This window comes from Oreochromis niloticus, linkage group LG18, assembly GCF_001858045.2.
Source record: "Oreochromis niloticus isolate F11D_XX linkage group LG18, O_niloticus_UMD_NMBU, whole genome shotgun sequence".
NCBI lineage: Eukaryota > Metazoa > Chordata > Actinopteri > Cichliformes > Cichlidae > Oreochromis > Oreochromis niloticus.
The window spans coordinates 28,412,795-28,484,883 of NC_031982.2; the positions used below are offsets into that span (position 1 = coordinate 28,412,795).

General features: G+C 39.6%; 2 protein-coding genes across 2 annotated transcripts in view; both read right to left on the reverse strand.

Moving 5' to 3' along the window:
• Positions 1 to 2,011: 2,011 nt before the first annotated feature.
• On the reverse strand, positions 2,012 to 30,982 carry LOC100692535 (integrin beta-1). The gene is made up of 16 exons (XM_003447451.5): positions 30,642 to 30,982; positions 18,902 to 18,968; positions 17,180 to 17,265; positions 12,329 to 12,545; positions 10,083 to 10,253; positions 9,724 to 9,962; positions 9,439 to 9,594; positions 9,173 to 9,268; positions 8,843 to 8,932; positions 8,273 to 8,413; positions 7,853 to 8,055; positions 7,348 to 7,586; positions 7,041 to 7,263; positions 5,900 to 6,135; positions 5,329 to 5,495; positions 2,012 to 3,195 (listed from the first exon to the last, which is right to left on the reverse strand). Exons 2-16 carry the CDS (start codon positions 18,966 to 18,968, stop codon positions 3,130 to 3,132), a joined length of 2,397 nt encoding a protein of 798 aa, XP_003447499.1. The 5' UTR covers positions 30,642 to 30,982; the 3' UTR covers positions 2,012 to 3,129.
• A 6,172-nt stretch (positions 30,983 to 37,154) lies between these two features.
• The window catches only part of LOC100699123 (neuropilin-1a), a 95,881-nt gene continuing 60,946 nt past the window's right edge, over positions 37,155 to 72,089 (reverse strand). Inside the window, exons 7-18 of the mRNA XM_005476791.4 lie at positions 67,156 to 67,311; positions 65,969 to 66,113; positions 62,078 to 62,253; positions 61,371 to 61,526; positions 57,462 to 57,606; positions 49,277 to 49,450; positions 48,690 to 48,731; positions 45,274 to 45,411; positions 42,814 to 43,115; positions 42,320 to 42,416; positions 41,681 to 41,725; positions 37,155 to 40,099 (exon numbers count right to left, since the gene is read on the reverse strand). Coding sequence (XP_005476848.1) covers positions 39,825 to 40,099; positions 41,681 to 41,725; positions 42,320 to 42,416; positions 42,814 to 43,115; positions 45,274 to 45,411; positions 48,690 to 48,731; positions 49,277 to 49,450; positions 57,462 to 57,606; positions 61,371 to 61,526; positions 62,078 to 62,253; positions 65,969 to 66,113; positions 67,156 to 67,311 — 1,851 coding nt within the window. The 3' untranslated portion in view covers positions 37,155 to 39,824. The remainder of the gene's footprint in view (positions 40,100 to 41,680; positions 41,726 to 42,319; positions 42,417 to 42,813; positions 43,116 to 45,273; positions 45,412 to 48,689; positions 48,732 to 49,276; positions 49,451 to 57,461; positions 57,607 to 61,370; positions 61,527 to 62,077; positions 62,254 to 65,968; positions 66,114 to 67,155; positions 67,312 to 72,089) is intronic.

The window sequence follows — 72,089 nt, forward strand, 5'->3', positions numbered from 1 at the left end:
AGTGGAGTGGGGCATAAGGCTATGATCCAGACCCATGCAGGCCAGGGCCAAGCAGTTCCCTAGCAGACCACAGGAGCTGCCTGGCACTGTTCAGCCACACACCCTAAAGCCTATGATCCCCCAGTGCAACATTTCCAACGATGATGATGGAAATTCCAGAGAAGAAATCATATTAAAAAAAATTACCTGCAGCCTCTCAATGAGGAAGCCACCTTTTGCTCGTGTTCTCTTACCCCCCTCAAATAACCCAGATCAGATTTCCGACATCTTATTTTTCCACCTAACTGTAACAACTAGAGTATTAGATTTTTTTTGTTTTATAAAAACAATAAACGTTTCATCCGAACATATTGATCCATATCACGGTCTCCTAGCTTCGGGAGGTTGCAAAGTGATTAGAAACTTGTGGTTTTAGTGCTGAATCGCATCCAGCTGACCAGCCAGGAATTTGATTGCGTGTATGAAATCATCTGATGCCAGAAAACACTAATCACGATGGGCCTTTTTTTCCAGGCGACCATCGATTCAAGTTAAAAACATTGCAGAAAAATACTCACCAAGTCGACCATCGGTCACACGTCAGGGATTTATAAATAGATGGGCAATATTTCTGCAAGTCAGAAGTTTAAAAAAAAAACGACAGGCAACACGACGCAGCTAGCCACAGAGGAACCCAACTACCACTGACGTTAGCCACAGCTACTTCTTCTAGTTGGCTTCATAATAAAAGCCGGTCGGTCCTCCGGTGTCCGGGCAGGCAGAGCCACTGTCCGGTGTATATCCACCAAAAAACGGCTTATTTTGGCTGCTGAAAACTCCATGTCGATGTAAAGCTGGCTGAAACTAGAGAGGTGGAAACCAAAGTGCTACTGTTGGGGGTTAACAACTTTGCTGTAAACGACGCGATCTGATTGGCCCGCCGAGGCCACCAATCACCTGTGGAGAGCCCTCGACTGAAGGCGTCACGCTCCACGGGGCTGGAGTGCAACGTGATTGGCTGGCGACGTCACGACGAGCGTTAGCTTGTAGCTGATTTACATGCTAAAATAAATAAATAAATGTATAAAATGAAAGTAAATAAAAGCTATATACAAAAAAATGAAAAATATGCTAAACTTAGAATAGTAAAAAATATTTATATTCTGTATGACTGAGGTTTTTAGATTATTACATTTTAAATTGATTTTATCAGTCTTATTTATTTAGTTTTTATTAATTTATTTAGTTTTATTTATTTAGTTTTACTCACTGAACTCCTTTTATTCGAATCCATATTTTTCCTACTTTTTTTTTAAATTATTGAACTATTTTGCTAATGCATTCATGTATTTTATTGAGCTATGCTATTCTTACTATTTTATTTTTAATTTTTTGTAAAGGAACGTCTGTAATACATAAACAATGATTTCAACAGGTCTCTTGAGTTTCTTTTTAGAGTTGTTTTCATACATTCTGAATATCTTTGAATACAGAGAACATAAAACAAAAAAAAAAAAACATGGGATTTTTCTCCCTTTTTTTCTTTGATACCAGACACCTTTTCAGAGACAGATATGGTATTCAAAAAAAAAAAATAAATAAAATAAAAAAAAAATCATGAAATGAAGCAATAGCAACCCTCATGCAGCAGGAAAAAAAATGGTCAAACATGTTTATCTCTCTTATATTCTGTCCCCCCCATTTTTCTCTTACATTACTGTAAAAGCAGGGCTGTTTAATCACGCATACTGTATGCATTAATTGTATTACTTTAACTTATATTACAATATAGTACTTCAATTATTTTTGCATTAAGCGAGATAAAACATTTAAATGCTTGATAATTTCATAATGTAAACAAATAAAATAAGAACACTACCCACTACTATACCTACAGTCTTGCTGTTATGCCTGTAAACAAAACCATCCACACTCCTCATTGGAGCGTCATCTTGTCATTTTTAATGTCATGATGTAAGTTTCCACTGCATCAAATCTTCAGCAAATACACAATGACACTTAACAATGTGGGTAAATTTTTTTAGGGGTTTATTCAATAAATAATTCCAGAAAGCAGAATCGCAATTGTGAATGTGATGGAGAAATCAAAAAAGGCACTTAAACATCGATAACAGGCGTAGCCTTTCAAAAGTTCTCTTGTTAATCCTCTTTTTTTCATCATCCCCATTTCTTTTTAATTAAGCACGTTTGATCGAGGCACCTCTGAAAGAGTTAGGTGTAGTAACTCAGACGTAAACCAGGACACTTGTCCACCATTCACATTGTACAAATAAAAACAATATAAGCAAATTTAGTCAGCAAATAAGGCAGAATTGTGTGTATTTGGCATTGCTGAGAAGAATAAAAGGACCTGAGTTGGCTTTAAATTAAGCAAGTAAAACCTGGAGCTGAACAGTAAGACTACTGTACACCGCTGCCCTTCATCAGGCAAGGCAACCCAAGAAAAACTTTTCTCCACAAAGACACATTTAATAAAAATGATTGTTCAGATGGATTAGGTCACTTTGAAAACAAACATACCATCACCTCCAGCTCTGTTCTGTGAATACATGTATGGCTTTACACAGAACACAAAAAGAAAAAAAAGAAAAAAAAAAAGAAAAAAAAAAAACCTAAACAAAAAACCACTTCCTGTACACACCCCGCTGCTGCCAAACCCGGCACTACATCTGAAGGGCTCGATCCAAAGAGACGCCCACTCATTGAAAATGATTAAAGACACAGTAAAACTTTTGTATGCCTGTTTCTGAAACACTGATTGCCTCCTACTCTGCACTCTATGCATGCACGATAATTTGGAAAGAAACCCTTCCTTTTACTGTCCATTATCAACATTCATTTCAAACCCTCATTGAAACACTGATGGCTTCTATTTAAAAAAAAAAAAAAAAAAAAAAAAATCTCTCAACAAAACCAAAACGTAAAAACCACACGTTTATACATACTGTACAAATTACAGATGATGCATAGAAGATCAAAAGTTAATAGAACAGAGCCGCAAAATGCAATGCTATTATTTGGTGGCTACAACAACAAACAAACAGACAAACAAAAACAGTGAGCATTATAAAACCCGCCCCTCCCATTTTCTTTTCCATACAGTGTTGTCACGAGGTAGGCAAAGCTCCATCATTTGCCCTCGTACTTTGGATTGACGACAGTTGTTACGGCACTTTTGTAGATCGGATTCTCACCCTGAGAAATGCAAAGAAAAGAGAAAGGCAAGTGAGTAAACCGTTGCAAACACAGTAAATGCAATAATGAGACACAGCACTCAACAGAACAGGGGAAACATGCGTAGAACCTTTTTGTGTTTGTGTGCCAGCTGCTTACAAATTGATATTTGAACCTCTTTCTTTTCCCTAGCAAGCAGGTCCACACACTCAAAATAATGACAGTATCTTTTTGTTTTTTTTTTGTTTTTTTTTTAAACTTTTTAGTAGGTTTAATTTAATTGAAGAAAATGTCCTGCTTTTTTAATTAAACTGTGCTTTCCCTCTTGTCTGAACTCTGAGCTAGTTACTGACAGCTTTATTTTTATTTTTTCATCTGTCCTAAAAGCAGCTGACAATGCAAACTCCATTTTCCCTGGAGTTTTTTGGGGGGGGGTCGGGCAGCATGATGGGCGGTGGTTAGTACCGTCACATCACAGCAAGAAGATCTTGGGTTCAGATCTGCTCAGGGGTTCTCCATGTGTCCATGTGGGGTACTCCAGCTTCATCCCACAACACAAAGGCATGCATGAGGTTAGGTCAATTGATGGTATATGTAAAAAGTGAGCTGTCATGTTAGCTCTGCAACAAAGTGGCGATCTGTCCAGGGTGTTGTAGCAGGGGAGAGGTTCCGGTTTTTGTTTTCACATGTGAAAACGTGCTGTGCTGTTATAAGCTTTGCATGTTTGTAGATGATGCAGCTGCTTTTTTATATGTTTGTAGGAGAATGTTTTAACACAGAGATACACCTTAATAAAGTTATCACCAAATGTGAAAATAAACCTGCTTTTCAATGTGTCCAGGATATAAATTTATGGTTAGACATGCATATAAATTCACAACATGCGGTCACCAAACCTTATTTCATTGCTGCACTCATGCAAGAAGGGGCAATACAAACTTTGACCTAAAGGGCAGCAGCTTTATTCCCATAGCTGGGATTGTGGAACTGGTTAATAGGACTCTTGTATATGGGGTTCCCTTGCTAACAAGAAGAAAAAGAAGGGAAGATGAATGGAAAAAAAACTGAAGAAAAAAAATGGAGAGAATCAGGAAAAGCACTGGAAAGGATAGAAAACAGTCTAAGAAGGCAATACATTGTAATAACTAATTATCGTTATTATAACTATTACTATCAGTCATTAGTGCTGCTCAGTAGTTTATGTTTCCTACTTTCTTTAAAACCGTTTTTATATTTATTCTTCTTCCTTATAGGTTCCATTTGTGTTGCCAAAACATTTGATAATAAAATAAAATATTTAAACCCATTTTCTTTAAAAAGGTTTGTTGAAACTAGGAAGAACAGACTTGAATACGATTAAAAAAAAAAACAAAAAAAAAACTACTGACTGTAACACAGTCCACTTCATGACATGTTTATCAGAAGAAATTCAAAGCCATCTAGTGTGTGTCTGTAATATGGTAAATAATAGTATTTAGAGTCATCTTCCACCAACGCTGGCTGTGATTTGTGTTCTGCTTTTTCCCTTCAAATTGTAAACACTGCTGCTGTAACTGCCTCACACCGAGCAGCAGCTGCTGCTGAGCTTTCCATCAGTGGTCATTCTGCAGGCTTCCTCGCTCTGCTCCGTTGCCTTTTATGGTCATGCAGTTGTAGCATGTGGACGGCGAGTGGCAGCACCAGCAGCAGAGAAAAGGCCACTCCCTGCCCTCAGTGAATAGAGACCAAACACAACTGCATAGAGCTGGGGTTCATTGAGGACTGAGTACAGGCCACACAGCAAGAGGCATATCCTCATGATTACTTCACATATTTGCCTAGAGAGCTTTGTCACATGCACAATTCTGGAGGAAGTTCCACTCATCTTTTTGTTTAACACTTACAGTTTAAAGTGGACTCATTTTGCTCATTTCAAGCTCTGCTAGCTCTACTGGAGTAGTTTTGCATAAGTCCCAGTCTAAAATGATCTGCATCTTATAACACTCACCATCTAAAACAAGCAGCCTCCTTCTATACCAAATTTAACCCGCGGACTGTGACACAATGGCTTAAATAACTCTAGCTCTTTCAGCACGGTAAATGTTTTTAAAGCCTAAACCCGAGTGAACGGCTCTGTGATTTAGTGCTGTGGATGATCCGGTTCTACTAACTCACCGTGTCCCATTTGGCGTTCATCTTTTCCTTCTCAAACTTGGCGAACTCTCGGCGGTCGTGGATGATCATGAGCAGTTTCCAGATGAGCAGTAGTGCGAGGCCGATGAGCACAATGCCCGCTACCACACCTGCCACGATGGGGATGATGTCAGGTCCTGACGGGCAGTCTAACGGAAATGGAAAGCAAAGAGACCCAATGAAAACAGTTGCTCATATAAAGAACAAAAACGTAATTATCATAAATAGAAAATAAGTAATCAGTGAAATTAATGGCTATTTTCTTGTTTTCTTAAAAGTAGGGAAGATTTGTCATCTCATTTTCTTTCCCTTGGGTATGATATATTTGGATATTGCTGGAGATTATATTCCAAGTCTAAAAGCAAGCTTCTGTGCTTACATATAGCACAGAAGCGATAACCTATATAAGCATATTATGAATAATCCAGTCTCAATGACATGAAAGAGACCCAAGAGTAGAAATATTAAACTGTCTAAGCATCTGCTTTTGTAACAATAAACAGGAAGCAAATAAAAGGATAATCAGACAAAATCAGCTCAGGGTCGACCGTACCCAGTTTCTCTACCACAAAGACTTCCTTGGTGGAATTCTTGGTGATGGCGTAGGTGTAGTAGAACCAGCAGTCGTTGGCATCCTTCTCTTTGCAGTGGGTCAGGGGGAAGCTCTGGTCTGTGGGCTGAGGTAGATCTTTACGCTCCTTCACCTTTATTAGGTTGAAGTAGCTGCACTCCTTTTGGCACATCTCCTTCTTCTCGCCATCCCCAAATGCTCTGCACTGCACACAATCTCTGTGGAAGCACAGCGTGGTTTATTCACCAAAGTGTTTATATTCAAGACGCCAGACATTATAACCACCATGCTGGAAAACAGTGACCTAGTCTGAACTGCCACACTTGAAAAAAAAAAAGAGTGAAAATCTAACTGTTTAGATAAAGGATGATGTGATCATTTTAATACAGTGACAACTCTTAATTTTAACTTAGTTTTACATTTTGTTTTTGATTTAATGTACTTTGGGTTAATTTCCACAGTGAGTTTGTTATTTTTTTTTTTAAACTGCTGAAAATGTTTAGTGTCAGTTCAGAACAGGAATTAAAAGGCATTTATTTTGTGAGAGCCTCAGTCATACAGACATGCCCGGCTTAAACATAAAGGCCTCTCTATTGACAAAGTCTAAAACTACAGACATGAACTAAAACTAACAGCATTTCTTCCACAGAGTTTATTTTGTCATAGGCTTATTCTACGCACTGCAAGCACATCATCTAATTTAGAATCACAAGCATGTCTCTGGGAGGAAACGCAGGTACCTGAGAGATTCATGAAATTACAGGGAAAACATGAAACTCCACACCCAAAGGCTCCCAGTGACAAGGACCCAGGCAGAACCTTGTTGGCGTCCTGTAAACTGCCTGATGTGTTGTTGTTTTTTTTAAGTGTTCCTTGAATTGTTTTGTAATGTGTATCAAATAAGTTTTATAATAATTCATAGTCATTAGTCTCTGAGATGATTTGTTATGAAATTCTAGTTAAAAGCCAAGGATAAATCTTTTGGCTTTTAACTAGAATTTAATCACAAATCACATGACTCAGTTTGGCATACAACTTCTAAGCTTACATGTTAAAACAGACTTTACATTTTGAGATTTCTAAATGTTGTTTCTCCAACCACAGATGAAAGCTTCACACTCACTTGTGCTCAGTGCAGACACCGGGGCAGGTCGGACAGACCTCACATGTCGGACCCTGGAATTTGGGGTCTTCGCATTTGCAGATTCCACACTCACATTTACCGCGGCCATTACAGAGCTGCCCGTTCTTGGCAAGGCAGGTGGATTCATCCAGGGAACATTCACAGGCATTGCCTGTGTAGTTAGCGTCACAGATGCACTTCCTGCATTCACAGCGTCCATGTCCTAATGGAGCACAGGCATCAAACGCATTCAGTGCGGAGTTAAATCAATCATATTTTCGAGTGAGTTTACTTCTGTAACACTTACCTCCGCAGAGCAAGTTGCCAGATCGGTCGCAGTTGAAGTTGTCACACTCACAGTACTTGCCACTGTAGACTTCTGCGGGATTCTCCCGCTTCTTGCATTCGCAGGTGCCACAGAGGCACTCGCCATTGTTGCTACAGATATCTGTACTGTTGGGTTTTCTGCAGTTGGCATCCAGGTCGTCTGACCGGACTTCGTCTTTGCTGCACTCACATTCACGCCCAATACGTCCTTCGTTACATCTGCCACAGAACAACAAAAGTTTAATTATTCAAGTTTTAGTGTCACATTACAAGCAACAATAAGTCTACTGAATATTTAGAGAAAACACAAAGAACACGGCTCGTGTAGGTGGATGATTAAAGTATGCCACTCAGATCCTAAATCCAGCTTCTAAATCAAATAACTTAAATACTTTGAGGAATATTTTGAAATTACAGACCCACACAACCTTATGCTCCATCATACATGGCTCAGCAGCTCTACATCTCTCTGCATCGATACTTACTTGCAGGCCCCACATTCAAAAATCCCGTTTCCCCCATGGCACTTCGGACTGTTGGGCTCTCCCTTTTTGGCACATTCACAGTCACAGATGAAATTGAGTTCTATCGACACCTCCTCATTGAAGCCCAGCGGTTTCACTGTAATGACCTCAGGCTTGCCACCTGAAGGACACTTCTGAGATTCAATAGAAATCTTAAAAGACACCTGGAAACCAGAGAGAATCACACCGTATGAGGAGGCAATTAAGGTAACTGTTTTTTTTGTATGATTGTCACATTTAAATGTTTCAGATCATCAAATAAATGCATTTTATTCAACACATTCTTCCCAGAGTACCTAAACTCTTTCTTTCTCCTAGATATAATTTTTGTTTTGCTTGTTTTACACTTAACACATGGAGACCAAGCCTGGATCCTATTACCTCGTCGCCAATGGAGATGTTAGTGCACTTCCTGCCGTTGTCCTCTGTTCCTTGCACACCGTTTTTACAGAAGGCTTTGTACGAGATAGAAACGCCCTCGGGCAGCTTGCTGTTCTCCAGAATCACCTCAGATGACAAAGACTGCAAAAAAGAAAAACATAAGAATCAAACATTTATTAAACTTTGTCTCTCAACAGATGAGTAGCAGCTTATAACCAACGTAAGTAATAATTAATTCCTCATAATTATTGTGTATTTTTGGGAGTGGCAAACTAAGGCATATCTGTCACTTGGGTGTGTTTATGATGGAAGAGGGAAATTATTCATACACACAGGTGAAGAGGAAAGCACCGGTCATCAGTTTCTCAAATTTGGCGGATTATCTGCGTTGAATTTCTCTGTATGTGACCTCTTATGTTTATGTTACGTTTCCCTGTAATCTTTACGTGCTCAGAGATGAAGATGACATATACCTGGCTATGTATACATGAGAAATAACTCAATACTAAATCAATCCCCGATCATCAGGGAGAGTCGAAGATCATGTGATGATGGGGCAGTTCAACTTACATTGTAGGCATCAATGATGAGTTTGATGACATTACTGGAGTTGGAGGAAAGCGTGCCGACAGCTGATTTGGGGATAAGATTTTTCAACTCCTGTAAGAGAAACGAGAGTCAAAAGAAAGAATTAATTTTACATGAATCATATCCTGATGATTACATTAAATTAGAGCTGATCTATAGCTCTAATTTAATAGATTTCATGTCTGAAAAAAACATTATATAATAAAAAAAATAAATATTGATAGACATACAGTATATACATGACAATATAGCAGTGTGGGTTCTGCTTGTATAAAAAAAGTCTCTCCTTCAAACACAATGCGCAAAGGTTACCTGGTAAACAGGCTGAAACTCCTCAGTTACAGCAAAGATGGTCTGAATGTTGTGATCGCTCAACTTCTGGACCAGGTGAGCAATAGAGGGATAGTCCTGTTAAACATACAAAACAAACTATTAACTAAGAATCATGTGAAGATACGATTAATGATCAGACGATAAAACTGAGACCATTATTAAAAAAGGTGAACATATAACAGCTCTCATTCTCAGTCAGCTTTCCCTGGATTTACTGTTAGTGTTAAAGATATGATGGTACATACGTAGTAGTGGCTCATACTGTACACGTCGTTTTCCAGGTGACACTTCCCATCGTTGGGGAGGACGATGCCGCCCAGCTTGCCGTCCCCAGCGAAGTGGAAACCAGCATCAGTGGAAAACACCAGCAGACGAGTCACGTTCCTCCAGCCAATTTGCTCCTGGGATCAAAACAAGAAGATATCCTTATTTATCTTAATTATCCTTATTTATATTCTATGCATTTTGAAGGCACAGAAAAATGGAGAAAAAAAACAAAAAAAAACAAGCTTAAATAATAAAACGCTCACCTCACAGACTGCCACCTGCATGATGGCATCAAACCCCCCTTCTGGAGAGTCCAGGTTTCCTGAGATCTGCTGTTTACTGACCAGATCGTTAAACTTCTCTCCGTTGCTGGTGAGCTTCAGGACGTTCTTGTAGCTGAAGGGGCTCGTACAGTTCTCGTTGTTGGAACAGGGGTTGATTAGCCTGGCGGGTGTGGTGCTGATGTAAGGCATGACCGTTTTCTCCACAAAGGAGCCAAAACCTTAAGGCGAAACAAAAAAGGAGAGCATTTCTTAACTTGGGATTATAAACTCATTTGGAAGGCTGAGGGTTTTCTGCTGTTTTGAAGGACATTTATTGGGTTTCATGTTTTTAACCGTACCTATCCTGAAGTCTGACGTGATCTCCCGCATTTCCCTCATGAGGTGAGTGCCAAGGTTCTTCACATTTTCCAAATCATCTTTCATGGAGAACGAGAGGTCCATAAGGTAATATAAGTCGATGGGGTAATCCTCAGCACGCTTGAATTTCAGGTCTAAAGTCTGTGGCTCACCTTAAAGGCAAAAACAGAGCATTGTTAGTTATTAGACTAACGACAAGGTTCCTGTTTTTACTGGAAAACCAGAGTTACACTTAAATACAAAAGGGTTGGAAACTGAAGATCATTTAAGGGGGGTGGTCGCAAATTCTTTTCACCATCTGTGGAAATTTAAGTTTGCATCATGCCAGCTTCTTCAAACTGATAAAATTATTAAAATAATTCTTGTAAATTCTGATCTTTTCCAGTCCACCAGCTTTAAAGTGGCTAAAGGTGAGACTGACACAAATATAATGGCTTCTAAATTTAAACTGCTTTGACATTACACCACATTATACCAACAATGAACCATCAACATATTTACTCCAAATAAAAACAGTTTGCTGACAAGAGTTTCAGCAAACTGCCAAAGCATCAAAAGTTCAGGCTATATTGAAACATAACACAACCTGTTAATCTCTAATTACGTTACGGTATTTACACAGCTGTGACGTGTAAAAGAAATTAAACCAGGATATCAGACTCAGAATACTCTATTGATCCCTAGGGGAAATTATGTATATTTACATCTATATTCCTCTGGTTGAAAAAGTCTTCAAGGTGACTTCTAGCTCTGTGACCTCACCAAACTTTGGGTTCAGTTGCTAGTTTCTAGACCTGAGCCTTCATAATACAGTGGTTTATGCATTTGCCTAAGAAGCAAAAGATCTAAAGTTTGATCCCAGAAGCAGACACAAGAGGATGCATTAGGAAGGGCATCTGGCTTTAAATTTTGCCACATTAATCATGCGGTAGCTTATGGTCACCACTATTAGTGATGCGCGAATCATGAACGAATCGTTCAATACTCGAGAATCACTTTACTGACTCGTGAATCATGATTCACAAGCCCAACTGACTCACTGACTCATCCCTGTTGCTGTTAGCAGCAACATATCTAGCTTATAATTAAAATTGTGGAGAAAAACACAACATCCAGTATCTTAACAAAAACATTTCTGCTCTGAACTGGAAGAAAAAACCCTGAGTAGAAGCTCACATCAAGACAATAGCTCCTCGGTTCACAGTAGCATCGCTCTGCTAACATGCTAACAGCACATTTGAGCTACTCACCCCCTCCTTTCCTGTGCTGAATCGTAGGGTAAGCAAATCACTCAGGACTCGCTCACCCCCTCCCTCCTGTGCTGAATCATAGAGCCAGCGAATCACTCAGGACTCACTAACCCCCTCCCTCCTGTGCTGAATCGTAGAGTGAACGAATCACTCACTGACTCACTCACCCCCTCCCTCCTGTGCTGAATCGTAAGCGTAAGGGAATCACTCAGGACTCACTAACCCCCTCCCTCCTGTGCTGAATCATAGAGCCAGCGAATCACTCAGGACTCGCTAACCCCCTCCCTCCTGTGCTGAATCATAGAGCGAACGAATCACTCACTCACTCACTCACTCACCCCCTCCCTCCTGGCTCACAGCTTCTTCTTCTTCTTGGTTGGCAACCAATGTTAAGGCGCATTACCGCCCCCTGGCTCACAGCTCAGTGGACATTTAGATGAGAAAATATATATTTGACACATTTAAGGAAAATACTAATAAAATAAAAATAAACAAAATAAATGTTCCCTTTAGAAATTTTTTTGCTCTATAAAATAGTTGTTTTCTTTTAGAATCACTCATCTTAGCAGTAGGCAGTAGGATATACATGAAAAGAGAAAAGAAATTAAGTTTGAGTGAAAATGTACATTTTTTGCACTCTCTGGTCAACTGACTCAGTGAATCAAATGACTCAAAAAACCCGATTCACTTTGGTGAGTGACTCATTAAAACTCGATTCAGTAAAAAGAATCAAATTTACCATCACTAACCACTATTATCCAGGGAATGTTCACTGGCTATTGATTTGCTAATCACAAATGTTAGCCCATGAGTTTGCTGTGTCCTTGGTTTCACAGTCAGACCCGCCATCACTCATCACATCTGGTTTGAAAATACCAAGATGTCATCGGTGAAAACACTGAAGTCGATGCTCCGTAACAGCTAGCTAATAAATGTAAAAATGGCCAGGAAAATAGCATCAGCATACGCCTACTTACCAGATCTGAGCGTCACTTTGAGTTTCTGAGGCTGTATCTGTGTGATCTCCTCAGGCTTGAGTTTTATGTTCCCATCCTTGTTGCGAATGGTGACACTTTTGTTCTGGATGACATCAGTTCTGCCGCGGGGGTTCTCAATATTGTTGCAGTTTTTCTTCTTCAGGTAGCTCACATCATCACAGCGGGCTGATTTGGACTCACCCTCTGAGAGGAACGTCTGCAAAAAGAAGAAAAGACCATTAGAGAATTACTCCAAATGCTTTTCCCACCACAGACCGGGATAATTTTCTTCAAATTCTTCTGGATTGTGTTTTCTTTTTGGGTTCTATTGTGAAAGGAAAACCACGCTGCTGCAATAACCTAATCAGTGAAAGAATGAATAATAATACATCCTTGTATGTGGCAGAAGACCAGGATTCAGAATTCAAAAATCCTGGTCCTCACAAAGAAGATCTTGAATAGTCAGGCCCCATCTTATCTTAATGACCTTATAGTACCATATCACCCCATTAGAGCACTTCGCTCTCAGACTGCAGGCTTACTTGTTGTTCCTAGAGTATTTAAAAGAAGAACAAGAGCCTTCAGATTTCAGGCCCCTCTTCTGTGGAACCAGCTTCCAGTTTGGATTCGGGAAACAGACACTATCTCAACTTTTAAGATTAGGCTTAAAACTTTCCTTTTTGCTAAAGCATATAGTTAGGGCTGGATCAGGTGAATCTGAATCCTCCCTTAGTTATGCTGCAATAGGTGTAGGTTGCTGGGGGATTCCTATGGCTACGTCTACACTGATCCGGGTAAATTTGAAAACGGTGTTTTCGTCTAAAAATGCTCCGTGTCCACACTAGCATTTTCAATCGTTTCCAAACAGTTGTTCATCCACACTGAAACGACTGAAACGCTTACGTTCCTGTATTGCGCATGTGTGAAATGTAAGACAATTCAACCTGCGTCATTTCTGTCTGCCGTTTATTTACTTTGAATTTACTCTTTGAAACGTTGCGACACAATGTTGATGAAAAGTACCAATTTTTTTTAAATGGACTAACAATGAGGTGGAGTTGTTGCTGCAATTAACACAAAAGTACAAAGTTGCAAAAGCGAGTGAGAATTAAAGAATTTGAATAAAAGCTATCTGGAGCATGTACAAACTGATATTAATCTTCAATAGGGCTGTCAAAACTGAGAGAGCAAACAAAACAACAGCTGTATAATGCCCTCCGCCATCTTAGTTTAATTGGTCCCATCACTACATCATATGACTAAAATGCATCATCGTTTCCGAAAGCCTGCAGTTAAGCTGTCCACACTGTGATGCGAAAACTGCGTTTTCAAATGTATCCGCTTTGGAGAGCTTTTCAAAATGTTCCGTTTTCCTTGACCAAAAACGCCGTCTCAGGGTGAACAGAAGGCCAAACTGGGGAGAAAAAGATGCGTTTTCAAATGAAAATGTAGTGTGGACATGGCCTATGATGCACTGAGTATTTCTTCATTAGTCACCTTTCTCACTCACTATGTGTTAATAGACCTCTCTGCATTGAATCATCCTTGTTATTAATCTCTGGCTCTCTTCCACAGCGTGTCTTTTATCCTGTCTTCCTTCTCTCACCCCAACCGGGTGCGGCAGATGGGCCCGACCCTCCCTGAGTCTGGTTCTGCCGGAGGTTTCTTCCTGTTAAAAGGGAGTTTTTCCTTCCCACTGTGGCCAAAGTGCATTCTCATAGGGGGTCATATGATTGTTGGGGTTTTTCTCTTAAATGTATTGTTGTAGGGTCTACCTTACAATATAAAGCGCCTTGGAGCTAAGGGAAACTGAACTGAACTGAGTTTCACAGTTATATATTATCTTGGTGTGAATAAACATGCCACATAGCAGGGCTGTGCAGTATCATGTCGTCTGTATAGTAGTAATACTATCATGATATAAAATATATCGCTATAGCAATGTCACACATTCATGTTCCCTACAGTTTGCAACATGGTGGAGAAGTTGGGCTTGAAGAAGCTGGTTCAAAAGTTCGACCCAAGGTAGAAAATATCGGTCTGTTTTTATTCAACATGTGTGAAGGGAGGACTTTTAGTAACACGAAGGTAACCCTGTCTAATGCTATGGGTAGTAGTGAATGTTAAAAATTAGAAAATTACCACAAAGAAAATGAAGTGATAATATATACATGAGAATTTTCCCCCCCGATTATATAATTTTGAGGCTACATGTCACACTCTTGCTCACAGCTTTTACCATTTCAGACCCTTCAAATTAAGGATTTTTTTCCCTTTTTTTCCTTTCACTGAATTTGTTTAATTTCTTTACCTTTTTTTTTTTTTCGACAAAGCTACTTCCTTAATTCATGCATCTTATCAGCCTAACAAAATTAAATAATTTGATCTTTGAAGATGAACAGTGTATTTTCATGTTTAAAATCTAATTTTCCAAAATTAGGCTTAGTGTCTTTCATTTCTCTACCAGGCTTCAATCCACCATCGAGCAACTTATATTCTGGAGCCTCAATGTCAGTGTTTTTAAATGACACTGATTTAAATGCGTCACTTTACAAGTAAAAAAGGTTATAGACTCATTCAGTCATTTTAGCTAATAAACATACTAATGTTTGGAGCATGAGTGCTGCAGATACAAATCTCATGAACGCTGAAATGACAAAGTATGGAACGAAACATAAGATAAGGCTAAGGTCTCCTGAAATCTGCACTGCTTTAATCTGTTACTTGTAAAAAGGAGAGAAAAGGAGAAACAGATGATTGAAAGGCCTAACACAGAATATAGATTGGATGCACATGAGACACCACAAGGAGCAGTCGAGGAGAAGCCGAGACAATGAACCCAGTCAAAACGAAAATAGCGCTTTGACTCAGTTATTTCCAAAACCTCATGACATGGAGAACACCTCTTTTTCTTCTTGCCTGCATCTAGCTGCACATAATCTGATGAGATGCATTATAGAGATACACCAAGAGGGCAGGGTGAACACAGACAATATACAGAAGAACAGGCAACATGCAGGGACAATTCAGTCACATGGAAATTAATGTATAATGTTCTAAAGCAGAGTTACTTTGCGGGAGAGCGTTTCTTCTAAAGAGAGATCTCTTTAGGTGCTCCAAACGACTTCACTAAACTACAAACTGAAGTCGAGTCCTGATTTCATAATCTCAGGGGTGGATATCAGCAGGCTGATAGAGAGCAGCAGACATGATTTAACAGGAATGCAGTTGTCTTGGCACATGACAAGAACAAAAGCATTTAACCCTGAGATGGTTTCAACAGTTCACTAAAAGGCTCACCTTAACTATAACATGGTTTTCCTTAAGTTGGCCCACCACCATCCTCTCCAATAAAACTCAGCATTTCCATCTAATCAATTTAATTTTTTCCCTGTTTCAGTGTTTTTATTCTGTGCAGAACAAAAGTGGACAGTTTAAGGGTTGTTCTTCTTCAGTGTTTGAAATGTGGTGCAGGTTAAAGCCTGTTTGTGTTACCTGGGCGGTTAAGCTGCATTACAGCTTAATCTTGCTCTTTTTGTCTTTAGTTTCTCTCTTTTTGCAATGAACATGTACAGAAATGTAAAATGTGCCATATACATATGTATACATCTAAGGCTAACCAGGTGTAGGAATTTATTGATCTGTGTTCCCACAACCTTGTTTAAAGTGAACACGAGACCTTAAACAGGTATCAGTCAGTGTTTCCCCCCTGTTTCATTTCAGATAAATTCACTTATTTTAAGAGTCTCTCACCTAAACATGGTTATAACCGTACACTGAAGTCCGGTGACAGTAGAAGTGGAATTTACAGGCATGTTCATACATAAATGCTATTTGGTTTTAAGAGAATCAGGTCAGTATGTTTTCCACGGTTATCCTTTCTCACAAGTAGCGCAAAGCAGGAAATAGTCTGCTTCAGAGCTATTTGGAATAATGGAAATGCTCTGTATCCTCTGATAAGGCGAGGGAGCTGCTTGGACAGAGCATGCAGAAGGCAGGAAATGCCCACCCACTCTAATACCACTGAGACTTTATACTAGGGAACTAGCAGGTTAAAGATTGGCCCATGTCAAATGGGACCTCTGTGCCACTGAGGGGCAGAAAGTACAGCTCCTGATGCCCCACTCTCTGTCTAGTGTACCAACTTAAATATATGCTGGATTATAAATCCATTTTTAGTTGCAATCGAAGTAACTGTAATCAAAACTTCTACTTGCTCATGTTAACTTCACTGACACAGCATAAAAAGAACTTCATTTTCATTTGTTTGTTACTGTGCATAAATGTTTAATTCCAACTGAGTGTTTTTGGTCTTTTCCTCATACTGTGGTCTGTTTGCTCAGTGTATTTCAACCACAGCAAGAAAATCTGCCTTAGGTACACTAAACATCTAATTAAGCAGCTTCATCCTGACCAAGTTTCCAGTGAAGAAGCAGCAGCAGGAGCAGCACTGCTGTTTACAATTAATGGACCAACTGTGGTTTACTTGCCATTGGGTGAAAAACAAAATAGGACAAGTCTCTAATCTCTTAACTCCTGAGTACTTATACTGCTTACAGGATGAGAACAGATTATATGCACACATTCATATAAACAACAAAGGTGAAAGTTAATTTAATTAAATGGATTTTATGGCATTTTGTCACTTAAACCATTTTGTTTGTTTTGAATTGAAGAATGACTCTAGTCTTGTACTCCTATTTAATAATGGTGACAATGACAGATATTACAGTTTTCATCACTTTGCGCAGCTCAAGGAAACTGAAACTTTCCTCACTGATAAAGAGCTCTCTGATAGTTTCCACTCATGTGATAAAATAGCTTTGACACAGCTTTGCTGATCCAACTCACTTCATCTGTGCACCATCCACAGATCTCGGAGACCTGGATGCATTCCCCACACGACTGCGCGTTTGCCTTGATGCATATGCTTCCATCTGAAAGAGACGACACAAGTTCCTTTTAGCCAAGATGATACAGTCTTTTCCATTAGCTCACTAACTCAAAGCAGCTTTTGGCTGGAAAGCACCCCCCCCCCCCCCCTCCCTCCCTCCCTCCCCCCCAGAAAACTGAGTCATGCTGGGAAACGCTCCAGACAACTCACCAAGTAATGACCTAACCCCATAAAACAAAAAACTCCAACTGTTGGCCAAAAGGACTAACAGTCATAAAACCATGAATGAAGATTTGAAAGGGAAAAAGGATGAGAACAAGCCAGTGTGAAAACTTTTCTATCACCATCATTCATAATGTGTGTCAAGAGCAAAAGAAAAGAAAGAAAAACAAAGTGTAACAATAAATCATTTCTACTTCTGGAATTATTTGGTGGTTCTTGGGTGGTCTGTGTACTTTACTGACCTCTGTAAGACTTCTTACAGGGCAGTTTTCATGGAAAAAAGAAGTACATACTCATAGGCTAGTACTTCTGGGCTTGATGCTAATTGTTTAAGAAAGGACGATTATTTTTTAAAACCCAGTCAGATGTCAGATCAAGAATAGCAGAAACAAAGTAAACGAGTCAAAAATAAAAATCAGATATAGATTGATAAGGCAGTGATAAAGTGGAAAGAGATTCTGTGCCAGTGGGAGTGGTCAAGTGAGCTAGAAGTTCTGGGTTTTGCAGTAGTTAAACTCTACAAACCTAATACAGAGATGCTCCATGAGGAGGAGAGGAAGCCAGTCAAAATACAGAAGATTTTTATGACAAAAGACCACATGCACACTTAACACCTTCCTTATGTGCAAACCACCAAGCCAGGAAATTCTGCCTTCTACCAAATATGTATATTTTGAGACTCGGTTAGTTAACTAAGCAACTGGAATAAATCATCAACAGCACACCGAGAGAAAGGCTAAACCATTGCAAACGTCCCAGCAGGGGTGACTTTTGTGGCTTCCAAAAAATACCTTATCCTACGGAAATCTATTAAGTCAAAAACATTAAATCCATTTTGCATATTTTATGTCATTCTAAATGTCAGAAACAAAGACTATTCAGGGTCTTGGCTAAGTGGTGTGCTCGCCAGGTCAGATTCGCCTCCTACTCGTCACCTTTAGTTTCAAATCACCAAAACACAATGGGACATCAGAAACTGGTGGATGACATCTCTGTGGCTAGGCCCACGTTTTATATTGTCAATGCATGTGACGATAACACCTCTGAAGATGAGTCTGCAAACAGTGCCTCATGTTCACACTTTGTAATTATGAAATTTATGTCACGCAGGCCTAAGGAAACCCTCACATACTCGTGGAACAGGCTTCACTCTGCTTGTTATATTGTGTGAGTGCTTGTGTTTTTTAAAAGATTGCAAAAGCCTACATGTGGCCTTGTATCTCGGTTTTGCTGCATGTAACAGCTGTTGCTACATCAGCTGACTTTGACCCGTTTAGTTCCCTGAAACAGGTTCCTGAGAGAAACAGCTCAACATTCTTAGGATGAAAAAAAATATTAGTAAATTAGTGCTCTCATGGCTGTACTGCAGAGGGATGAAAATACCTTGTGCAGTAGGTTAGATTATAATTAATAGTTAAGATAAGAAAAGGAGCAAAACGGGAACTTTAACTTCCTACCTTGCTGTGCCCAGCTGCCACTGAGGGCTGCTGATAATGCTGCTATTAAAAGTAACCTCAGGTCCATCTGCAAAATAAACAGAGAAAACAAAACAGGTCACTGATAGATGACATTAAAACATCTACATTGAACACATTTTTTTCAAAAACAGTGCACAACAGCTGCACATGCTGAAACGGCTTTACAATCATACTGAATTCTAAGAGAGCAAAGAGAAAGAGGAAGGTGCTGGCATATATGCTGTTGTGGTCTTGGAGGTTGAATGTGGCACGAAAAAAAACAACTTTAAAGACATTCAAACACAGTGAGATCTGAAACTTGTGTGGCCTCCAATACAGGAAGATGGCTTTCTTTTAAAAACATACCAGGTTTCAGTTTTTAATTTCATTACAGCTGCACATCATACATTACCTTCTATGGCACTACAGCATTGCACTTAGTTAAACCTAAATTAGCTAATTTAAGTTGACACTTGATTGTTTAATAAAATGTAATTTTTAGTTCAGCTTTATTAGTTTGAAAAACTTGGAGTAAATATTACAACACAAACTTGCAGACTCACAGGGGTCAAATGTCTAAAAACACAGAATTAACAGGCTTTAAGTCTTGATCATGACAGTCTTTTAATGTCTATCTCATCATATGTTGTTGAGCTTCTGTCTTCACCATGAGATGAAAGCAGCAGCAGGGAGGAGCTATTCCCATTTTGAAAATCCTAAATAAGGAAGGCTGATTCACCCACACTCAGCTGGCCTCAGCTGCCAGCTCATCATCACTTCAATGGATCAACATACGTGCTTCCTGACTGTATCAGGCGGACTGTGTTTGGATGCTTTTAGGCCAACTCAGGGACACTAATGAAATTCGACAAAAGTAGGAAGATAGAACAAGACTGAAGTGTTCTCTTAGGCTTTACTGTCTAAGTATCTCATAATGACTTAAACAGAAAACATGTAATGACTCTAGCAGGCATGACGAAATTTCAAGCTACCCATACCAGAGAATGTAAACTAGGAAGGAATAACTTGTGGTTGATTAAGCAGATGCCTTTCTACCACACTGTGTACTAACCACACAGCAAAAGTGGTGGGAAAAAGAAAAAAAAAGCAGAACTGAGATGATCAAGATTTTCTTTAGGTTTAGTACCTCATACTCATACTGTGAACCCAGGCATCAGATTAGCAAACTATAATTAGCTAGTGTGAAATACGTAACTCCTCCCAATTTAAATTAGACAACTGTAATACAAGATATAGAAACTATAAGACACTAAATAAACATTAGTATTCATTTAGAAGTATTTAAAAGGAAAAGCTTGTAGTTAACATCATGAGATCAAGAAAAGGTGTGAATGTGCATTTATAAAGAAGAAAAGAGAAACATGACATGCAGAGAATCCTACTGCACTCTAATTAGTCTCCTTAACAATTTAGTGACAGATTTTAAGAATTCAACCACTAAAAACTGACCATCTGATTACACCGCTGGAGTAAAAGCATGCCTGCAGGAAAAGCTTTGAATCACACCATGTGACATGCAAGAAGATACAACAGCCTCTAACTGTTGCGCGCAACTTAGTTTTATTTCTTCTTGTCTGTTTATTAGTTTTGTCATTTTTGTTTAAAATAAATAAATAAATAATATGTATATCAGAAAACCCCACCCATACCAGAAAACAAAGAGTTAAGGGTGTCCACATGGATGTCCGTTCCCATATTTGGTGAGGCTGTTTCATACCGCCTCCTGAATCTGTGCTGTTATCAAATCTCCAGTGACACACTTCTTGACTGTCTGCCCAATCCTCAAACTCACAAACCAATTTTCAGTGTTTTACTCACAGTAAGATAACAGTAAGGAAATAGTCTCTGTTTAAAGGAAATCCAATCGTTGTGACTCAAAATAGTCTGGTCATTAGTTTGTTTGGATAGTGTTAGGATAATAGGCAAGGGACAAAAGTCCATTCATATGACCCAAGAAAAAGAAAGGTCACTTAACACTTATGTAAGACAAGTTTTGATATGAAAGATGCATGTATGTATGTTTGCTGTTGTGCAGTGGGTCAGAGAGCACAGGAAACCACAAAATAACCACTTCCTATTATATCAGAAATACTGACTGACCTAAAGCAAGTTCAAAAAATAAGAACATGTATTTCCTTCGGGATTAATAAAGTATTTCTGATTCTGATTTCTGTAAACAAAAACAAAAAACAAAAAAACAATGCACTGCAGTGTGACTTTTTTTATTTTAAAAAATCTTTGCAGTCACAAACAACAGATTATAGCTCACTCTTTCAGTTGATCAGTAAACAATCTCTCTTCAGAGTTACAACCAACTAAAACTCGGACACAAACAAGACTGTGTGGCAAGACGGACAAAATGTTTCAACATGAAACACATCCAGCAGGATGTGAAGACTCTGGGCTCCACCCCGACATTTCTGAAGGCCAACTCTGTCGACTACAAATTACAGAGCGATGACAGATTTGAAGGCACTCAATGCCTCCTTTTGTCAAAGGCATTGGTATTTGTGGTGCTAATCTTTGGGCATGAATTGGCTTACACATCTCTCCTGAAGGAAATATTATTCTGAACTCTCGACTCATTTGGTCTTTCCTTAATTATACATTTATGTCTTAGTTATCTACATTAAATTTAAGAGCAAGAGCAAGCAGCAGAGAGCTACAGCCTGCTAAGCGACAGGTTCACCTACAAAAAGGAACAAAAGTTTCCTTCCACCTAGATCACTAGGAGACTTAAAGACCCTTTGAGCTAATGACAACAGTGTAGGATACATTATCTTAATTTAACATAGCCTTTGCATTTATTAACAAGCTAGCGGGCTTTAAATATCCAGACAGACAACTTACTGCTTAGTTTGAATTATTTAGAAACAGCTGTTACTTAACAATTTTATTTGAACCAGTGTCTGACTGTTGGATGGGAAAGGCTCTTACTTGTTCAATAGTATTGATAGAACATTAACATGTGCAGCTCCCACCCTGTAAAGTTGCAGCTGATAAGAACTGATAGCTTCGAGCTAAACAGTGTGAAGGCTTAATTTGTAACAGACTGTGGACTAAGCAGCTTCTCACAACTGTGAAACATGATAGAAGGCCAACTGGCATAGGAGCATATCCTAAATACAAGTTTCAACACTGATCACTATGACAATATTCGGCATTTCAAAGGATTTGTGTTAGTGGTAACCTCAAAAAACAGGTCAGAAAAGTCTCATCTGCTACAGAAGATCCAGTTAAGGGGTAACATGCTTTAAATTACATGATGATTATGAAAAAAAAAGCTGCAGATGAGTCTATCAAAAGATAAATGAGGGACCTTTCATATGCTATAACTTCTTTTGATCAGCCACTCATCGCACATGGTTATATGGTCCTTCAAGTTTACCCAAAATGCACTTTTTGAAGTTTTCGCTGGTAATTTAACCCAAAACAGCTTAAACCTTGAGGGTTCCAATGCTGGCTTCTGCTACTCTACATCACTGACATTAAACTGGTAAAGTTTTACTACTGAAACTAAAATATATTCTAAGATAGTGATGCTCGGTGATTGTTTATAGAAAAACAAAAGATGGCTTGGCTTTAGACTGTGACATTTGGAGTGGGTATACAGCTGATTTGGTTGCTGGTTTCAACTTTACTGAATTTAACAATGTTCATTTTGTAAATTATGGTCCACATTAGAGTCAGAAATGAGGATGAAGCTGGATCAAAATCAACCAATTTCTTTATGTAGGAAAAACATTCAGTGAAAGGATATGTTTTGAGGTGGGTCTATATTGTGATTAGGAAGTTGCTCTCTCTTTGTTTCCCATTTATATCTATCCCATGGCTCGCCCAGATTTAAACCCCAAAAAAAACAAAAAACAAAAAAAACAAAAACAGAAAAGAAAAGAAAAGAAAAAACAACAAAACCACAAACCCACCCCCCTTAGGACCTCATTTAACCAATGGAAAGCACAGTGTAGCAACTGTAATTGTGTCAAATTACAGTGGCTACACCCATATTATATATATACACACACAATCCAAAGTTGCAATTACACTCATCATCAGGGAATCTGCAGCATATTTCCCCCATTTACTTATCAGATTATCTGCATGATCTTTGAAAAAGTGGTAAACAATCCAAAGTGATGTATTTACAGTTTTTGATTTATTCTTCTATTTAAATTCCCTAAATACTCACAACACTGTAATATATAACAAAGAAATGTATTTATTAATTTAATCATTAATCCAGCTCTGCCTGATTATTTATTTAGTAATCATATGACTGTTGTACAATAACGTGCCGTGTATTAGCAGCAAGTTCTGATTTAATTCATATTGTGACGCACACAGATTAGTCTGTACCATATGTGTTAAAGGAGTTGGTCTTCTACACGCCATGCTGCTTCCTTGCCTCACACTGTTGGCAAGTACTGATTAAAAATATCATAATTAATGAAAAATTAATAAATCTGTCACAAATACAAGTGATAACACAACTGTGACAGTTAACTTTCCATTTAAAACCTGGTCTGAATCACCACACTGGAACACGGGACAGACCTGCGAGCCTAATGTTTACAAGAACATGAGTAAACTGTGGCTAATCATGACTTTGTATGGTCACGCTGATGGAGACAGCACAAGTTCTGCATTGGTGCTGCATTGTAGTGTCACACTTTTTCATAACAATTCAGCTCCTGCTGATAATAACCAGCACAGCTCTTACCAGTACAACTGCAGTAACTGGGATGTTATATGGTCAGGCATTTCTTAAATAAGTGCTCACATCCAAATGCTACCTTTCAATATCAATAGCCTTACACTGAATTTCAACAGGCACTGTAGTACTTTTACTAGGAAATGTCGCCATGAATCAATATCAAGAGACTCAGATTTGGCAGCCATTCCTCTGAAACACAGAGGCTATTTATTGACAGGAAATTAACAGGGAACCATTGTGCAAACACAGTTTTCTTAAGATAAGTGGGTTACAGGAGAACCCACATGAACTACTGAGATGAAAAATCACCTAGACCCCTAACCTCTGCATCACTATCTACAACTGATCGTAAAAAGTTGATTGTGTTCCTCTGGGTGTAGCATTTTCAGGAGAAAGGTTTCGTCACTCTTCTTCTGATCACCTGGATGAGTCACTTTGACTGAAAACGCTACGGCCGGATGAACAGACTCAACTTTTTCAGATTTCCTCACCTGGATGACTGAGCATGCATCAAGATACCAACAACTTCCATAACTGTCTCAGATTTTACAATGCCACGAGGCCCAATAGTCAGCACCGTCCGTCTTCCTCTGACAGGAAGCTTTAAATAAACAGACGACAACCAGCACAGGCCTACAGTCTGATGAAGAAACTGGAGTGTCACATGTAGCACCTGAACTATGCAATGTGTAACCACATTCAAAAATATCTCATATTGTTGGCAACATGAGCCACACTTGCGAAACCAATCCGACACTGTCTGTGCAAAGTTAAGTATAATGCAAATTGCCAATCCTTTCAGCAATATTTATAAAGCAATTTGATTAATGAAAAATCAGAGTCCATCCTAGGTCGTCTTAGCACATTTGGGCCACATCTAAATAAGGAAAAAGACTGTGTTATGTGACTTGACAGAAGTTTGTTCATTTTCTCTTATTTTTAGGTACTTTATAAACAAAAATACTTTAAGGTAATGTAAATACACCCCACTCATAACAACCTGTTCAAAAATCACAGTGATTTTCCTTTGGTGTAAGACCAAGTGTCTTTAGTCTGATTCTTTTTATTTGTATTTATTTATTTATTTATTTTCTGTCTTGTTTAAACAACCAGTAAATCATTCATCAGGACCAATCCCAGTTATGGCCCAAAAGGAACTATTCTGGTCCCAGAACCTGGAAATAAATATAGATTTTTTGAACTTGAGGTATTTTGTATAATTACCAGCAAGTAGCTTTGTGCAACATGTTAAATTTTCTAACCATTAGTTCAACAACTGGCAGAAGCAAATATAATCGTCCAACCCTACCAGCAAAACATAGCACGCTAACAGAAGTTGTGTCATTTTCCATGGATTAGTTGGATAGCCATAAAAAAAACGTTTTTTCCAACAACTGCTGAGAAAAGTCGACTGAAACTCAATCCTCCACAGCACCTTTTACTACGATCTGCTGCCTGACATCAGCCCCGAGGCGTTTTGATTCAATTTGCAATCAGACGCCTTAGGGACCAGACCCCACTCTCTGTGATAAAAATTCACTGTGAATTTTTTTTTGTCCTGCAGAAAATCGACTCCTCTCTTATTTTCGCTTACATTACACACTATCATTCCAGTAACTGCATTTCTGAAAGGAAAACAGAACATCATATATTAATTGATAATTTAAGATTCGCAGGGAGAACAGGACTGTAGCGGTTAGCAAGACAAACAAGGGTTCGATTCCTGTCTCCATAGTCTCGCTTTCACTCAAAGTAGAAAGATGTGTTAGGTTAACTGGTGATTCCACATTTGCTGTAGGTTTAAATGTGAATGTCACTAATTGCCCATCTCTCTGCATTAGTGTGGAATAACCTAACTGCCCAGAATGTACCCTACCTCTCACTCTCTGATAGCTAGGACAGGCTCAAGGCTCCCTCCAAGCAAAATGGTTCAAATCTAAGACAGCAAGCTGTTAGGGGGGAATAAAATGCTTAACTATGTAAACTGAAAGCAAACAAACCCCAAGTTTGGGGCAACACAATTACATCTGATATCTCTGACTTAAAACAATGCTGGGATTTTCTCAGGCAGGGTAAGCATGAGAAACACAAGAAGTAAACAAGGAAGTTTTGACTCAGACTCTGCAGATGTGTGTCATCAAGTGTTACACAAAGTCTGAGGAGAGAGACCTCCCCTTTTAAAATGGAATTTAAAGTTGATGCCTGACAACTCCTCTAGGAAAAAACGTCCCATAAATTGTTAGGCTGATATGTGGAAATGAAAGAGTTGCTCTGATTCTAAGTAAAACACGTCGACAAGTGGAGCCTAAAAACCTGCTGTCCTGACTCCTCTGTGACTTGCCTGTCAATACAAATATGAACAGTTAAGCCCCGGTGTGGTGAAAAGGTAAAGGAAGCACATCTGTTAGTATTTAGTATTCCATAATAAGGTCTATGTTTAGATTGTGGATGACCACAGTCCAAAACAACAATGACTGGCTGTGTTTATGGTATTTTAAAGCTAAATCGTGTTTCTTTTAAAAAAGTGTTATGTGATAAACAAGAAAAATAGAAGCATGACATGATCTAAAAGCCTACATCTACTTTGCACCTCCCCCCATGTCAATCTCAAATGTATTCAGAACACCTGCAAAAAGTTTCCTGCCAAATAGGTTCTGCTGACGTGCAGCTTCCTCGACTTCCTCAGGCTGAAAATAAAATAAATAAAAAGAACGAAACAAATGGTTGTCTAGACAACACTCTACCCACACGGGCTGAATAATCTTCGCAGTTCTTTAGCCCATGATTTAAACAACACAAAGTCATACATATAAATGGAAATTATCTAAAAGAATAAGCACCAATTCTGAATAAAAACATATCACTTTATGCCAACAATTTGCCTTTGTGCATGCCAATATTTAACGTGGAAAATGTTTTGTGACTCTTGCTGGTTTCTCATTGGTTTCTGGTTTCATGTGAGCTGAGGTTAGCCACTTGGTTTCTTGTTGGCTTACTTCATTTTAAATGTGCATCACAGTACTAGACACTGAATATTGTGAACTTTTTGCTGTGACAATTTCCCACACCAATCTACTATATTAAATTTATTTTTGCTCTTCACCTTTGTCCCTTTTACTGTTATTCTTTCTGAAGTCTGATCTCATGGAGTGTAGATACCTGTGGTCAGATGCACAGTAAGACCTTGAACACTTTCATTTTTCCCCATCATTATTAGACAATATTATAACCATTTCTTTTCCAATACACAAACAATCCCCAATATCATTTAATAAATGGGCTCCTACCTGAAACCAGGGCTTTTAATAATGATTATTTAATTAATCTTTCAGTTATTTTCTCTATTAAATCTTATCAAACATCTAAATTTTCACAAGAAGTTTCTAAATCCAAACATGGAAACAAACATCTATAAATTGCTTCTTTTGTACAACCACCAGTAAAAAAGATTTTGAGTTTCTATACTTTAAGCAGAAAATCGTCACCAAGGCTTTTTGGGATAGAGGTGGTGTTTATGTATGCAGTTATCTATGTGCACCTGAAAGGAGATGCAATTGTGTGTTCTTAAATTAAATGTGGACAAACTTCAGCAGCACCATATTTGACTGCAACTGTGACCTCAGCATGGCAGCACCAACTTTCAAAAATCTAACCTAGTTTGATTTCTTTAGCGCAAGCAGTTGCTTTAAACACCATCTTTAAAAGTTCCACATTTGCCCTAAACATTGTTGACATTTTTTCATGCCTTGTTTTAATGTACGTTTATTCATTATGTAACGGATATCATGTAATCCCAGAATATGGGCCTTAAAAACCTGACAGCTACTGTAGCAAGCACACTGGTGAAAGTGTGACTCTTCCAAATCTTCTCTGAGAAATATGCAAAGGGAAAGATGGTTTACAACACAAGTCCCCATTGTTCTTACAGAGTGGGTCATCTGGGAGTTCAGAGAGCGAGCCGAGCACCCCTCCCCCACAACCAAGCTCTGTTTGCCACCCGGTCCACATCTGCTGCTGAAAGTCACAGTCTACTCTTGGTTCATTAGGTCCCCAAACAACTCAGCGTGACTTTTCATCCTTGATCAAACCACACCCAGCCGCCGGTATTCTCATCCAACAGGCTGTTGAAGGATCAGGATGGGCACGTCCATTGTCAGAGCACAGTTGAAGGAAATGTGCCACTTGCAATTTCAGTGATTTCCTTGTAGGCACTTCCAAAAACATGTTCTACTTTCTAGTTGTTTTTTCTTTCATTGCTTATGCATAATTTCTGTACTTTTTTTTTTTCTGTTACAGAATCAGAAACCATCATCTGGCAACCAGCTGACTAGAAAAAACAGTTGAAGGGAAGTTACTCTTTCCACCAACAACTGTTTGGCTGATGTCTTAATTGTCAAGAATGCAGATTTTTATCTTATACTGACCCCTTTATCAACAAAGTCAAAGTATCCGTTTTACCTAAACTATCTGTTGCAAAAAAAGAAGAAAAAACGTTTAAGGTGAGGTTTGATTATTCTGACAAGCCTAAGCCTGTGAGATCTTGCTTTTAAAATCTAAAAAAAATGTGTGCAAATCCAACATATCCAGTGTCTGTTAGATATCCAGCCGTCATGAAATCTTACTCTGACAAAGATAAATCTATTGTTTTAGCTGAAAAATGTTTGTTTGGAGTTTTTTCAGGTATGAAAAAGATCCCCATCTCAGCCTTCCTCAGAGGGATGAGATAATGCATTCCATTTTAACAAACTCCAAATTTATGTCGTGGGAAACTCAGTAAAGGGAAAGAGAAATTTACAGAGTTCACTCAGTCTGATCCCAAGTGACTCTGAGGACATTTTAACTGCTCAGTTGTCTTTTACATGCCAAAGCCAGAAAGGTTTTCCTTAAATAAAAACTGCATTAAGAATTTACTAATGCTAGATTTCATTAAACACTGTATAAATAAGTTAGCTGACTTATTTGCAAAGGCTTTGAAATTTGAAACTGCTCATGCTAAATGTTTGGTAAAGTAATTTTATCATTGTTTCCATCAATTACAGCAAGCCAGCGGTCTTTACATTTTTGGGGGAGGGGGGCTTTTCACCAAAAGAGAGGTTATTCTGGGAGATTTCTTTTACTTTGACTTATAACAGATTTTAATAAGGCCTGTTGTAACCAAAGAAAACCCTGATGATTCGCAGGGTTGTGTCTTCACATGTCTTGTTTTTCCCAGCCCAAAGTTAATGAGGCAAACATTTTCACTTTAAAGTGAGAAACCAAGCAGCAAGTCCTTGTAGTTTAAGAGGCTCCAAATGGATTCATTTTGACCATAAAAGGATTACCCACCTGTGATGTGCAATTACATTTCTAAGGAGCTACAAGTCAAGTTACAGCATATGGTTACAGAAGGGTCTGTGGTAACACTATACCTATGAGCATTGAGTTAACGCAGGGGTACAAATCCTCTGTAAAAATGGCCTCAGGTCCAGCTACCATTTTCTTTCAGCACATCTGAAGTGTTATGAAACTTTTCTCCTCTTAGATGTGAGAACTACCACATTTTACCACTGACTCAAGCCTCATAATATCTATGAAAGGATCATGATTATATCTCGTCAAACAAACACTCCCAGTTGCTTCGTCTTGCCGTCACTGGAGGTCCTGTAATCTGTGACTCACTTCTGACCAGTCAGAAGCAGGCTAAGGCACTGAGTAAGGTTAAATGACCCTCCAAAACTCCCCCGGATACTTGCAGGGCCTTGCCTAAATAGCACAACAATGTAACTAAGGAAGTGACTCACTGATGCACATTTGGCTACAGTCTGTAGGCATGTCTGCAATTAACATGCCTGGTGAACATTATCTGTGCTCTACTGCTGTACAAGATCAAATACATATGTGTTTGTCACACCTCCATATGACACCGTAACCATGTCATTATAATGCTGTCTAAAAGCCAAGACTGGTCAGTAATTAACACGAGTCACTTTATTCCCATGTCACTAAATTAGGCCTTAAAGCAACAACTAGGTGGCCACCGACTACTACTTCAACCAACTCAGCTTGTTCAGGGAAGACAAAACACAGCCCGAGGCTGCTATTCCTTTACAGGAAGATGCAAGCAAGACCAATCTTGTCCAACTGGAGTGCTGGCGTCAACATATCTGAATCACAGCTGTGGCCAAGGCTGAACAAGAGGTTCTTAAGAATCTGGTTAACCGAGCTGACCTAGATTTAAGACGTCCTGGTTCTTACTATATCCTCAACCACAGTTTACAGTCCATAATGCAGTCTAACCAAACCATAGTCCAGCTGTGGTCTCTTCAAGATATTCTTTACAAGTCTCCCAGGGTGGTGTGGGTCTACAAAAGGGAAGGTCTATTCTCAGGACATCAGACTAAACTAAAGGCTGTTTAGGGCACAGTGGGGGTGGCTTTAAACTTTGAGCCAAATGACCACATTGTTTAGACAAACCAGGCAGTTTCTGATTGATAACTTGGGAATTAAAAGCAATTATTTTACAAATCTGATAACTTCACAACAGCACAATAACTACTACAAATTTGTATAACAAGAAGCCAAGTAAAAAACTGGAAAACAATTTAAGCCTCTGCCAAATATCTGATTTGATTCAACAGGATTACGCTTTGTTAGCAGCTCCCTTTTGAGGGACAAATCCCACTGTCCTCTCACAGTTTAGCCTCCCACACTGCCCTCTTTAGTAGTACAAAGCGGCTACTTTTTGGCCTACTTTCAGTACAAAGCTCAATTTGAGATTAATCGAGGAGCCTGCTTGAGGTTTAGCTTTGAACAAGCCAACATTTCACATGCTACAGAGCTGAAAAAACAAAGAAACCAACACTGAACTAAAAACTAAACCGCTAGCTAGAGTTGCCGTTAATCCACACCCAAACTTTTTTATAGCCTCCAGACACACATTCTTTGCTTCTCCCCCATCGTCATTGTGATTTCAGCCATGGCAGGCCGGTTAATGTGACAAATGTCGGTTGAAATAAAACCACTCACCTCAAGCCGATACCTTTGTGATGTCTGTGTAGATTTACAGTAACATTTGCTTCCAAAAAGTGTCCTCGTCAAACGGAATATAACCGGTAACTGAAGCGAAGACTAGCTACAACTGTTCCGAGGGTCCGCTTTGTTTTAGCTAATAAGCCGCACCGCTCGGACGTAACGTTAGCGATTAAAAACGGGCGGAGTTAACGTTTATTCATGTGAGCCTTCTCTGTAATAGATATGGATCTTTGGGACACCCGCTCAACCAACACGTTACCGACGTGAATTTGGTGCCGCTGGGGTTTTTTCTATGCCCCTACTTCATAAACCTCTTCTTATCTAGCTCCGCCTACACAGGAACAACTGCGGCACGCAGAGGGCAAACGAACAACCACACAGGAGAGAGCAGTGAACCCTTTTTCACCCTCGATGCGGTGAAAAGTCACTCGCACAATCTCGCAGGCTGTAGCCTTTGAAGTAAACACTCATACACACACATATACACACCGTTCATACACTGTACAAGTAATTTACACTCAATGAATTATATTCAAAAGCAAATATCGTTCTTAAATTCCACATACGAGACATGTTTTAGATTTTTGTTTGCTTGTTTTTCGCTTTTCATATGCCGAGCATTAAATATTTTCATGCTAATACCAGGGGCGTTTCGAGGAATTTTTCAATGGGGTGGCACTGGATGGACTAAGAACAAAGCAGAAGAGCCCCACAGGAAATCTGAATATTTGAAAAAGAAATGAATACAGTGTAAACATTTTCTGTATAGAACATTGTGTGCAATATTTAGGCATGAAACACAATGAAAAGTGACACAATGCAATAGTTTAAGCAATGTTTTGTAATGATAGTGTATTCATTCAACAGAATTATATACACAGTAAATTGCTTTATAACTTCTATTTCAGGCTACTTAGTAGTTCTGCACTATACTGTAAAGGTAAATACTCAGTTATGGCGTTATTTTACAAAAAAGATTTAAAGAGCAAACACAGAATTTTATAGGCTCATGCAATATTTTTATTTGAAATGTAATCTAAACAAATCACAAGTGCTTGTATTAAGATACCTTCCACCAAACTCTCTCAGTGGAACAACTAGGAAGTTCATCTGCTGAGGGTTTTTGTTTGTTTGTTTTTAGCTCTGCTGCACTTGGTTTCCCACATTCTTCACTTCCTCTGTGAACAGTTTAATGATTAAGTCATCTGTCACCTAGACCTATTTCCTGTAAAGAAAGAAAGAAAGAAAGAAAGAAAATACCACCAGCTACTGTGCTTTAGTAGTCGTAGCAGTTCAACTTTTCAGCTTTGATGACCTCTCACTGACAGTTTTAGCAGTTACTTCTTAAATTAAGTCTTATATTGGCTGACAATGTTTGGTGAGTATGTAGCAGCTGATGCTGCCAGCTAGAAAATTGAGTCATGAAGTCACCAGCTTTATTACAGTTTTTTCTGATGGCTTGAGCACATTTTTTGTAAGTATTGGCTATTTTTGCAAAACTCTACACACAAATAAGAAAACTCTTCACCCAATCAGCAAAACATTGTAGTTTTCTTGTAAAAGCGAATAACCTTTGCTTAACTCACCACACCTTTGTAAAAATGGTATTTTTGTATCAGACAGTAAACACAAGCCATCAAATTAATAAGCACACAATGCACCAACTACACACTGATGGTATGAATGAAAAACACATCTGGCTTTTGCTTTCTCTGTGCACAAGGTAGGCTATGTCAGTTTGAGCTCATACTTTTGTCATAGATCCGTAAGCATAAAGGGATCCAAACTTCAAGTACTGGTGTTTATTCACACACATCAAAACAAACACAAGTGTTTATTTCCAAGTCAAAACGAAATAGTAATTTCACTGAGGAAAAAAAGAAATCAGTCTACATTGTGTCATCTCTGTGGATCTGGCCACAAAATTTCGTCTACATCACATGAAATGTCCTCTAGTCCAGCGGTCCCCAACCTTTTTTGTGCCACGGACCGGTTTATGCCAGACAATATTTTCACGGACCGGTGTTTAAGGTGTCGCGGATAAACACAACAAAATAAAACTAGTACCGGTACAAAAAAAAAGACGATTTATTCATAACACACGTGAAAAGACCCAGGAAAAGCGAGTTAACGATAAAAATGATAACAAAATAACACTGAAAACCGATAAAAACCCTGGAAACCATACATTTCACACCTGAGCCTCAACTCTCGCGGCCCGGTACCAAACGACTCACGGGCCGGTACCGGTCCAAGGCCCGGGAGTTGTGGAGCGCTGCTCTAGTCCAAGGCACAGGGGAAAATATCTTCTGGAATTTTACATCTATGGTATTGTTGTGTTTCTCATTAGCATGGCAGTGCTACAAATCTTAGTGCAAAGTGACTGTACTAACCAACTCTCATTTCAAAATGTCCTTATGATGCTTGCTACAGTGTAGCGGCTCAAGTTAGGCTGAACCCGTTGGCCAGCTTCCCTCAGGGTCACTCCATGGTTGATTACATGGTCCACTATTGTAGCTCTGATGTCATCAGCAATTCTATTTCTTACTCTTCTTACCCTTCCTCTCCCCCCTCCTCGTCCTCCTCTTGCTCCTCCTTGTCCTTGTTGTCCTCTTCGTCCTACTTCTTCACCTCCACGTCCTCTTCCTCGGCCTCCTCTACTTCTCACTCTTCCTGCTCCCTCCACTGTACTCCACACACACAGCTTACCTGTATTATAGTGCTTAGGCTGATTGCAAAGTGAACTAATTATGTAAAAAAGTTTTCACATGTGACAGTGTGCCAGACAGTTGGCAAAATAGTGTAAATAATGGCCATAAATGTGTATAGTTTTGCTAGGAGTGTGTTGATCCTTTGTAAATTGAGTGTAAAGCCGTGAGTTGTGTTTACAGTTCTGCAAAAAGAGTGCTGTGCAGTGGATTGTAGCTACAGGTTTGCAAAGTGTGTGTTACAAAATGGCAAACTGAGTGCAAAGCAGTGTTTGTGCTTTTAGTTTTGCAAACTCAGTGAGTGGTTTTGCTATAAGTATTAATAGTTTTAGAAATTGTGCTATAAGAATCACAGTTAGGGTTTAAGCATTCAGAAAAAACTGTAAACATCTTGTTACCACTGCACACTCATCTTGCTTCGTACCTTTGATAATCCATTCAGGAAGAGTTCACTTGGTGCTCTATTTCAGTCTCTGATTCATATGTGGGGGGGGGGGAATCCAACATGACCACAGTCTTCTGTGATCTGTTTTTCTTGGCTTAATGGGGCACCACAGAGAAATGCAAAGAAAATTGACGATGTTTGCATTTGCTGAACCAGTCTGGAGGATTCATAGTAGCAGCATGAACACACTTACTTCATCCTTATATATATATGAGCAATGAAAACCAGAAGAAAACTACATCTAGAATCGTTCATTATTTGCATTGTATGCATGACGGTTGGTTTGCATGATAAGATGATAAGGATAATGTTAAGGTCGAGTACCATCAATATTAGATGTCTAGCATAGATTTAAAATGCACTTGCACAAATAGAGTTGAAGTATTACTGGCCAGTTAAAGCCCTTAAGACCAAAAGACACATTTTAACCATATGGCATAACCATGTTCTATAATTTAGGCACTTTATTTGCATCACATCCATAGCCACTCTAGAATTACCCATTAACCTAACATAGATGTCATGTAGAATAACCAAGAGAAACCACACAGGCATGCAGGCTATACAGGTAAAGGCCACAGCAGGGGTTCAAACTCAGAACCTGCTTGCTGTGAGGCAAGTGCAAACCACAGAACAGTGTTACTCCAGAAAATGAAACTGCGGATACAAAAAACAGAGGGGTATGAGAAAGTGGTGAAGTGGGTCCGACTTGGGCAGGAAACCTAAGTTGAAACAAAGCCACAAACTCAAATTCACATGAAATCAGACTTAGCTGAGAAAGATGTGGTCATTTATGCAGGTCAGAAAACAAAAAACAGATAGAAAAAGTAATTTATTTTCAACATAAAAATATCAAACATGAATGGATCAGTTGTATGAGAACAGCAATGCATTTAGTTTTTGCATCTGGCATATGATCGTGTCACATATAGTATTAATAGAGGTCAATACTGCCTCTCTGTGGGCAAAACACAACATAGCAAAGGGATGCTTGAAATTACTGGGAAAAAACCAACATCCATCCATGAAATTGTTGTCTTTCTATAAACCAGTTCAGGGTTTTGGCTGGAGTAGACCAGAGGCTCTTGAATACTGGTACCTAAATCATTCTGAAAACAGATTAGTTGCACAACATCATATGAATGTCATTATTTTATTTATAAGCCGAGGTTGAAAAAAAGCAAAGTACAAATATTTAGCTAATATTCAAAAAGAGAAGCAGCACAGTTCAGCTGGTCACAACTTGTAAACACTTGACAGTATTGTGACTTATTTCTATATATAAATGATTATAAGTTATTATTTTTCCCACACTGCACCACTACAACCAATCTAACGGTTCACCCACCTGCTGAATCTGAATTTACTGATTTTTCTGTTTAGGTGTGAAGGCAATGTCATTCGTCTGCAATGAAGGCAACAATAAATATTTAATTTTTTTAGAATTCACATTGTTTTCCCTTCTTTTTTTCCACAAAAGTGGACGTTCAAGCTGAGTACATGAATTGGAATTCAAATTTAAGTTAAAACAAAGTTTCTATTTTCTTGTGTTAATATTGAATTATTACATTGAGATTCAGTCTACTTTGCACCAAAGTTGTTGGTAGAAATGTCCTCCAAAGAGCTTTTCAGTTTTATACTTTGAGTACATTTCACCGTCTTACTTTTTCCACTTTCACTTGAGTAAAGAAGCGTGGCACTTCAACTTCTACTAGAGTATTTTTGTAACACGAGTATTTGTACTTCTACTTGTGACAAATTTGTGTACTTTTGCCAAAAGATAGTGATACATTGCTTTTTTTTATTGTTCATAGAAAATACAATATGGCTAGATGTTTCTAAAATGAGATATCATTAAAGTCCCAGTTTGGAAAATACACACCAAAAAGTCTGATTGGGAAACTTGTTTCACTGTTTTATATTCTGCTATACTGCGTTCAAAAGGAACAACCTTTAGTTTGAAGGTGAGCTTTCTTTGTTTCTAGTTTGCTCTGTGCTTTTTAAGATTTTCATTTTTGTACAAGCCGGATAATTGACAATCTTGAGCTTCAGTGTGCCAAACTGCATTACATGTCTTGAGCAATAATAAGACAGGCAAAGCAAAACTTACACATCATTTAGAGAGCGGTCTCACAGACCAACTTCAACAGCCTCAAATAAATTGTATCTTATACACAGACTGCTTTCAATTACTCTTACGGTTTTTGTCAGTTTATTTTATTTAAGATATTTTTTGTTGTTTTTAGTTAGTTTTTTGTTAAATAAACATTTTCATATTTTTGAGAGTTATGACAGTTTAATATTTGGTGAACACCAGTTTTGTGGTAATATGAAGTCAAATATAAAGCAAAGACTGCATATAAGACACAAACTTATCCACTGGGTTGTCATTTGCACTATCAGCATCAGCATATCCTGATTTTCTCAAGCTGGACCGGACTAAAACCAGACTGTGCACTCATACAGTAGTAACTGGCCAATCATAAAGCATACCCCATTTTCTTTATCTCGATACTAGAGCATAAATTAAGAAGTTAGCATCATATTGTATTAAACAAGACATTCTACCAGCAACTGAGAGCAAAACCTCATCAAGAAAAGGTTTACAGAGCTATAAATTAGATGAGCACAAGGGTCCTTTTTTAATGATAGACTTCTTCTATTACAGCCTTATTACAGCAATCATCTCATGCTAGCTGTTAAAAAGATACAAGTTTGAGACACATTGGGCTTTTATTATTTGGATCTGGAAACTACCTCCATCTGTTATATACAATTTATTGTATATTCTTTATAAGTACTGATAGGTACATTTAAAGTAAACACACTTGGGCCTTTTTACTGGGTGGGGCAATAAATAAATAAATAGCTGAGTACATAACCATGAATAAAACCATAATTTGTAGCTTATATGCTTTTCATAAATGCAAGGGGGGTGCTTGTAGGGAGAATTTGTGGTTACTTTTCTACAATGCCAGGATTAGTGTCCAGTATTTTTGATAAACTGACCTTCACCCAGCTGTAGCTTTAGCTTAATAACAATTTGTCCAGAAAAAAGAATAAAAGGCAGCAACATGCCAAACCCTCGTGGTAACCCCGAAAGTGTCCCGTAGGTAGTCAAAAGCCTCCCAAACAAAGTTAAAAAGTAAGGAGGAACACTGTGTTAGCCGAGGATTTTCCATCTTCTGAGGTTGTCACATAGTGATGCCAAAATATTTTAAAGTAACATCTGCATATGACAAAATTGCTGCAGTGAAAACCCTTTTAAATTGAAATAAAGCTTTATAAGTAATTAATAGAAAAAAATATATAGAAAAAAATATATTTGATGTTAGAAAGAAAAAGCAACTCAGCTTTTAATTAAAACATTTATTTGATCCAATTCTTTGGAATGTAATAGTCAATGATGAGCGTCTGAGACAACAGAGACAGATGAGTCTGAGTGTTGACCAGAAAGTCAAAGTACAAACAATACTATTAGTCACGTAAGGCCTCACTGCTTTCCAATGTTTTTTTTAACTTCCTCATTTCCGTTCTTTTTCTAGATTTGAGACAGCAAAATTACAGAAAACGGTACTGAAAATAAAACATTTTTCTTGTCATACAAAGAAAAAAAATAAAACATTGGCACGTACATCAGTGACAGTACAAAAACACAAGGTGATATTATACCAAGTAAATAAAATTGTTACTTTTCAAAGAGACGCATATAAGCTTTTTCGAGAATGAAAAACATCTCTGTAAATTGTACATTTCAGAATTATAACGTAGTCTTCTGAAACCGTGTTAAAAAGAAGCAACAATAACATTGTCCTCTCTTCCCTCCTTCCTCTCTTTTTGCAAATCAACATCATAAACACGTAGATTTTTTTTTTTTTTAAATATATCAGTGCAACATTTGTTTTCACGTTGAGTGCTGCAGCATCCTTTTAAGTTTAAAGGGGGAGGATATCTTGTCTGGTTATTTCTCCTGTTATGAATGTACAGGTAAAACTTTAGCAAGAGGATGAAGAGTAACATGTAATAATAAAGCATGAATGCCTCAACAGTCAGCACACTTTATTTGATTGTGGATGCTTACTGAAAGGCTACAGAGAAAAGACATTTAAACATGGAGAACTGATACTTAGGTGAGCACTTCTCAGTTTGAGCTGGGTGATGTCTCATAATGCTACATTAAAAATAGGTAGAGTTACCACTCATGGTGCAGTAAAAACAGGAAATAAACAAGGCAAAATGTCAGTCAATCACACTACTGGGTTTCAGTAAGTTTTATACATGTATATTTTGCCCCAACTTAAGGAGCATTAAGTCAGAATGTTTGCACATTAAATGCAAATTAAAGACCAAGTACAAACCATATGAAATAGAAATACAAAACCAAATCTAAAGAAACCCCTCATTTTAAGTTTTTTTTTAAAGTGAAAACAATTTTAAATTTCCAGCTGTTAATTCTTAAGTCCTATCTGAAAATGAAACCTGTCTGCTCAATAATAGATGCTGTTAGACCCTAAAGAAATGCTTGTCCATCACAAGGCTCCCAGACCACTGGGCACACTTCTGCTTAAAGATCTAGCAGTCTCATTGTGTGCCAGTGGCATTCAAAAATAATCTTAACAATCCATCCTCAATTTGTTGTCAGCATCTTTATGGTACTGAGGTTACCCTGTACAAAAAAACCCGTCATCTCTTCTTTCAAGGCATATCTGATACTTTTCTCCTTAATCTCATTTCCATGTCTGTAAAAACAGAAGTGAAAACCAGGGAACAATTAAATTCAAAAACCACACAAACAACAGGTCTGTATCTCTTTGTTTTTCTATACATTATCAAAATCCAAATGATAAACAGTGACATTTCTTTCAGCATAGAAAGGATGCTGCAGCACTCGTGTCTTTCTCTTTAAAGAGGGCGCTCAAATATATTAAAACCTATGTACAATATGTTGGATGTGTCATGAAAATGAGGCATTCGGGGCTCCTACACATTTTCCATCTGGAAAATTCCATAGATTTCACAAGCTTTTCTAAATGTCGCCTAGATTTTAAAAGTGTGTCAGTGTCATTGAGGCATGAGGATCTACAGAGCTACACCAAGACGTGTGATATTTGACAACACACTACAACATTAAAAAGTTTGTAGGTTTATTATCACAATGTGGAAAAGTTATTTTTTCCATTTTTTTTCACATCCGTGTAGGAACCCCAGATGGAACATTGGCTGATGGGAAAACAACCAGCAGAAAAAAAGGCAACAGAAAAACTGGAGGAAAAAAAAAAAGGCACTGTCGGAACTAGACGCAGGTCAACAGGCAGGGACGGGTCCCCGCTTTGCACACATACATACACACACACACACACACACACACACACACACACACACACACACACACACAGATGCATGCTGATCATGTACACAAACATGACTGTAATGATACACACCTCTACAGTCAGACTACTACCCATACACACCGTATATACAGATGTGTATGAATGTGACACACACACACATACACACTTTCATGCACACATGGGGACGGGGACATACGGCCAACAAGAGCCAGATATCACAATAGCATATTTCAAATAGTCTGCCTGTTCTGTGTAACAATGACATCTGAAACAACAAAAGAGGAAAAAACAAAACAAAAAACCAAGCAAACAAACAAACAAAAACAAAAAAACAGATCTTATCTTTCAATAAAGTACACAAATAATACTTTCATCTGAATTGGTCTCAACACCAGCATGTGATTACATGAAATCAACAAAGCACGCCGAAAAACAAATAGAATCCTTAGTTCTTTTTTTTCTCTTTTTTTTTGCTGTACAGATTCTTTATACACAGTGCCCCCTATAGGTGAGTCCCTTCCACTGCTGCTCCTGAGAAATAAAATTACATCGGCTCACTTTTCAGCCCACCCTGCCGTCCCATTGGTGGCTTCAGCCCTGTGTTCCACTTTCTTGATTGGCTGCATCGAACGTGTCCATGCGGAGCAACTGCAGCTCCGTCCCCGTTTCAAACTCACGCCTCTGAGTAGTTAGTCTGTCCGTTTATCTTGTCCTTCTTTAGTTTCACACCATCTACCAGCTCAAAGTTATAGTTTTCAAGGGCAGATAAGTTCCTGTCTGTCATGCTGCCCTGTGAGCAGGCACAGTACAGGACAACACCGCAGATGGCGCCCAGGAAGACACCCAGAGCTGACATGGCAATGATGGTGATGAGGATCGGGTCCAGGGTCTTCAGCATGTTTCCTGGGCTGCCGAGTGGACTGTTTTCTTGTGAGTAGGTGTCCATGGCTGCAAAAGATTTAAAAAAATATATTCCGTTTAAAATATTCACAGTAGAAACAGATGTATTCTGACCCTGATGCCAGTGCCAAATGTAACATAGAAAAAGTCGCTTCAGTGGATGGAAGGAAGTTTTAAAATTTGTCTTTCAAATTATCCTAAATCTATTCCCTGAACTCTGAATTCCTAATTTTTAATGAAAGACATTTTTTTATTTAATTGTTTTGTTGGAAAGCTCTAAAAGAGGCTGACTCTTGTTTACTAGGTAGCTGCATCATTGTCTTTGGATCTCCTTTCTTACATTTCTGTAGGGTATGCTGACGTAACTTCTATGGCTACTAAACTTATAGTATTCTTACCATGTTATAACCAGGGAGGAAGCTGCAAATATATATTCATGTGTATGTCTTGTTCTTTGGTAAAGTGTATCTTGATGATACGCTACATCTGAAAAAGAATCAATGCCTGTGCGGGTCCTCTACTAGAGGCTTAAGGAGCTTGAGGGTCCTTATAGTATTTTTGATGTTTCTAGGACTGCACTCTTTTGGACAGAGATCTCGGAGGTCTTTCCTGGAATGTGTTGAATCTGCTGGACCCATTCACCCAATTCGAGTGGTCTCTGACCCGAGTGTTCCGATTACCATGGGGACAATATGTATACTTGTTAGGAGGGATGGTGAAAATTCCCTCCTGTGGCCTATATGTCCCTGCCTTGCTAATTATTTCTTTATTCCTGGTCAACATAAAAATAAAATCTTAGCAATGCATTTTGAAACAATTTTAGCTGTGCACTAAGGTTTCTGTCTGTTGCATCCTGCTGTTATTAACAATATCTCTGAAGAAATTATATACACAATGTCTTGGGTTGATAGAGACGAGCAGCCACACTCCCAATTAGAAACACTAGCTCCTGATCTGACTAAATGTAACAGAGTTGCCTTCTTCTCCATACGGAGATTTGCAGATGTTGGCGAAAGAGCAGAAGCAGAAATCATCAAAGCATGCTGTTTTCTAAGTCTGATATGTCAGAATCTACTGTAGGGGAATGTTTAGAAGTTATTTTGCAAATTGACAGCATTTTGTGTAATTGAAATTTTAGATGATAATAGTGATAAGTGGAAAGGCTATGATTGGGCCACCTATATCTGAAAAGGAAAATGTGAGATTGAGAATTGAGAATTAATTTCGTTAGAATTATGTTACAATATTCTTGTAAAATCTGGGACTGTGTTTAGTTTCTGAGGGTGCTTACTTGAAGACCATAATTATTATATAAATCTCACATTTACAGCAGTACAGTAATGAATAAGCTTGTTCATATGGTATACGGGAGCATTCCAGTTAATGAATAATTTTAATCAGGAAAAAAAAGAACAACAACAACAACAGATGTAGTTCTTTGACATAAGTAAAACCAAACAAAATAACATGCTAACACAAGTCTGATTCTTATTTTGGCATTGATTGAATGTTTTTCTTTACCAGTTCTACTTTGCAGAGACAGAGACAATGATGTAAAGTGGAGAAATGTCCAATAAAAACTGCATGCACTTATTTACTGGGCACCAATATATTATGTTCAATACTTACGCAGAATGAAGATCTCTGTTGGTGGAGATGTAGCAGGTTTTGGATCTGGAGTTTAAAAAAAAAAGATTCTCTGTTTGCATACAATGCAGAAGCAGGCCTAGTATTAATATTATTATTATATCTACATTGCCAGATGCTGGCATTTCGTATCTTTCTCTCTACACTTTTTGGATGATGTCCCAGACAAAAATAAGTATATTAGACAAAAACTAACCAAAGTTGAGCTAATATTTAAAGCGCTGATTTGTTCCATTTCTTGCATTTATTGGAACAAGATATGTGTTAGGGTGGGTTATTTTTCCCACCAACAGCAGTTCTTTTTTCACTGTAGTTGTTGAAAAAGGACAAAAGGACTTTTCCTGCTAAATAAAGAGCAGAGTTTTTTTCATCTTGGTGCTTTTAAACAGGCCATGAGGGATGGATCTGACTAAAAAAACCAAGGGATACTGCACATTCACACAGTAGTGACTTTCCACTTTTTTGGCTTAACTAAAATATTTACTCTTAAATTCTGATCACATATTTAACTGGGCCGATCCCACACCTCAACCATAGCTACACTGGCCTCGCACAGAAAAAGCAAAACGCAAAGCACAAAACAGCAATGATGACGATGTTAAGTAACATTGAAATACACACCTTTGCAGTCCTCAGCTCTGACTCCATCCATGATCTGGATGTTGTCCACAGCTATGTAGCTTAAGCTGCGTCGGTCTGCGATGCCTTCCACCACCACCTGCAAAAAAGCAACACAAAGTCTTTCACATGCATGTTCTCATACACAGCAACAAAAAAAGAAGATTAATCATCCAGAAACTTTGCTTTATATAAGTAGAATTTTTTATTTTTGCTGGCTAAATTGTTAAGATGCAAACTGTAATCCCAACATCCAGAGTTTATTTTTTTGTTCCAAATCATATCTTTCTTTCTCTGCCCTTAACATACTTTCTGTTTGCACATAATGAAGGCAAAAATAACCCTGAAAATCCATCCTAATGGTGAGCTCAAAAGGAAAGAATGTTCTGACTCAAGACTGACTTGTCTTATAATTATCAGTAGTAGTGAATTCCCAAACAAATTCCAATCTCTCCCTGCTGTCATTTTAAGAGTCATTACATCCAGATTTATATTACCTGATAGGGGACGCTTGAGTGTGGCAGTATAACTCGTCCCTCCCTCCACCGGCTGCCCTGATGGCCACTGAGCGTCCACAGGATCTCCCCCTCCTCTGTCTCCTTCCTGTGTTTGATGTGAAGCGCTCCTGCGTGTTCACCAACCGTGTGATACCAGAACGACATGCACAGGTCAGAGTCTGGAGAGGTGATGGGCAGGCTGGCCAACCTCGCCACCTTCTCTTCTTTGTCCTCATCTTCACCAGTTTTACTTGGTGTGTCCGAGTCAGTCAGCTGCATGTAAATGAAGTTCCCAGGTTGGCCTGCAGGGGGCAGCAGAAGACAAGGTAAGAGGTGATTGTGACATTAGAGGACTCCTGAAAGCTTTTCCAATGCATTACTGCTGATATTATTCTTTTAAATACATCCCTGAATGTAAATATGCTGATATCTATACATATTTAATGAATACTTGCCTTAATATGACTGAGTGCAAACACCAGTGTGACAATAAAGGACTTCTAAATCTCCCAAGCCTTCATTACAGTACATTCATTTTACTGCATTCAGCTGATTACCTTCCTTGTGGTTTCTCTAAACATTTAACTGTCTTTTCATAAAGCGAGTACTTGATAATGTCTGTGTTACTGCTTAGCATCAAGCTTTTGAAACCCCCAAAGACTTCAGATTCAAGGACCTCACAAGGTTTTCTCGTGAAAACAAAGGGCTCTCGCTTCAGGAGAAAAATCTGACTTGACATCACAAAATACTCATTTTTTATTAGTGATCTGGTTAAGTCAAGAAATCAAGGTGAAATCATTCATTTTAGAGCTGCTGCTACTGCTGCTCCCGTCTCCACAGAAACATCCATCACATCCATCAAGCTTGAATGGAGAGAAGGACAGAGAGCCGAGGCATGTTGATGAATTTCACTGCTATATGTCTTTTAAAAGTCAAGGATTTCAAGGCTGTTCGTTCCTTCTTCAAATTGTATTACAGCACATAACATTCACGAGACCCATTCTGTGCTCTGCAGTGCACAACATCTTCATGTTATTATGATGAACAGTCGTTTCTTTGCAAAGCTGCTGTTGTTAGTGCATAGTGTTTTGATGATTTTGTAATTTTATATCTGTCTAATCCTATGTATAAAATATGCCCATACAAACATATGTTTTGTTAGAAAAAGACACGAGATGCAATTGCAAAGATCTTTTGCCCGTAAAAAACAAAGCAAAACAAAAATAAGTTGATTTAAATTCATGCCATCTCTTCTTATCTTTTTCAAACATGGCTACTATTTTTGGATTTCTTCCACTGTCTCATAACAGCAACCTTTCAACTTGAAGATAATTTTTTTTGAAGAGGAAGAAGCTGCAGGCAAACATGGTGAGTAGGGCCGGTAGTAAGCAACGATTTTGTTGGTGCAGCCAGAATACTCTCACTGTGTGAATACACACGATGACACGCACAACAATTTGGACTATTCTCCATCAAACCCATCAGGAAGCTACAGCAGAACCTTGAGATGTCCCTTTGACCCTGAGGGATGAATTCACAGTTCAAAACCCCAAATAACCCCGGCTGTGCTCCATGATGGCAGCTGGGTATGGGGTAGTGGTCAAAGATGACAACTCTAAACTAAGTATGGTTTTGATATTTAAGGATGAGTTACTGCCTCAAGTGGAGAAGTTCAAGCATCTCGGGGTTCTGCAGGCGGGAGACTAACAGGCTCAGAGGTTGAGTTATATTCCCACCCTCACCTGGGGCCAGAAGGTGCTGGTAGTGACCACAAGAATAAGCTCTTGGATGCAAGCAGTGGAAATGAGATTCCTTCAGAGGGTGTGTGGTCACAACTTTGGGATAACGGTCATTTGGTGGGGCTAAGGGTCTGATTGCTTGAGTTGAGGTTGTTTGGGCTTCCCAAGGTGACCAAAAGGAAGACATTTGGGCATTTCTGCTTAGACTTCTGTCAGATACACTTTACAGGATGGACAGATGGACCTCTTACAGTAATTATTACCCAAATATGTCCTTTCGGACCTCACAGGGACCAAACATTGTGGCATGAGTGAGTGGCTCGAGGCTTTTCACGTGCATAACAGCACATAGAGCATCAGGCCTACTTAGCTTTGTGATATATTTCCATGTTCACAAAGTCTTTGTCCTTCAGAGCAAGAACAAGGTTAGGTGTCCAATGGGAATTTCTTTTTACATCATAGGCATGTTTTTCCTCATTTCTTTAAACAGAACAAAGGCAGAGTTGTGAATTTACAGCAGCACAGGGACTGTATAGTGTTATTTAAAGCTTTGTTGAAAATATTCCCATTTCTAGCACAAGAGGTTTCAACAGACTTTTCAGCAGATGCATAGTAACATCGAGAGCTACGGAGCACTCTCCCAAAGCATCTGTCGAGTGCCACTAGTTCAAAGAAAGAGAAAAAAAAAACTTGAACACAAAAGTCAGCACTCATCACCTACCCATGTGGTCAAGGGGTGGTCCTCTGTGGACAGCAGGAGCCCCGTTGGCCTGGATGATCCACTCAGCTCCTGTACCGGTCTCTCTGGTCCAGCCGCAGAACGACGAGAAGTCAAAGTTACAGGCGAACCACAAGTAAGCTGCAGCAAAGAGACACAAAAACACTCCTAAGAATCTCGTACCTACAAAATATAACTGAGGATTTTCACTGTAATCAATAATCAGCTATTACTAAGCATTGTTTTTCTGAGTTCAGTCCTAGTCTGGGAAGGTCCTCTATTCAATTCAATTCTATTCAATTCAATTTTATTTATATAATGCCAAATCACAACAACAGGGGCCTCAAGTAGCTTTATATTGTAAGGTAGACCCTACAATCATACATACAGAGAAAAAACCCAACAATCATATGACCCCCTATGAGCAAGCACTTTGGCAACAGTGGGAAGGAAAAACTCCCTTTTAACAGGAAGAAACCTCCGGCAGAACCAGGCTGAGGGAGGGGAGCCTCTAAGACGTTTGTCTTAACTAAAGCAAATACCTAGGACAACTACCACCTAGGACAACTTCATGGACATAATCATAGTTAAATAAGGATGTCTTTATACCACATATTCATATTTGATACATTACATGACATGGTAGTGGTTAACACATACACTTAAAATGTCCCCAGTTTTAAGGTTTCATCAGTGTGATACAAATCAATCAATGAGTCAATCAATATGTTGAGAACAGATTTGTTGCTACTTAAAATGCTAGACGCACTGATACTTTACATGTAAACGCATACATCAAAGCCACCAGGCGGACCAGTAGTACTTTTCCAGCTAAAACATTTCCAGGAAACAGAGAATGAACTTGAACACACCCAGGGATCTTTTGGCGATACTATTCTTCTTTGCAACCAACTGGCATCCAGAAAAAAGGGTATTAACCAGTTCGCTTGCTTGACGTATATGCCTCTATTATGCATAAGCAGACATTTATTTCTATCTTTGCTGGTACGTCATCACTTTAATGACAGCCTTAAGGAAACAGTAGTCCCTCATTTGAATCCCAAGCAAACTCCTGAAGTAAACAGCTTCTATCTGCTCCTGTAAACCCTTCCTGAGAACTGAATCAAGTCCCTGAAAAGCTGCTATGCTATGTGACAAACTGCTTAGGTTTTTAAGTGAAGAGGCGCACAGCTACGATCTGGTGCTGTGTTCACTGACCAATCAGTGTCATTCAGGAGGAGGTAAGGGGAGATGGCCTGAAAAAAAAGGACAGCGAGTCTCGTAGCATTCCTATCAGGAAGCTGTTCCTGCTGTCGTGTGCTCTCCGAGTATAAATTGTGCAGCCTGTGGAAAGCATATCACACCAAACAAAAAGCTTGTGCAGATGGAATGGGGTGAGACAAACAGAGAGACCGTTGTGACTGTATGTACATTGTGCAGCACTGGAGGGCATTTTCCTCCACATCCTCAGCAAGACGTCAGCTCTGATAGAAAACAGCACCAAGCACGTACATATGTTTGGGATCAGCACTTTAGGAGAGAGAAACCAAAGAGTGGAGGGACCACGGAGCAGGGCGGGGTGGCACGGATGTGGCCCCCTTAAAAACCCAAAACAGAAAAAAACCCTCCCTTTTTCCTCTGCCTCTGCCAGCAGTTGACGGGCGGTAGAGGTTCACCGCAGCATCCAAATAAATGCAGAAATCTCTCAACAGTGGACATGTTTCTGAGAGGCTAATATGATACAGAGATGACCATGGAGCTACACAGTAATACCCACCTTACCCACCCACCCACCATCCAGCAACCCCAAGCTGTCTTCACGCGATGCTTCAGCTCAGCTAATTGAGACCCAAGAGGCCTTTATTCTTCCTCTGCTGCTCTCACTTCACCTCCCTCTGTTCCTCTCTTTTACCTGCACTCTCCCTTTCTCTTTTTGCCTCTTTATCCTCCTCACCCAGCCTCCTTCCCCTCACTATCCCCCCCTGCTTTATTTCTTTTTCCCCCTGTCAGAGCTGCCATTTTTTAACCTTTCTGCCTATTCATTCCTCTTCTTCTCAGCCTGGCTGTTTGCTCCAAATGAGTTGAATTCGGTGTACTCACAAGGGAGGGTGAACTGTGATGTGGTGCTAAAATGTTCCCCCAGCAAAGAAAGCCATAAATGACCAAAACAGAGCGCTGCAGTTGGCTTTAAATGCATGTGCGGAATCACAACATCAATGTTTCTCGTTCCATTAACACCTGCAGTTTTTTCACACTATCTCATGAGTCTAATGCCACTCTCTTTTCTGCTGTTGTTTCCACATCTGTAAAGTGCAGTTTTATAGATAAATGATCATGAGTTTCAACCTCAGACGCCCTTAGAAAGTTTTAAGTTGTTTCTTGATAACAAAACACTATTTAAACATTTCTGGTGGGGTTTAAGATAAATCTGCAGGGAAAGGAACATGAAAAAAACATTTCTACACAAATTTCTTGACTTTTTTTGTCTAATTTTCTTTCCTTCTTTCCCTTCCTTTATCCTTCCCCTTGCTGCTGAAACCTTTAGAAACCTTTTCATCGATGTAAGAAGGTTTAACGCAGAGAAATATACAGCGATGGCACCTCAAGAATCAGACTATAGAAATCTACTAGCGAATCCAGTACCAGTAAAAGTAGTGGATGTCCCACCCATATGTCCAGCACAGCTTACATGGTTCTATTCATGAGTTTGAACTATTTCTTTTATGATTTTCCAATGTATTTATTCATTTTTTGTGTACAGCACTTTATGAAAACTTTGATTAACCAGATTTTTTGTGTTACATTTAAAAATGAGCATAGAGGCAAGCTACAAATACAAGCTCAGCTGGCACCCTTCAGATCAGCTGATAGCCTTCTAGTTGCATCTAGCTGGCAGATGTGGCGCAGCATTTAAGCTTGCCTACAGGTGTTGTGCATCTTCAAGCCTCCGCGATCTGTGCTGTGCAAATTACTACACAAGGAAATAATCGTCTTTTGACTACAGCTGGTCTGGCATCAAAGATGAAAAACACTGATGGAAAAAAAGTCTTTGCTCTCTCTTTCACTCTCTTCCTCTCTCTCTCTCTGTAAATTTATAACCTAATAGCACGTGTGTCTGTTCTGTCTCTCTCTGTAGTCTGCTAGTGTCAGGGTTCAGCAGTGTCAGGTTCATTTGTGAAGCGGGACCATGAAAAAGCTATTAACTCTAATGGAGGTCAGCTTCATTGTTCTTTGTGACCGTGGTCAGTACCGTTGGTGACACTGAATAATGGGTCCATTGGCTGAATTAATGCACCGATCTGGCAAACCCCGAGCAGCGCTTTCATATCTACAGCTGCCTGTAAAATGGTTCAACTTTGCTTTAAATGAAACACATTGTACTGGGAAACGTGGGAGCAGATTGGGGCGGAAATGCTCACCTGGCATGAACTCCATAATGGGGTTGGTGGACGTGGTGCCTCCTGCGAAAGACAGATGGGGCAGTCAGTTTGGGGTCAAAGGTCAGAGAGGGATTTCTCACCCACACAGATGCCAGCACAAACACAACATACCTGCTTTCATGAAAAACTAGTACCAGGCATTCAAGCCAAACAGTTTAACTTTAAGGTTTTAGATTTTTTCTTTAGCTTTTTAAATCCTAGAAAAGAGGCCTAATGCTTAATGTGGCTGACAATAAAAGAGAGGATAAAGGAGAATCGGAAACAAGGATAGTCAGACAGTGCTAAAGAAAAGCTAATAAATAAATAAAGCTGAACAGAAAAAGACCATTTCAGTCAAAACTATAGCAGCTAGTGGGAGGATAAAGGAGAATTTCTCATGATCCAATTCCAACTGGGCTTCATTAAAGCAGAAATTAAATCAATAACATTTAAAGGAAGAAAGAAGAAAGGCTTTTATTCCCGCGTTCAATCCTTTTACCTTTTATTGCTTTGCATTTTAATTTGGCGAGCGGTACACACACCGAGACGGAGAGCGAACTAAAAGGAACCGAGTTTCCGTGGTTTACCTTCGTCGTATTCGGGGGTCTCGGTTTCAGTGATGCAGTCCAGCCGTCCATCTTCACACTCTATAATTGCTGTCGTGCCGGGGTTGGTGATCGGTGCTGTGGTGGTCGCACCAAATGTGGTCATGGGAGGCGTAGATGCGAGTGGGGTGGTGGGAAGTGCTGTAGTTGTTATTTCTGTGGATGAAGATGAAGAGCCAGGAAGTGTGAGTGACTAGAATGGATTAAAAAAGAATGTAAAGAACTGACCCTACCTCTCGCCCTATCAAAGCTGGAACAATTCCACCCTTCATGCACGTTTAAATGGAGTTTGATGCAAAGTCTAATGATCTTACACTAAAAATTATATTAAAATACAGCACATACTGAGTTTTGCAGTGTGAGTATCAAAGGGATATAGCCTGTTTGGCTCAGTAATCGCTAAGGTGATCTCATATGGGGCCCTGTGGCAGATATTCTGATCACAACTGTACTAGTTTCATTTTTTTTAAGTATCCAGACACCTCCAAAGTTGTGTTGTCACAGGCGACTGAGGCCCAGGAGGTGGGGGGCTCATCTACCAATCAGAAGGGCTTCTCCAGTGTCCACATGTGTGGACACTGGAGAAGCCCTTGGGCATCCAATAAATGTGAGGATGGTAGTTATTAAAAAGCACAAAAAAAAGAAGAACAGTATGACTGTGTGTGTGAATGAGTGAATGTAGCTTAAGTAGAAACGTGCTACATAAGCACCAATCCAAAGCTGAAACCAAAGCCAAAATAATTCACTGATTTCTCAAAGCTAATTAAAAGCTAGCAATTTTTCTTTGACAGCGAACTCATCATCTACTGGGCAGAGAAAAAAAGTCTTAAAATATTCAGTGAATAATGATCGGCCTTTAGCGATTCGTTAACTGCTAAAGACATACTGAGACCAAAAATATTTTGCCGCTGTCTTACAGTTCTTTCCTCGGGTTTCTGCTTGATAATTACACAACGCGCTGATAGAAAGAAGCAAAACTGAAACAGTTTGGTTCCAGTCTGAGTCCCTCTCATTTACTGGAGCCAAACTCGAAGGATGCAGGACCGATCGTCGGTGACAGACTTATGAGTCCTCCTGGAGTTGTGGGTTCCTGAGCATTTGCTTAGTTTGCTCTGTTTGTAATCCTGCCTTAGATGCAGTTTACAATTCACATATATTCTAGTGTACACATCACAGAGAGTTATAGTCTGAAAATCTAACTTAATAGCTCTAATATAAAAGCTGCTTGAACTTTTTCATTTGTTTGAAAATGGAGGAAAACTACCGGGGCTGAATTAGTAATGTCTGAGAAACACTGCTGACAAAGATGCCAAAGAAAAACAAAACTTAACTTTTATTTGGTAACTAACAAGAAAGAGGACCCAATCACCTCCTACTGTGGAGACAGGCGTTCTCAGTGGGATGCCACTGTGTCTCGGTCTTGTCAGATACCCACTGGGGGAAAACTGTTGAAAACCTGTTGCTTTTTCATCTGCTATCAGTCTAATTAAGTTGATTTTCACAGTTTTGCGATCGTGGTGGAAACGCAAACAGGAATGGGCACAAAGGACTTTTTGATTTTCTGATTTATTTCACGGTGCTTCTTAAAAAAATGAAGAATAAAAATAACATGGAGCTGGGCAGATCGTGTCTACTCTGCAGACAGATTTACAAAGAAGAAAAGTAGCTACATGCATTAAAAGCTTTTGACAATATAGTCAGTCTAATTAACTTTAATGTCATTTTTTGCAGTGAGCTCGAAAAAGAAAATGACTGAAAAGAAAGTTTGAGAGGATTTTTGGTCTAGAAAGGAGAATACTTAGGAGAAAAGTCAGATCATTTATATTTTGACAGAGAAAACAGACGTCTCTCTGTTAAGAGTTATCTATGAACCCAAACAACATTAAGTTTAATAACACATTTTGTCTCTTTTATATGAGAACTGAGAGTCATTATAGCGGACCTATTACGCTTTTCCATATATACTCTGTTACAAATGATGATGCTCCTATTGAACATGACCAAACATTTATTGTATATAAAAGTAATCCCTGTGAGTCTAATGCTCAGGCCTCAGACTGCTTTCAATGGCGAGTTGCAGACGTTTTTTTTTTTTTTTCAAATGTTTGCTCTGTCTGTTGCCAAAACAGAGGATTTATCATGAGAAGCGGGGCGTGTGGCAGGCAGGGAGTGGACCCAGAATGCAGGACTCAGCATATAGATGTAAAACTCCAAATCACAAGATTATTGCTGGTAAACAGGAAACAAAAACCAAAAGTGTGGCCTGAAAGAAAAAGGCTCCACAGACCAGGAGAGAGGACACAAAGAACCAAGAAAGATGCAGACAGTATATACACAGGAGGGAACTGGGCAGAGTGAACACACCTGGGAACACAGCTGAATGGAATCCCCCTGACCAGGGGACTTTCAAAATAAAACAGGAAGTAACACACACACTGAGAGTCTGACTAAGACATGTGGACAAAAGATGAAGGAACTTGAGAACACAGGAGACAGGACTGGAGAGACCGAAGGCAAACAAACACATAGACACTGAAGACCGACTGGACTCGAAAAAGGGAACAAACATAAACAAGAAACAAGAACTATTAATATAAATAGCAAAACTACAAGGCTCTAGGAAATACCCAAATCCAAAAGAATGAATCATAAGTCCAAAATGCAGGGGCAAAGACCCAATAACATAACAGGATACTCTTAATATGGTCATTGACATGTTCTTTAGTTTACCACAGGCCAGTCAGAAGAAAGTTGTCTTAAAGGGAGGGGGAAGAAAGCTAACACGGAGTATGAACTGAAGGGCTGCACCAACACCCAGCATAAGTTTAAATAAAGATGATTTTGACTTGTGAATCGTGCAGAGCTACTCTAGTAGACACTCCAGGTGAAAATATGGAGTTAGAAATGAGCATAATAGGTTCCCCTTTAATGAAAAGTGATATAAGGTTGGGTACAGCGCTCTCATTAACTGCAAAACTCAGGTGTATTGATTTCTCGGAAGGTTGAGAGCTGGCACTTTTTCCCCCCATCAAGTACCAGAGTAATAATGACAGAAACTCTTGTATCTTGTTAAATTCTACTCTGCAGTCAATGTGTGGTGATGTGTTTTTATGTAAATTAAACAAATTGAACTTGCATTAAGCGTATGCAGACTATGTGAAAACCACAGATGGTCTGCATATAATTAAACTTTGTAAGGAAACGTGTCTGCGACATTTCGAGTGGGATGGAGGTTTGCTCTTACAGCAGCGTGGATGTAAGCGTCGAGCTGATTTAACTCGGAGCTCGAGGCAAAACATCTGATTAAGCTGCTGAAAGTGATCCGCAGGAATATCGTTGAGCTTGTTAGTTTCTCTTCGCTTGTGTTTGTCTGGGCTCGAGTTGGCATCTTGATGTTCTCGTGAAAAGAGAAGGAGGCTCATTAATGAAGCGCGGCTCTCGGTCTAATTAACAAAAAACCTGTTTTCAGTTATAAATGAACTGCTGGTTGATGCTTGGTATATCCGACACCTTACATTTCTAAAGCTTTCGACAATAGCTTTAGCACATTTTATTTATTTAATAGCACAAATTTTGCTTGTTTAGCCCTTTAAGGACCACTTGAGGTCATTATGCACATTTATGAAGCACCAAACTGCCTCTGCGAGCATCTCTGTTCCTACAAGAAAGCTGTGATTTGGATAATTGGATATGATTGTGAATGTCTATGTACCACGTTTTTATATGTATCCACATGGTTTGCATGAATTTTAATATGTATGTGTGCACGTGCTGCAAGCAGTGGGATTAAAGTGTCTGTGTCATGTCTCCTGCTGCAGTGTGTATCTCTATTCTTTATTCTTGAAGTGATGACTCCCCTTTAACTTTGCGAAAATACACTAAAGTATCAGGTTAACTTAATAATGCCACACCATCATCCACCACATACTGTACACAGTGTTGTTTAAAAACACATTTAAAAGTGTGATTTTTTGTGTGCGATTATCTCCCAACCAAGTCTACATAAGTGGAGGAGTGACAAATTAAAGGAAAAAGTGGAAATCAATTTTCTGGAACTCTAACTTTGGGAGGACATCAGACAGTTTCATGATAATAACTCCAAAACTGCAGTCTATGTTTGTTTCCCTGCTACGCTCTCGTTGTTGCAGTCATGACAACAGCTGGAGGAAACATCTCAGAAACAAGACAAATTCTGTTTTGCATCTACTCTGTTTAAGTTTGTTTGGCTTATTTTTCCTACAAGTACATCGAGTTCATCCGCATCATTTCATGCTGTATTCCGATTGGTTGGTTCGTAAATGTGAGCTTCAGCAGCAGTTATTCTGGCAGATGACTATCCTAATTTTATTTACTTTGGCTGCAAAACTGTCGCCTTTCTCTCTGCTTTTAAGGAATGACCAAAGACTGTGTCTTTCATCGATAAAAGAAATCCGTCCATCCATCCATCCTACCTCTCCAACCTGATAATCGACATGTTTGTGTGACTTGCCACACAGACTTTATTTTTCAGTCAATATGAACCCAAAATGAGTAACTAAGCCTAAAAACTCATCAGGAACATGTTTACAGAGGTGCAGACAGAAAGCTGTTTTCTCATACTCCTCTATAGGACTGGAAGTCTTTTTCCAACCACAGGTATCGCCCTCTGGTGGCCATCAGACAAAATGCAGGTTTGAGGCACTTTCACACTGGCTTAATTTTTCCAACTCCCACAGGTGTTCAGACTAGTTAAGATCTGGTGACTCCAAAGATTGAAGATGATTTACATCACTGCTGCACTCCCAAAACTGCTCAGTGACGGTTTATTTCTTATTAAGGCAGGCACTGCCATCTTCCACTCCCACTCAGAACAACTTAAAAAAGAAACCCAAACCGATTTGCTGTGATTTTTCCTGCCAAAAAAACAAGTGCACCCCAACAATGCCAGTAAAATGCCCCCAGAGTGTAACAGAAGGAACTCAGCCCCTTGCTTTACTGGTCAAGGATTCATGCTTTTCCTTTAATATGACCCACATATGCCCACATGCAAACAGACCTACATGGTAGATCATTTGTCAAAAACAATGAGTCACAGTCCATCTGTAACATGAGTCACAAACTGTTGCATTCACAAGCATATCACTAGAGTATGTGTCAGCTGCGGATATTACTGTAGGTTGGACTCTGCACAAGAAAGTGTGTTTACTGTTTTCATCTGGGGAAGAGTAGGATGTTTGTTTTGCATATGAGCTGCTTACTTTTACTGGATTTTAGGTGAGGAGCAGTATTAAAGTCTATGTTAATGGTTCGCACAATTAGCTGTGCAGGTACCGTCGCTGTCTCTGAGCTGCTTCCCTGTCAACTGGGAAACATTTTTCTTTGAAGTGAACGTGAACACAAAGAAAAAACAATTAGCTGTTGAGAGATTTTAATGTTTTCAAAAATTCAGTTTAACATGGTTGATTTAATTGAGTTGACAGATCCAAGACGCCCCGCGTGCTTCTCTCATCTCTTTGTCTTCTCCATCCTTTAATCAGTCTTCTCTTCTCTCGGGCTCTCACACACAGTCCTGCATGGTTTTGCTGATTCTTATCATTCTCCCCACAGTGCAACCAGATACTCCATCAGAGAGCCTGCTTCCTCCCTTCATCTGTTCCTTCCTCACCTACTGTGAGAGGTCAAACCCTTCCTCCCTCTCTTCCTCTCCCTTTTTCTCCCACACACCCGTCAAGCTCTGACCACTGCAACAGCAGAGATAGTACCCTGCCATGGCATGCGTCAGCCTTTTCATGTGCTCACACTCTCTTTCTGCCTCTCATTACACCAACCAGCGTGAAGTGTAAGCAGTTTACTGTTTAACGGCTGACTGGTTGGCTGACTGAGGCCAAATACTGTTTGCATGTCGAACATTTTCAAAGATTTCATTAGCGTTTGCCTGAGCCTCTGTTATAAATTAACCTTATTTATCTTATCCTGGGCTTTTGTGCATGCCTTCAGCCTGAAACAAGCTGCTTTAGCTCCCTTTCCCTCTTTTTGAGGAAGCTTTCTTCTGATTGGCTGCCCCTCACAAACAAAAAGATTTGACTAGCAGTTTGGGTGAGGTATCTGTCGCTACAACTTTACATCGTTACCATCTAGGCGGCAAAAAACCCCAGCTGTGCCAAGGAAGGGTGGCATTTTGTTAGCCAATGAGCATGCGGTTTCATACCACAGATAATCCTCAATTTTGAAACACAGTACGGCCAAAATTTTCCACACAGACTTTATTTTTCAGTCAATATGACCCAAAATGGGTCACTAAGCCCAAAAACTCATCAGGAAGGTGTTTACAGAGGTGCAGACAGAAAGCTGTTTTCCCATACACCTCTATCCGGTTGTTCAGTCTGACGTCACTAGCCGTGTCTGGGCCTAAACTCTGCTGGAGGTCCATATATCAAATGATCACTGTGGCATTACTGAGAGTTAAAACACTGTCTAAAGTCTTTCATCTTTAATAAAATGATCAGCGTTCTTCTCTACCAGGTGTAACAATTGAGTTTAACATCCAGGCATCCATGAAAACGGAATTTATGACATTTAACAGAGTTAGAAGTTAGCAGGAAGTTAGCTCGCTAGCTTCCATCTAAATACAATATAGCATGTCCTGACTGCAGGGGTTTAGAAACAAATTCAAACGTACAGCTCTGCTGTCACTTCCAACATAAATGAAGACAGAAAACTAAACAGCAGTGACGTTTGTAGGGTTACTGAAGTTTGGCTAGCTGGTATATAACGATGTGCTACGTGACCGCTAGCGACACAGCTATGTTAGCATAATATAAACAAGCTAACTTTTTTTCCACTCGATAAAAGTTAACGTGAGTGTTCTCAGTGGTCAGGAACAAATGTAATCGCATGGCAGGATGCTGTAAACGGACCAAACTTCAACCAGGAGAACAACTGAGATAATCCATCCACAATACGAGGTTAGTTATTCATATACTGCTGCATGGGCTGTGCTGTAGTTACATCGTAAGGTTTTAAAAACTGAGCTTAAATAAATGATTAGCGGTAATAAAAGCCGAGGGAGGTCAACGGTGATCACTGAATGTTTTTAGGAGCTTTTTGAGATTAAATAGAAGAAAATACAAAACATTAAACATGTTAACAACACAAAAGCCATATTAAACGCAGACTACTTTAGGCCCGGAAGTAGGATTCGTCGCGTCATCACTGAACAACCGGATAGGACTGAAAGTCTTTTTCCAACCACAGGTATCGCCCTCTAGTGGCCGTCCGGCAAAATGCAGGTTTGAGGCACTTTCACACTGGCTTAATTTTTCCAAGCTTTTCAGTCTATGGTGATAAAATCATGCTTGAAATCAAGTGTTTAAAGCTTTTGACACACATGGATTACTGTAATGTAATCTAAGGCAAATGGTTTTCAAGAGTCATGTGCGATTTAAAAGAAGCAAAAACTGCAGATCAATAGATTTAGAACTGCCGCAGCACGTCACCTGCTCTCTCTCTTATAGAGGCTTAAGAAAAAAAAGGATTCAAGGGACGTGTTTAACGGTGAACTTCATTTGAGGAAAAAACCAAGCAAACTTTAAATATACCTGCTGTTTTTATGTTTGCCTGCTTTATTTCATTTAACACCTTAAAGTAAACGGAATAACAGAAAATGTGAGAGAACGATGCGCAACAACAGAGGCGTAAAGTTCGAGCTTTCTTGTTAGTACAATGTTTTAAACATGAGATAAAACATGCGGCCTAGAGATGTAGTCTGAATGTTTGTGAGTGTGATGACTGAGATCTAAGACTCAGCCCAGATACAAAACATTTACTGTGCCTGTGTCCCATTGTGCCTCACTGTGGGTTTTTTGTTTCCGTCTGTCAACAACCCTAACGGTAAATTCTGTCTTCCTTGCAGTTTCTGGAATTCACCTTCTTTTTTTCTGCATGCTATTTGCTATGGTTTATGAAAGCTCAGTGCCATTTTCAAGCAAGACCAAGCCTGCCAAAGGCACAAACCACAGGAGTGTGTAATATCAGGATATTAAACTGCAACATGCTGTTAAGTTTTCCAGTGTAATCTGATCCAGTTCAAACTTGCTCCATATCACAGGCTTAATGTCATTCTTTATATCTTTGTGGCATAATGCAGAGCGACAGATTGATAGATCTGTTTGTGGTAAAAGCGACTCACCCTCCAGTTCGCAGCCCAGTAGCTCTAAACGGAGGCCCACGCCCTCGATGGTGGCTCTCTCCGGATAGATCCTGATCAAGCGGGTAATAAGTGGACCCATGGATCTCAGCTCAGGGGTGTCATGGTTCTGATTCCCCAAAAATACCTGAAGAAGAAATAAAGGTATTGCACAGATTTAGGCCTTTACATACAAACAAGGGACGTGATTATGAAATGAATGCGACACAGCTGATAAATGTCGACCACTGACAGCAGTAAACATCATCTGATCTGCAGCCTACATAAGCTGATATAGATTTTTTGGTAGATATATGTTTGCATCCCTAAATCAAATGACCATAAAGTTGGAAAGCATGCTTTCTGATCTAACTTGTGCAGCTTTATAGTTAAGTCATTCATAATTTTACCTGTAATTATCACCAGTGTATAGAATCTAAGGATCTTTCTCATATGAGATGCATGAAATTGCATCAAAGAAGTAAATCTATGGTATGAAAGCTCTGTCATTTATAGAAGAAGGTACCAGTATATCACTAATACAGTAATAAACCAAGCTATTCGGAACACTCTGCAGCACTCACTGCTGTAAAGCCCCATCCTCGGGGCTTTGATAAGAATAACAGAAAAAAAAAGCGTGTACTGTTTCTGATCAGGCATTACTCTGTTTGACAAGGAGCTGAAACAAAATGAAAGGAGGAAACAAAGGCAAAAGCCAGGAAATCAGATCCAGAGGCCATCCTTTCATATTTTCAGCATGGAAGCAGCACAGATGAAAATGGTTACAGTCACACCGGGAACCAAGTGGCGGGACACCAAACACCAAACGCACGCCTGCATGTCTGAAGCGCTGCGGTTTCCTCGTGCCTGATTTATTAAAGGGTGCAGAGTGGCAGTATAGCTGGAATTATAATATGAAAAGTTTGTGTGTGGACGTAACTGTTACACTAAAGCAGTTCCATCATTGCTAACACCTTAGCATGTTCTAGTATGTGTTGACTAAAAGTGGCCTTTCATAAGAAACAAAAGGCCACACTGTAGCAGCTCTTAATGTCTACATGTGCAAATGCACAAATGTTATGTTTGTCTGCAGGGACGCATAAAATCCAACATATCTGATGAGTATAAGAACCTGCTAGTTTTTAAAAAATTTCCTGTCAGAGAGGGTATCCTTATATGGTCATGTCAGGCACAGAAGCCCCGCCCACATGCTGTTCAAACTTGGGGCAGTCAATCAGCAGAAGAAGAAAAAAGAAGGAGGAGTTTAAAAAAGGAGAAAGTAAGGGGATGCAGGGGAAATTCAAGAAGAATAAGGATTATTTTAAATTGAGAATCATGGAAAGATTTTCTGGTAAAGAATTAAAAAAATGGATCTGGAAATTAGCTTTACTGGTTATCTTTAAAGAATAGTGCCACATTTTTTTCAGCCTGTCCTCCAGTATTAGGGAAAATCTTAGGAAATCACAGTAGCCTTTTAGTTTCTTTAGACAACACTGTGGCACTTTTACACTCATAAAATGAGTGATTTGAATTTGCATGCTGGAAGGTTACATTGTTACCACTGTAATTGTAATCTTAAAAACCATTACAAATGTGGTTCCTGAAAGCTAATCATCTCTTACTTGTGTGCATCTTCCAGGACTTCTGTTTGTGATTAGACAGAATAACCCACATGCGAGTCGCCACATATATACAACTCTATATACGCTCATCTTTATGCACGAACATGCACTGTACGTACAGAGTACGTGCTTGTGCCCAGGTACCTTTAAACACACGTACCACTGAGCCTTCCTGCCTCGTCTTTTGAAGGGTTTTTTATAAAAAGCTACAGGAAACAGAGCGGAGAGGCTGACGGGAGCATCTAGATCTCCGTCTGCAGTAAATCAGCAGGAGTCTGATGGCCAGCTTCGCCCTCCGCCCTGCCATCTGGAAAACATAGAGGAGGATGTCGCACCAGCAGGGCCAGCCGAAGAGGGGAAGAAGGGTCTCGAGAGCAACGACATGCATTTCCTTTTTGCAGATTGGAATTACAGTTATGTTTACAGAGACAGAAAGTTGGTTTCTAACACTTTTAGAGAAAAACTTCACCAGTGTTTGATTTTATTTAGGTTTTTTTGGAGGATTTTGCAAATATAAGTACAGAAAAAATAGCTGGAGGTAATGGTCAAAGGCGGATTCTTAACTCCTCAACGCACACCAAACTGTCCTCTTTTGCTGTATTATGAATGGAGTTCTCCTATTCTGAAACAAAGATATAACGGATACAAACCTCATGATTGAAATTCTGTAAACCATATTAAGATAAAAATACTGCTGGAACAATAGTTCCTTACATCAAAATCGTGACTTGTTATGTTTTCTGTCATCTAAAGGACAAAAAGAAAAAAGCCCAGCAACGTGAAATATACGTAACAACTTAAAGTTAGTTGTATATTAATGTTTTTATCTGCTTCAGTTCAGGACTACACCCTGCTCTCTGTTCTAGAGCAATAAAACTTCATTTAGTTGCAGCAGTTTTGTGGTGTCATTAAGCCAAGAAAGTGCTAGAAAGCCGATCGATGAGAGAATCAGTAAGGTAAGACCACTAATATTTTTGTAACACAGACGTATCGACACGTTTGATCAATACGCGTCTTAGAGGCTCTGGTGCAGAGAGAAGCGAGGGACCTCAGCACAAAGCTTGGGCGAATGTGAAAAATAAATAAATGTGTGGGTGGTCGAGCAGCAACTCCCGCCGCACTTTTTTGTGTCACCGAATCCTGCTGTGATGATTTCACACCCCCCAGTTTTTTACCCACAGTTCTTCTTTCTTCTTCTAGCCTGCGTTTATTTAAAGTACACTAAAATGATTCGCTTCCATAAAAAAACAGATTTCCTCGTGGAAGTTTTGTGGAGCTCTTCAGACAAAAGCATCCAACAAACACGGACCACCAAACAGAGCTCACATGAATAGTCGTCTATAATTTAGGTGATTAACATTTCATTCCAGGAGCGGCGCTGTGTCGTGTAGAGCGTCTGTCTCACGGCTTTCAGGAATTAAAGAGGTCTGTAAGAAGATGTTTATTTCATGTCAACAACTTTTTTATCTGCTTTCCTTTTAATTCATCGCCTGCTTCACAATGCTGCTGAATGAGACACGGGGAGGAATAACGAAAGAAGAGGAAAAAAAGAAAAGTAAAACCACTTTCATCTGATGCGCGCACGTGGCCCTTTCAGATAGCCTCGAGCACCACCTTCAGATGTGCTCATTTGAAGTCATATTAAGCACATTTAGTCACAGTCTTATGGTTCTGTGTTGTTTTTGAGTTTTGGATTCTCGTTTAATCGGATCGCTGTTTGATTGAATTATTCTAGTCAAGCTGAGTCTCAGTTCTTTTGATATTTTTGAATTTGTGTTCCTGTTTGGATTTCATTGTTGTTTTGGTGATGTGCAGTTTTAATTTTTAGCCTCTCGGGCAATTTCCTGACTGTGTTTCCTCATTTCTATGTTGGCCGTCATGTCTTTGGTCATTTTCTGTTTTACTCTGAAGCTCAGTTTTCAGTCTCATTCTAGGTTAACTTTGTGCCTTTTCACTCAGACCTGCAAATGTCATTTTCTCCTTTAATTTCTTCAGGAATTCTGGATTATGTTTTCTTTTTCGACTTTGTATGTTGGAGAAAATAAAGGCTTGTTTTCTGCTTTATTCTCAGCTTGTTTACATATTTCTGCAGCACCGCCACATGACGGCTCTCAGCTTACGATTATGAGCTGCTGTCTTTGCGTGCTAACTAATTAATCTGCATCTCAAACAGATAAATAGATGTTTTTTAGCACTCATGTTACACAACCTGACCTTCTGGCTGCCGGGCACCACAAACACAGGCTAATAAAAAGTGACATTTTGCTGTTATATGTATAAGTGAGCCAACCTTGACCCTGGTGGTGTTCTCCTCCTTCACCATGGTCCACTCCTCTCCGTCCAGGCTGTGGCCCACCTTAAACTTCTTCATGAAGACGTTCCTGTCACGGTGTTTCCCTCCTTGGATCACCACACCGGTCACTATCTTGTCCTGGCCCAGATCCACCTGTGAAGGAGCAAAATACTGTCTACACCTATGATCTGAATCAAAAATAAACCTTATCGCGCTGTGAGAGATTATAAAACTGACAAAGACAAACTGTGGTTTCATTTAAAAAGAACTGGCTTGGATTGGTGCGGGCGAGTGGTTTCCACTCTGGGAACTGAGGTCCCTGCAGGCGGGAATCAGGATAATTTGAGAAATCTTAAGACTATTTAGATATTTGCTAGTCAAAATGTAGATATTTTTCTTGCCAGATGCTTCCCATCTGAGTGGGGAACAGGAAAAATAAACTGTATACTCTATTTTAAACTGTTTATAAAAGCACTCATGGCCATATGAGTGAGCAGACACTGTTTTCATGTCAAGAGATCACCAGCCAGAAACTTTGGGAAGGACTGTTTCAGTTTATGAGATATTATACTACTGTAGTTAAGGATCTGCTTGTGGCTGCTGGATGCATAATTGAACTTTCTAATACTGTAAACAAATAAAACACACATGAGGTCATGATCTGCCTGTTTCATCTCTAAACTCGGCTGTGTTTGTGAACCCACCTGCAGCCACTCATTCTTGAAAGGCTGCTTTGTCGACTGTCCGGTCCAGCCCGACCTTCCCGTCAACAAACGCGCGTTCTCGGCCACCCAGCCCCGGTCAGCGTAGGACGAGGCACTGATCTGAGCATCTGAGATCTGGCCAGACACCATCCCCAACATCCCTGAACACGGGTAGTCTGTACAACGGGAGAACGATGAGCAGACAGTGAACAGTGAGTAGGAAACTTTTGAAAGGCATAAAGTATGATAAGAAATGCCACGGCCATCATTATCTTGTCACTGCTTAAGTCAGCGGTTTTAGTCGAGGCCCTCTGGGTGCTGGAGCAGTGTTTATACGCTTTGGTAAAAATACCAAAGAGTCATCTTTAATCTCTAGGATGGGTTTGTTTGAATAAACGAGGAATTACTAAACTTTTAGTGTGTGTACGCTGCTGCTCTGTAGACGAAGCAAGGATTCAGGCTTATTTGCATAGCACCAAATCACAACGACAGTCGCCACAAGGGACTGCAAGGTAAAAGTATTTGTGAGAAAACCTGTCAGCAAGGACTTTGTGATGGTGGGAAGAAACAACTCCCTTTTAACAGGAAGAAACCTCCAGCAGAGATGATGGAGAAACAACACGAAATAGAGGCGGATGGAGAGAGAAGACAAAATGCTGCAGTGGTATATAAACAGGTGGAGCGAAAAGACGTGAGTGGAAAATAAGTGTTCAGTGCATCACTTGAAAGTCCTCCAGGAGCCTGAGCCTTTAGCAACATAACAAAGGAATATTCAGGGTCACCTGATACAGCTCGAACTAAAAACTTTATCAAAAAGGAAAGCTGTGAGTCGAATCTTAAAGAGGGTGTCTGTCTCCCGAGTCGAGCCTCTCTGATTCTGAGGGGCTTGACTATCAGCAACTATTCTCCTTCTTGTATGCAAGCACAGATTTGACTTCACGGGTATGTTTTTCCGAGCGTCTTCTGTGGATTGAGGCACCAGCGGGATTTCAGTCTCACGCTGACTCCATGATATCGAGATCAGGGCGATGTGAGCTGCCACAACATCTTTTTCAGGACTCCTTGTTCTTGTCGCTAATTCTTTTTGACTGCGACTGTAAGTTTATGGTCACTGACATGAAACAGAATGAAAACGGGCAGATCAGAAAGCTCCGTGATAGCAACATGATTGTGATGGATAAGAAGCCAAACATCCAAAGTCTGTGTCTCAGCTGTGTTTTGAACTAAAATAAGTGCTTCTTTTTATATTTCTCCTGCCATTACTGCTGTTACCATCATGGCTGGATATACTCCAACACCTATAACAGCAGCCCCCAACCTTTTTCGCGGTTTATGTCCGACAATATTTTCACAGACCAGCCTTTAAGGTGGACCGGTACCGGTCTGTGGCCTGGCGGTTGGGGACCACTGCTCTATAAGACAAAGGTTGTTAGGTATGAACATGTCTGTGCCCTCTATGTTCAGGCCAACATTAAAGGGGAAAAAAAAAGGAATATGCCTTCTGCTTTGTGACTGTCAGATCCAAAGCATTCATCGTGTTGCTGCATAGTCTCAAGTACCGGCGAGATGATGAAAAATGATTCGGGATTTAACAGATCCTCAAGTATGAAGAGTTACCAGACACCAAAGCACTGCAAAGTTAATACATTAGGACGAGGAGGGGGAAGTTGTCACAGTGGAAATGATTCTATTTTCTCTTGATGAGCATGAGAGGGGATAGGAGAAATTCTGCATTCAGGGTAAAAGGTAATTTAGTTGCATTATACACTTGACAGCACCTTGCCAGATGATACCGAGCCTCCACTGAGTACTCCACCGAAATAAATGAACAGGCTGCATTATTCATGCAGAGCTAAAGTTGGTCTAAACAAAGCTTTCTTCCAGCACATAGAAGGCTCGGAAAGTTTCACTCCGATTGCAGTGAAGTCAAGTTGAGGTTTTTTTTAAATTTATATAAAACAAAATGACAAATTTGCCTCATTAAGCAAAACCGGACGGATCTCTGATTCAAATGAAGGAAAGAAAAGTTTACTACTACAAATCTGCTTCACGTCATCAGAGGTCGAGAGGCGGATTGCAGCCGAATCTTGGCAACATGTTGGAGGTTTAAAGTCTCGCCTCACAGGCATCGTGACACTGACAGACTCATCGACGTGTGTGAAAAACCTGCGACCTTGAGGTTACAGTACAATCTGTTCAACAACCGGGTCAGGCTGCTTTTTCGAACGCTTCTATTTTCATTACAGTGTTTAAGTATTGGAAAATATTCTGGGATAATGACTAGATAAGCTTGCCTGGAATGTGAACTCTTAATAATACTTGCACAGCATGGTCTAGTCATTGCAAGGCTAAGTTAAATCCATTATCCACAACAAGCTAGAGCTAATATCCGGGCCCGAACAGTCATGATATTTGCATTTGACAAATGCTCCCACAGTTGTATCTGGCGTTTAACAACAACAACAGCTCTTGGGGATGTAAATTCTTGCACAGTGTGAAAATATAAAGCTATTTAGACTCCTTTATGGAAACCTCCTACAGGGCTGCCAGTGTGCTTTTTGATGTTGCTGAGCTTATAAGAACCAAATGTCCTCCCAGGGACTGCAAACGATAACGTGCATTCGTGTTTTTATCACTTCTTTAAATTGCGAAAATGTAGATAAAAACTTTTGTGCTCTGGAGTAAATGATGGCTCTGCTTCAAGTGCATTACCTGCAGACAGCATACATATACACTCTACAAACTGCGTCACTATATCTCCCGAATCACCTGTCCGGCACTCTAGATCCAGTTCTCCAATGAGTAAGAGCCTGATATCCAATTCATGAGGCCCTCCTACTGAGAGTTGTTTGTAGCACATCAAGGACTGAGGTTTATGTAATGTTAGGGGATGAGTAATGAGGCACCATGATTTTCCTCTGCTCCACTGTAATGAATAACGGCATCCTTCTGTGGGAGTTTGCGCTCGCTTTGGAAGCAGTGATTATTTTAAATCAACAGAGAGCGGCGGGGGTTTCTCATCCACAAAGCGAGAAGATGTTAGTTTGATTCATGATGAACAAAAGTGAGGAAAAAGTAAAAGGAAGAAAAAAGAACTGTGGCAGAGAAGGACGAGCTGGTGAAATGTTAGTCATTTCTTTAAGAGATCAGTGGCTTTTTGTTTTTGGCAATTAATGCAGTTCCTCTAACGGTCACTTGAGTAAAACTCCCATCATAAAACGCTAACTTTACAGCAGAAAACAGTCATGATTACAGCCTGTAATCACCCCCTTCATCACAACTTTACCCTGGTGGATTTTCAAAAGCTTAAAAGTTACGCATTTTCTAGCACGTTCTAGCTCTGAAACAAGGCTGCGGGGCTCTATCCATCTTTTAAAGAGACGCTATGTTAAAAATTTCAGCTCAGGTTTGGAGAAGAGCACGAATGGTCTATAAAAACTGAAAGAACTGAACATTTTTCTTAATTAAAATTTCATAAAATATTTAATAAATGATAAATCTTTCTTTTGTGTTTGGGGAAAAATGCAGAATATTTGCAAGAGATTACCGAGCATGGAGAAAAATTATGCAGATGGTAAAGTGAGCTGGAAATTTCTGTATATACAGTGTGTTTGGCTTACTATATTAGAAAATAGGGAAAAAAGCAATCCAGTGAGTATTAGCAGATGCATACGCTGCATATGTATATGTTAGATAAGGGGGAAAAAATGATTACATTAAACTTCATTAATCCCCGAGGGGACAGGGAAAGTTAATTAAGAAGAAAATGTATGAATGGAATACGTAAAAACACGGACTTCAGCACTAACAGTAGCTGTGGAACATAAATCTATACATCAGGAGTTGAAGCTGGGAGTGAGGTCCCACATCAGTATGTATGAGATTGTGTACCTGATGTTCTGCAGCCGTAGATCTCGAAGCGCATACAGATGCCTTGCTCCCAGGACGTAGGGCGGATACGAATGTAGCGAGCCAGAGTGGGTTTGGGAAGATGGCTGCGAACTTCATCTGTGGGGTTGTAGTTCCCCAGAAAGCTCTAAAAATACAGGCACAGAAGAGCTTCTGTTACTTTACTCATATTTACCCACTTCAACCGGGCCGCTGCAGTGACTGATGGGTTTAAAACTGTGTGGACTGTTTCCAGACTGGCTTCCACACATGACTTTGGAACTCAGGTAACATTAAAGAAATGCACAAACGTTATGTATGCATGCATCACAGGTACTCCTAAATTAGGTGATTTTGCTGGGAGAAAGATTAAAGCGTGAGGGCGCAGGGCGATGGTCTTTAAATAGAAGGAGAAAACCTGGGCAAAACAGCAGCGCTGGCAGGAATGTTTACTGCTATTCATCACAGTCACTGCTAATCAGTACAGCTATGTACTGTAACACTGTAAGTGTTTGCTGCTCCCACCAAAAGTGCAAATAAAGCTTCTGTTTTGGCTGCTAGCGTCTCCACGATCGACAATAGAAATGACTGTTCTTCCCAATTATACAGGTGCTAGTACAGTAACACCGCAGCTCCCTTATTGAAAATTATTTACCTGTTGCACATGACTACAGCAAACTGTATTGATACTACTGGTACAACTGCCTGAGCTGCAGACATGTGGTTATGCAGACCTTTAAGAACTGAGCTTTCAGTGTGTTTTTGCATGACTTTAGATGATACTGTATTATCAGAGTAATTAGAATTTGGAAAACAACAAACAACACATGAAACAATAAAACACGAACATTCAGCGTGATGCAGATTTAGCGTCGAGTAGACGAGACTTTTATTTGAAGCTTCGTGTTACACAGTGTTTGTCAGTATGTTGCTTAAATTCAGTCCCTAGAAGTTTATTTCTGCACCAACAACTTCCAGTGCCAGAATAAATGAATTCTGATCGCGTTAAGAGAAATGGGATGCAAAGCAGACCTTCAGTGCACACTTTAGTTTAGGCATGCAGCCAGCTGCTGTAGCCTTGGAAAACATTGATTCAGCCATTTACCTCATTGATTAGAATGCAGGGTCCTTCATTACTTGTCAGCATTAGGTAGATGATCATTGTAAGAGAATAAGTGACTCATCATTACCTTCGGCTTTGAGCCGTCCTTCACGGTGACCCAGTCCTCTCCGTTGGAGCTCAGGTCCACTTTGTATGTGCGAACGTAGTAGTGCTTCTTGGTTTCTTTAGAGATGGCACCCTGCGTCCCGATGGCTTTGACAAATCGTAGGAACCCCAAGTCCACCTGTAGAGACAACAAAGTCCAACGACGGGAAATGATTCAATTCTACAACTGCAACCAAGTGGAAATTACAACATTACAACATGCTGAAACCCCAGACTGTCTTTATGTATAATCTGTGGCTGATAACGAGAAATACGAGACCATCAAGAGTTGGGTTTGAAGAAGATTTGCCTAAAAATTCCAAATTGTTACTTATGTGATGGATAAACAGTAATAAAAGCAATCAGTAAAGGTGAATAAACATGTGAATACAGTACATAAAGAGTGGAAATGTAAGGATAAAATGTTGAACTGGGTAAAATAGTTAGATAATAGTAAATTAGCATTTGAAAATATAGTAAGTAACTAAGAGGAATGTATTGATTGCTAAAAGAATGAGGTGAAATCGAAAATTAGCTAAAAATGAAACAGTTTTAGAAGTATTGCACAAACCGTTAGAAGAGTAAAAGTAAAAAGTGTGTGGGTGAAAGCCGTGGGGGACAGCAGAGACAAAAATATTTTAGGAGCGGCGATCAAAGGAGTGGATTTGTGACAGAAAATCCAACAGCAGATGCTTTTCCACTGAACAACAATTACTGTCAAAGAGCACTTAAGCAAGGAAATGAAAGCCTGTAGATTCAAAAGTTCTGAGTTTTGAGGCCCGATTTAACCCCAGTGCACTCAAGCATAAGATTGTGTTTCTTTGGGAACATCTTAAAGTGTCAAAATGTGCCTGTACTGAAATAAAGCAACTTGTTTTTGCAGAATTGAAGCATTTTCTGCAGGTTAGTTCTTGTATCTTGTAGAAAATATACAATAAGAACATAATATGAAAGCAGCACTGACTGGATAGGCTACAATGTCTTCCTCTGTTTTACTTGAAGCATATGGGAAACAAGGACTCAGACCTCATTAATTACACCGTGATTCATCATTAAGTAGACAGTGAAAAATCAGAGGAGGATGCTGGAGAGATATGCCGCCCCATTTGTAAACTCAGACACATAACCTAATGAGAAAGAGTTTACAGAAACATTATGCTGCCAGTTGTTTCTATGAGTAAAATGCTGGCAAGTGTTATAAGTAATGAATACTCACTTTCTACAAATATGCACTTAAAGCCAGTGAGAGGAGGCATCGATGGCTGAAATCATCTCTCTTGTTTTAGCTATTAATCCCAGAAGTGACTTCAGATTTTGACTGTTTCATTCAGTTATTGTTTGATTGATTTTGTCTGTTAGACGCAACATGTCAGAGCTTTCTCATTAACAACAATGTAAAATTTCCCCACGAAGAAATGCAGCACGACACACGATTTACGTCTAAAACTGTCCACACGCCTGACAGTGTGTGTTTGCAAGAGCTCATGACTACTTTTATGGTCGTCAGTCTGCATTACTACTAACTAGTGCGTGACTTGTGGGGTTGGTTTTAAGAGATTGTGTTAAAGCAACAACTCAAAGCAAAGAATAAATATGTAACTCGACCACGGGCGGGATGAGGGGCATGTCAGCTCGAAGGGAATCCCTGCGGACGCTATCCAGGGCTAAACCGCCGTATTAAGCTGGGCATACACTGTGCGATTTTTTCAGTCGCGTTTTTCAGCTTCAGTTCAAATTGCACGATTGACTCGCAGGGGTTAGAAGTTCGTCGGTCACGATGCAGGCTCTCACACTATACGGCCGATGCTCTGATGCGACCTGAGTGCTCACACTGTGCGTCCATAAAATGAAGGTTATAACGGAAATTCTGTCTCTCACTCACACAGACTCACACCACCACCATCAACTTTGCCAAATTGCTAATGAAAAACATTGATGGGCAGCTGTGATTGAGCAGCAAAGGAAATCCAACTATTTTCACGGTTGTTGTGGTCGTGATAATTTTGTGATGCCACATCGAAAAGACTCAGATGAGCTTTCCAAAGTTCTACAAGTGCTTCCATCGCTTGTGTCCAGATCACACGCTGCACTGCTGTGCTACTCCGTCTTTTTACCGACATTTATGTGTTTGCGCATGCGCAGTGTGAGCAGCTGCGGTGACACTCGGGAGCTGGTCGTGAGGTGTTAATCGCTTCTGGTTACCCCATGTATACTACACGATAGTGATGGTAAATTTGATTCTTTTTACTGAATCGAGTTTTAATGAGTCACTCACCAAAGTGAATCGGGTTTTTTGAGTCATTTGATTCACTGAGTCAGTTGACCAGAGAGTGCAAAAAATGTACATTTTCACTCAAACTTAATTTCTTTTCTCTTTTCATGTATATCCTACTGCCTACTGCTAAGATGAGTGATTCTAAAAGAAAACAACTATTTTATAGAGCAAAAAAATTTCTAAAGGGAACATTTATTTTGTTTATTTTTATTTTATTAGTATTTTCCTTAAATGTGTCAAATATATATTTTCTCATCTAAATGTCCACTGAGCTGTGAGCCAGGGGGCGGTAATGCGCCTTAACATTGGTTGCCAACCAAGAAGAAGAAGAAGCTGTGAGCCAGGAGGGAGGGGGTGAGTGAGTGAGTGAGTGAGTGAGTGATTCGTTCGCTCTATGATTCAGCACAGGAGGGAGGGGGTTAGCGAGTCCTGAGTGATTCGCTGGCTCTATGATTCAGCACAGGAGGGAGGGGGTTAGTGAGTCCTGAGTGATTCCCTTACGCTTACGATTCAGCACAGGAGGGAGGGGGTGAGTGAGTCAGTGAGTGATTCGTTCACTCTACGATTCAGCACAGGAGGGAGGGGGTTAGTGAGTCCTGAGTGATTCGCTGGCTCTATGATTCAGCACAGGAGGGAGGGGGTGAGCGAGTCCTGAGTGATTTGCTTACCCTACGATTCAGCACAGGAAAGGAGGGGGTGAGTAGCTCAAATGTGCTGTTAGCATGTTAGCAGAGCGATGCTACTGTGAACCGAGGAGCTATTGTCTTGATGTGAGCTTCTACTCAGGGTTTTTTCTTCCAGTTCAGAGCAGAAATGTTTTTGTTAAGATACTGGATGTTGTGTTTTTCTCCACAATTTTAATTATAAGCTAGATATGTTGCTGCTAACAGCAACAGGGATGAGTCAGTGAGTCAGTTGGGCTTGTGAATCATGATTCACGAGTCAGTAAAGTGATTCTTGAGTATTGAACGATTCGTTCATGATTCGCGCATCACTACTACACGATGAACGACGCACGATGAAGGCCAAACTCGGGCCGATCAACAAAACGGTCGCACGACTGAAAAATCGGCTCAAAATGGGCCAAAAATCGCACAGTGTAAGCCCAGCATTACTCAAACCTACGACAATAGGTGCTGAAGATGTTTTTTGGACTAAATAGCAAAATAAAGACCAGTCAGGAAATGTAAGGAGTTAGCTAAAACGCTTTCTTTTTGTCTTGTTGTTAACAGTAAAGTTCTTGATCCTCCTTGATCTCAATTCCCCTTTTCTGACACTTGAATTCTTAAAAACTCAGACCTTGGCCGACAACAAGGCGATAAGCAGTAACAGTTTAAAAAAAGCATCATGTGTCTGGGACTTTCTCAGTTTGACTCTGAGGCTAGACTGACTAAGCTTACTGTCATGTGTCTGTCTGAGTTAAATTATCCAGTATAGCAATCAAAGTCTCAAGACAAACTTCCCAGAAATCCTAAATACAGAAAAGAATGTGAAATGAAAATGATTCAATTATGCTTAAAAATCCCCCAAATGGAAACGTAATATTGTGTAACTCAATTTTTTCTTTTAACTAGTACAGTCTGTTCTGAGAGATTGTAACTATGATGTACAGATGTCCTTAACGTGCACGCAGTCATTAAGTTTATAGTTTTGACAAGAGGACTCATGAAGAAACACTCACTGAATGCATGCGTGTGATTGGTCTGTTCAAATGTGGCTGCACAGAGTGTGCAGACTTGGAGTTGTAGCTTTCTCAGGAAATAGCTAGACTGAGAGATAAAGTGCTTGGCGATAAATGTAGGGTATGACGTAGATTTAAATTAAATGTGGTTTAAAGGTTACACATTTTTTTGCAGCTGGAAAATAGAAAGAATCACTTAAAGCTTTGACATATAAAAAATAAAAGTGGCTACGTCAGATTCAAGACACCTGCTGTAGGGGCACAGAACAACTTAAAACATAAACTTAAAACATAAAAACAGCTCATCCAGACGACTTCAGATTCAGCACCGTGCTCGCTACGATGCAGAGCAACACGTCCAACGAGTTCGAAGAGGATCAGATAAGCATTTGTCGAGCTAAACAGACAGTAGGACAGCTATATGCAGATTTCTCAAATTATTAGCAAAAATCTCCGAAGCGATCATTTTTTTTCAACCACACATTTTACTCGATCAAAACGGATCTCCTGGCAATACATTTCCCCCCAGTTTTTTTCACGAAATTATGATCTAAGGGCTAAAAAAACAGCTAAAAATAATTTTTCAGATGGCGGAAGGTTTTTTTTTTTTATCTCAATGCGGCACAGCAGTGTCCAGAAACACGGCTGTTCAAAGTGCTGCAAAAGGAAACGATAAAAAAGGAGATTAAGAAGTGATAGTTATCATCAAAGAGAGCAGCAGTGATAACAGAAAGCCTCACAGTGGTCTATAAATGTCCACATTCACTAACGCTTATCTTAAATTAAGATTTCTTATTTCACCAACACGCAGCTTCGTGTTCGTCACATCGACTTTCTCCAAAGTTTGGAAACGATAGAAAGAAGACTTTCTATGGGGCTTCCATTTAATTCCTCTTAAACTCAGTCACTTGTTTGTTGAGTTTCTAAATTATCAGTTGCATACCAAAATACACTCAGCTAT

What these genes read in the sequence shown, in the direction of transcription:
- LOC100692535 (XM_003447451.5), bottom strand. Translation starts at nt 18,968, where the DNA reads ATGGACCTGAGGTTACTTTTAATAGCAGCATTATCAGCAGCCCTCAGT. An exon ending in GTGGATGGTGCACAGATGAA is followed by an intron (nt 12,546 to 17,179) that starts GTGAGTTGGATC and finishes TTCTTTTTGCAG; the next exon opens with ACGTTCCTCTCAGAGGGTGA. An exon ending in CACGTCAGACTTCAGGATAG is followed by an intron (nt 9,963 to 10,082) that starts GTACGGTTAAAA and finishes TTTCGCCTTAAG; the next exon opens with GTTTTGGCTCCTTTGTGGAG.